The 72089-nt window shown below is 42.1% G+C and overlaps 1 protein-coding gene across 3 annotated transcripts; it reads right to left on the bottom strand.

The window, feature by feature from the left end:
- Window positions 1-34007: 34007 nt before the first annotated feature.
- On the bottom strand, window positions 34008-58494 carry LOC123951859 (TRPM8 channel-associated factor 2-like). Of its 3 annotated transcripts, none has more exons than XM_046020937.1 (8): window positions 58129-58494; window positions 55222-55858; window positions 41771-42747; window positions 41378-41475; window positions 40091-40304; window positions 39536-39775; window positions 38335-38672; window positions 34008-36710 (listed from the first exon to the last, which is right to left on the bottom strand). In XM_046020937.1, exons 2-8 carry the CDS (start codon window positions 55842-55844, stop codon window positions 36459-36461), a joined length of 2742 nt encoding a protein of 913 aa, XP_045876893.1. In that variant the 5' UTR covers window positions 55845-55858; window positions 58129-58494; the 3' UTR covers window positions 34008-36458. The 3 variants fall into 3 exon arrangements, with proteins under 3 accessions (XP_045876893.1, XP_045876894.1, XP_045876895.1); XM_046020938.1 differs by having other exon boundaries at window positions 55222-55855; XM_046020939.1 differs by lacking the exon at window positions 38335-38672 and having other exon boundaries at window positions 36557-36710.
- Window positions 58495-72089: the final 13595 nt, after the last annotated feature.

Below are 72089 nucleotides of genomic sequence, written 5' to 3'. Positions count from 1 at the left end.
ATGGAAGAAAAATAAAATAAGACAAAAACAGAGAGGGAGACAAACCATAAGAGACTCTTAACTATAGGAAACAAGCTGAGGGTTGCTGGAGGGGTAGTGGGTGGGGCATGGGGTAACTGGGTGATGGGCATTAAGGAGGGCAGTTGATGTAATGAACACTGGGTATTATATGCAATTGATTAATCACTAAATTCTACCTGTGCAACTAATAATACACTGTATGTTAATTACATTGAATTTAAATTAAAAAATTCACACACCATCAAATCATGTATAATGATGTATACGAATGAGAAAGAAGGGCACCTGTTTGGCTCATTCAGTTGAGCAGCTGACTGTTAGATTCAGCTCAGATCATGATCTCAGGATAGTGAGATGGAGCTCTACCTTGGGCTCCACGCTGAGCAGTGAGCCTGCTTGGAATCCTTTCCTCCCTCTGCCCCTCCCCACTTAAAAAAATTTAAGTTTTGAACTAAGATGGAAAGGAGAATGGATGAGTAACTCTCCTGATATTAAAATATGCTGCAAAGCTATAATCAGCATTTCTATAACAATAAATAGACGTACAGTACAGACTCACAGTCCAAAAACATGTATTTTTATGTGAAGTCAATAAATAATGGCGATGCATCATAAATCAGTAGAAAATGCTTTAATTTTAAAATAAATGTTTCAGAGACATAGGTTTATCATGTGAAGAAAAATCAAGTAGATGCTCCAGATAGACCAAAAAGATGTAAAATACACAATCCTTTAAGAGAAAAATTGGTGGGTTTGACTACATTAAAAGTAAATATTTTGGTTAACAAAATAAAATATAGGTAGAAATAATAGTCCAGGAAGTGATACTTGCATCACAAATACCAAAAAGTTATAGTTCTATAAGGAAACACCACTAATTAATTTTAAAAATCAATAAAAATAGAGGATGTAATTAGGCTGTTTGAAAGGAGGAATTAGAATGGATGATATCATTGAAGAGATTCTCAGCATCATTTTTGTCACAGATAAGAACATGTAAACAACCACGCAATCTCTCTTTGTTCTCTCTCCGTCCTCACTGCTGTGATGTGAATCTTTGACCTACATTTTAGTCTTGTCTTCACACTAGACTTTCAGGATCAAATTATATTTTTTGCCAAGAAATGAAAGCAAAATTGTCTTATTTCTCAAGGGATTTTTTTTAAAAGTTGTTGTGAAAATTTATTTGAGAGAGAGAGAGAGAGCACGCCTGAGTGCTCATGTAAGGTCTACGGTATCAGTAGTTCACATCAGAAATGCTTGTCACTACTGTTAAATTTCCAAGATTGCTTTTTAGCATCTTTGATGATTTCTCATAATGAAGACTTAGCAATGTGAGGATGAGGGCCATACTTTCAACCTCTTTGCAATCATACAGTTAGTTCTTTAAATGAAGCAATACTATAGAGCCTTGTTGCTGACTTTCTTTTTTTTTTTTTTTAAGATTTTATTTATTTATTTGACAGAGAGAGAGAGATCACAAGTAGGCAGAGAGGCAGGCAGAGAGAGAGGAGGAAGCAGGCTCCCTGCGGAGCAGAGAGCCCGACGCGGGGCTCTATCCCAGGACCCTGAGATCATGACCCGAGCCGAAGGCAGCGGCTTAATCCACTGAGCCACCCAGGCGCCCCTGTTGCTGACTTTCTTGTTCACACTAATATGCTAACCATACTTCTTGTCCTTGCCTATTTCCCCTTTGCTCAATGAGTAGCAAGGAGATGCTTTAAGCATCACCAACCCTTCTATAAGATAACATTGACTAAACCTTTTAACTGTACATTTGTTTGTGTAGTAGGACTGCCTATTTATTTCAAGTCCATCCATTCCTGTAGCTTCCTTTCTGACCAGACACCTACCAGCCTTTTCCAATACCAGTGCCTGGCTAAACTTCCTGTTCCTGTAGATGCCTCGTAATAGGTTACTCATTTGCAGAGGAAATCTCCGTAGTATCTCTGCCAGTCAGCCTTCTGTTTTTCTCAAGCTTACTTCTACTTATTTTATTTTTAAAAAAGATATTCCTTGTTGCTTATTACTTCCCCTGGTCTTTACATTTCCACCACTACTGCATAGCTTGGAAGAGTTCCTGGATGTGGTAAACCCTCAGTGTTTGCTGCTCTTACTGACATCCTTGTACGACTACTGAGTTTTCTAGGGCCCCCGGACGTAAAACAATTATGATGCTTTAGGCCTTGTGCCAAGTATTTTCTCATTTAATAATTCTTTTGCTGAGAACATTGAAACCATTCAAGAAAAATTTTTAGCTTTTTCAAAGTCAATCTCCTTAAAATTTGAGCCCTCCACTTACCCTTCTCATCTCAGAAAAGAAGTGTATCTTCCTCTACAAGGCCAAATTCTCAATATGTATTTTCATCCTTATTCCTCTTGATCACTCCCAAGACCGTGTTTTTCTGGTTTCTGACATCCTCATTCTTCATCCTTTCTCTTCCCACTGGCTCTTTTCTCTTTCAAACATGCCTAGGTCTGCCTAACTTGTCTTGAAAAACCCTAGGTTTGGACTTTTTTTCTGTTGAAGATTCTATATGTTTTTTTCCTTCACATCCTTGTATACATTCTTAGGTAAGGTTTTAGTCTATTCCATGCCCTCTTGCCTGAATTCTGCACTCCTAGAAATCACTTCTGTCATTTCTGAACTACTCAGTTGATAATGATTTCCTAGTTATTTAAACTCTCTTCTAACTACTTTTTCTTCATAGATTTTTTTCAGTGCATTTTGCCCCTCTGAGCACTGTATCGTCAAAATTTTATGTTTTTATTTTTAAAAAATTTTTAAAAATCTTATTTATTTATTTGACAGACAGAGATCACAGGTAGGCAGAGAGGCAGGCAGAGGGAGAGGAGGAAGCAGGCTCTTGCTCCCTGCTGGGCAGAGAGCCTGATGAAGGGCTCGATCAGGACCCTGGGATCATGACATGAGCCGAAGGCAGAGGCTTTAACCCACTGAGCCACCCAGGTGCCCCTCTTCAAAACTTTGTGATAGGACATATTCTTGATTCTGTTACACCTTTCTGTGAACATTCCCCTGCCCCTCCAAAGCCAGGTGGTGAGCATTATGTGAGGGCACCATCTGAGGGGGTCCTGGAATCAGAGTGTGGACAGAAGGTCAGGGTTGGGGTAGCAGTAAGGTCAGTATTCACATTGTCACAGAGAAATCAAGAGGACACAAAAAGACTGAGAAAGGCAGAGGGTTCATATTCCTGACATCAGTTGATAGCTGATGTGTTTGCAGTTACAGGTGAACTATAATGAGGATTTACAAAAACTGATGGATAAAGGAAGGGCAGAATGTGTGCCCAGGTAGCAGTTGGGTGGGCTGATGGGGAAGTAGGTAGGCTGGTGGACAGAAGAACAGATGAATAGCAGGGAAAAAAAGGACAAGGAGGAGACTTGACTCCCATTTATTTACTTCCTCCTGATGGAAGTTAATCCTGGGTTGGCCTTGCTCAGAAGCCTGTGAGTGATGATAGCACGAAGCCACAGGCTTGGCAATTGCGAGACCTAGGTTGGTCTAATTATTGGCATGGAATGAGTAGAACCTGCTGGAGGTAGAGACCTGATAAGCAAGGCACTTGGATCATCATCATCTTTCCTCTTTATTTATTTATTTTTAAAGATTTTATTTACTTTTTTTGACAGAGAGAGAGAGAGAGATCACAAGTAGGCAGAGAGACTGGCAGAGAGAGAGAGAGAGAGGAAGGGAAGCAGGCTCCCTGCTGAGCAGAGAGCCCGATGTGGGGCTCAATCCCAGGACCCTTGGGATCATGACCTGAGCTGAAGGCAGAGGCATTAACCCGCTGAGCCACCCAGGTGCCCCTTTCTTTCCTCTTTAATAAATACCAGTCATCTACACATTTTATACCTTTCTACTATACAGATTTTCATATACACATAAAAACACGCAGAATAGTGTAATAAGCCCTCATGTATCAGTTATCCAGTTCAGCAGTTATCAACATTTTGCCGTCGTTTAATCTGGTTTTGCCCCATGTTCTTAGGATAGTTGTTTTGTTGAAGTGTTTTAAAGGAAATCCAAAAGAGTCTATTATTTCACCCACAAATAATTTAGTGCATTCACTTGTTTTATATATAAGCACCTGGACACATTGGTACATTTTCTGCTTTTGTACAATTATTTATGTAGCTCTTTGGTTACAATATTTGAGTACCAGGTGAGTCTTAAAAAGGAGCAGTGGGTTCTGCAAATGGATATAATGAGGATTCTGATATTAATGCCTCTTGTTTCCTTTAATCTTTGTGTCTTTAAGATGCCCACTAAGGACTAGGCCTTATTCCTTAAATGAATGCAGAGTATTCCTTTTTTAGGTAGTCTTGGTCTTTTTTTTTAAGATTTTATTTATTTATTTGAGAGACAGAGAGCACAAGCAGGCAGAGAGGCAGGCAGAGAGAGAGGAGGAAGCAGGCTCCCTGAGGTGCAGAGAGCCCGATGTGGGACTCGATCCCAGGACTCCGGGATCATGACTGAGCCAAAGGCAGAGGCTTTAACTCACTGAGCCACCCAGGCGCCCCAGTAGTCTTGGTCTTAAAGGTGAAATCTGTATTTCAGGTAATAAGAACTTTGCCATTTGAAGTCTCTGGGCTAGCTAGTATGATAGCAAGCTTAGAATCATCATAATCAACCTAAGTGATTAACAGTGACCTCTGGAAGATAAATGAATACTGGAGATAAATGGACCAACCTTATAGGAGAGGTATGAAGGGCTATAAAACATAATTAACAATATAGAACTGCAGACAATGTATCTAATAAACAGAACAAAAAATAGGTCTATTCAACAATTATAGCAAACCAACTATATAAACCAGAAGTCAAGATATGTGATTTAATAAAGGATTTTTCCCAACATGTGAATTTATTTACAATAAGAATCCCTCAAAATAAAATAAAATCACTGTTCATGCTTATTGGACTCATCTTTATTAAGAAGGATAAATCTCCTAAAACCAGGACCATGTGAATAATCTGTGACGTATGATTCCCAATGCAGTGAGCTGAGTCTGGAGCCCTCCATGGGCTTTTTTGGGTGGTCAGAGAAGGATACTGCTGAACTCAAAGGTAGAACTTGGTCTGACTTGGTCAGGAGCCAATATCAAGGCCAAAAAGGATTTATATAGTGTAGTTGTGGAAGTCCAGAAAGGGATGTGGAGGTGAGGTGGTGAATGTCCTAATTTGTGTTTTGTGGAACATTGTCAATCAAATGTTCCTAAGTTTTCATTGAAAAATGAAAAATGCATCTGTGATCAGATGCATCTTGAGAATGTTAGGTTTTTATTTTTAAGTAATCACTACACCCAACGTGGGGCTTGAACTTATAACCCAGAGATCAAGAGCCGCATGCTCTACTGACTGAGCCAGCCAGGCTCCCTGAAAATGTTAGTTTTAAGAAAAAAGTTTCAGATCTCTTGGGCGTATATTTGAGCTCTTAGCTAGTGTGCATGTAAATGGGCCAGAGATGATACTAGGTAACATTTCTTTGTTTTCTGTTTCTAATGAAGGACCTATGACTATCCGTAGAACACTGGCTTTTCTCAGCACACAGAAGGAATTGATCTTATCTTGAAGGATATGAGGAGCCACAAAAAGTTTTTCTGCAGGAGAAAAAGTGACATAACTGAGATTCATCTGGTGTGGGTTTAAGATGGAATGAAAAAGGAGAACCTGAAAGCAAGGAGAATACTAGAATGGTAGTTGATGGGAAGTTTTGAGGGTCTGGGTCCAGGCAGTGGGTGTCGGAGAGGAAGGAAGAGTTTGCATGCATGAGTAACAACCTGCAGACAGAATGTTCAGTTTCAGTAGATAATTGAGTGGGACAGGTAAGGGTGAGGGGTGGGCCAAATGGGATTCTGAGGCTTCACGAGTAGGGAAAATTTGAGACCATTGACAGAAATGGAGCCATGAACATAAAGAGCGCTCATGAGCTGGAAAGTATGCTGAAGTCAGAAGTGAACATACTGGGCTGCACGTGGCCAGATGATGATGCGTAACAGCTACTGATGCAGGTGTAAAACCAGGAGCAAGAGGACCGGACCAGGGGTGACTGGGTGGCTGAGTTGTTTGAGGCCCCTGCCTTCGGCTTGGGTCTTGGTCCTGGGGTCATGGGATGGAGCCCCATATCAGGCACTCTGCTCAGCGGGGAGCCTGCTTCCCCCCTCTCTCTGCATACTTGTGATCTTTATGTCATATAAATCAATAAAATCTTAAAAAAAAAAAAAAAAGAGGGCCAGGCTGGGCCAGACTGAAGGCTTGGAATTTATTTTATTTTATTTTATTGACCATGATTTTAGCAGCTGACTCATCAATATTGTCACTTATTTCTATTGGTATTTTTTTTTTTTAAGATTCCACCCATCTATTTGACAGACAGAGATAACAAGTAGGCAGAGAGGCAGGCAGAGAGAGAGGAGGAAGCAGGCTCCCCACAGAGCAGAGACCCCGATGCGGGGCTTGATCCCAGGACCCTGAGATCATGACCTGAGCCGAAAGCAGAGGCTTTAACCCCCTGAGCCACCCAGGCTCTTATTTCTAAATTCACTATTTCTAAATTCTTATTTCTAAATTCACTTATTTCTAAATTCACTAAGCTGATTGCTGTGATTTGGACATAAAACATCAAGTCTCTGAATGAGGCTTGGAAATTTTTATAACTGGGTCTTGAGTCTGCAGACTTTATGAGTGGTTTTAGTACACTAGAAAGAATACAGTATCTGGAGTCAAAAAACCTGGTTTCTAGTTAAATCTCCTCTGCCACTAATTCTTTGCAACTTTGGACTTGCTTGATTACATACATGTAGGTATATATGTATATATACAATGTATTATATATAATGTATGTATACATTATATACCTTGCCTGATTATATAGATATGCAATAAAAGTGCCTATCTCAGAGGATTATTGTTTGTGGAGGTTGAGTTAGATAATATTTGTGCATAATCTATAATGGGCTGTATCAATTTTAGTTGCTACTATGACTGATAGGTCTATGAAAAGAAGAACCTGAACTATAAATCTTAGATCCAGAGATCAGTCTCAGAAGAAGTGCATAGTAGTAAAGACCACTATAGTTCATGTCGACACAAAAACCAGGATCTGGGGAATTGAGCTAGGATGGAGGAAGTCAGGTAGCATGAGAGTGGGCAAGTATTTTGCAGCAAGGAATTCTGATGGCAATTAGCAGAGATCTACTCACTGGAAATGTGGGGCAGGAGGGGCAGGCCACAGGGTACTCTGTATGAGGTAAGGAATGCAATTCAGCAGGCCTGGGTGGAGGATAAGGACACCAGCTCAAGTGTGGAATGCCAAGAGCAAAGCAGAACCAAAAGCAAGTCTGACAGTCCACACCAACCTACAGCAAGAATTAGCCTCAGAGTTGGGAGCAGAGCATACTTGCGGAGGTCCTTCGGTAAAGAAGCAATGATACTCAACCCTTGGACACTTAACTGTGTCCAGGGCACTATCATAAGCTCTTCCACTTTGAATCACCTAATTCTCAACCAACACTACTGTCATTAGCATTTTTTTTTTTTTGGATTACATGAATTTTATTTACATAAAGTGAAAAAGGCTGAACAAAAGAATATATTCAGTCTGATTCCATTTGTAAAAGTTTCATTAGCATTTTGCAGATAAAGAAGCTGAAGCCCAGAGGAACGAAGTGACTTGCCCCTGTTTGCACAGACTGTAAGAAGCAGAGCGAGGATTTGCCTGCAGAGTGAGGATTTGCCTGCAGAGTGACTGATGTCAGAGTCTCAACTCTTTCCCTGTGAGCCACAACTGTTTGTGTTAGAAGGGAAGGGGGCAGGCAAAAGGTAGGCATCCCGTTCCACTTAAGGGCAGGTGACTCAGTCCACTACACATTCCCAGGCTTTGAGGATTCTTACTGTTGACCTCCATACTTCATATGTCCAAACTCTCTATATGTTTTATACTTCTGGTCAGTGTTTGTGATCACTGTGAGTATTAATCTTAGGACAGAAATTGGCTTGCTTCCATTATTCTATTAGATTCTGTATTATGGAGGCAGCATGACATAGCGAAGCCAGGTGGGCCTTGGATTCAGTGAAGGCTGGATTTGAGGGCTGACTCAGTTTCTCAGTGACTGTGAGCTCTTGGCTCATTAGGGTTCTCTAAGTCCCAGGGGGCTGGTATTGCTATAGGCCAGCATTGCTATAGGCCAGCACATACACACATCATTCCTTCTTCAGACTTGGGATTCACACTCTTTGAATCTTGGTGTGGACTTTTGTTTATAATTTTTTATTTTTTATTAACATATAATGTATTATTAGCCCCAGGGGTACAGGTGTGTGAATCGCCAGGTTTATACACTTCATAGCACTCACCATAGCACATACCCTCCCAATGTCCATAACCAGGCCACGCTATCCCTGCCCTCCCACTCCTCAGCAACCCTTTGTTTGGTGAGATTAAGAGTCTCTTATGGTTTGTCTCCCTCCTGATCCCATCTTGTTTCATTTTTTTCCCTCCCTACTCCCTATGACCACCACTTAGCCTCTGGAGCGATGTCCCTCAGTGGAGCAGACTTTTAAAAGTTCTGATTTTGTGCTCCATTGCTCTGCTGCTTGCCGGGAATGCCACCCCTCCCCCCACTCCAGCCGTCAATCTTCCTGTTGCTTTGGATTCACTTCTCTGCAAGTCCTACCTTTCGGAAAGTGGTCGATTGCCTGTTTCTAGAATTGCTGCTCTTCTTCTCTTTGATCTCCTGTTGGATTTGTAGGTGTTCGGAATGGTTTGATAACTGTCTAACTGAACTCCTGCGACCTGATATCATCTCAGTTTGCTACTCCTGGTGTGGACTTTTATTAGCTGTGTGCCATTGGAGAAGTGATGAACTTTTCTGTTTCTCGGTTTCCCTATTTATAAAACGGACAAAAGAGCAACTACACGTCGACCAGAGAGCTATTTTGAGGATTGAATGGAATTTAACATGATGTGTGTGACATGGTGAGTTCACAGCCAGGGTTCTCTCTGTGCCAGTGTATAGGGTCATAATGAGGGCACAAAGGGATGGTTCTGTGCAATGGTGAGTATGGTACAGCACAATAAGTCCTCAGAAAATACCATGTATTTGTATTATTTTATTACTCATCCTAATGCATTTACTGTAGGGTGACAGCAGTCTCCGGTCCACATTCTTTCCCTTGAGGACTGACCCTCTGTGCTTACTCAGGGGGCGTGCCTCTTAAATTTAGAAGGCCTCCTATTCCTTGGGTAGAGTAGGAGTAGCTCTTTGACTAATAGGGATCTAACTCCTTCTGTGCAGACTTTTAAGCCAACCCTCAAACCCCAACTCTTCCTAATTCGAGATGTCCTAATATTCTGCAGTATAAATCTAGGCTTCAGGACTACATATTTCCACCCATTATGCCTGGGTGGCTCAGGTGGTTAAGCATCTGCTTTTGGCTCAGGTTGTGATCCTGGGGTACTGGGACTGAGTCCCATGTTGGATGCCCTGCTCATCTGAGTGTCAGCTTCTCTCTCTGCCTACTGTTTTTTTTTTTTTTTCTCTATCTCTGATAAGTAAATAAAATCTTTTAAAAATATATAAAAACAATCACCAAACTGTGGAAAGAGCCAAGATGCCCTTCAACAGACAAATGGATAAAGAAGATATGGTCCATATATACAACGGAGTATTATGCCTCCATCAGAAAGGATGAATACCCAACTTTGTATCAACATGGACAGGACTAGAAGAGATTATGCTGAGTGAAATAAGTCAAGCAGAGAAAGTCAATTATCATATGGTTTCACTTACTTGTGGAGCATAAGGAATAACATGGAGGATATTAGGAGAAGGAAAGGAAGAGTGAATTGGGGGAAATTAGAGGGGGAGACAAAGCATAAGAGACTGTGGACTCTGAGAAACAAACTGAGGGTTTTGGAGGGGTGAGGGGATGGGTGAGCCTGGTGGTGGGTATTATGGAGGGCACGTATTGCATGGAACACTGTGTGTGGAGCATAAACAGTGAGTCTTGAAACACTGAAAAAATTAAATTAAGTTAAAAATATATGTATGTATAAAATGCACTCTTGCTACTGACTCCCAGATGCTGAGAGAAATTTTTGTCTTAGAGCTACTGGCTGCAGGACAGTATCTTCCCACTTCTGTCTATAGTCTCATCTGGCGGGTTTTGCTGCCCCTTGTGCCCGTGAAGTCTTCTCAGGAGGCAGTCTTATTCCCCAACGGGAGCTGGATAGGGCCTGGTTCTGTGGCTTCTCTGCATGTGACGGGCAAATCAGACTCTACTGGCTATTGGCTGTATGATTCCTTGTAAGTCTGTGCCACGAATTTTACTGCACCTTACTTCATCCTCAAGCTCCTGGCAAGAAAATACTCTTCTTTAAGAGTTGAAGTTTGGTTTTGATCAGTTGAAAAATAATTATGTAAGACTGAATAAAGTAACAGTCTTCTACCCTACACCCGCCTACCTCTGACTTCTCCTCAGTGTTAAGTCTTTTAATTATTTATTCTGGCAGTGTACTTAAAAAAAACAATCTTAATCTATTATTGGATGATTTTTTTTTCAGTTTCACATATTATTTCTCAGCTTTCCACGGGGAAGGTGGGAATTTGGCTTTCTTATACTCCTCCCCAAAACAAACACAATGGAGACAAACACAAGTACTTCTTTTCCCTGTATAATAGTTACATCATGGTTTTGGTTTGGATGATATTTGCTGTATACATTATTGTAATTATATTAATATTATTCATAGATGAGCCATGATTATACTAATATCACCAATTACTCTATTTCCTTTCTTGTAAAACTTTTGTTTCCCCCAGAGTCAATAATTACATCATCTTTTGTTTTCTTAGCTTTCTATGTATCTATCACTACCTCTCCCTGGAACATGGAGCCAATAGCGTGAATCGTGGAATGCATTTGGGCATATCTGCAAATTGTCAATTCATCACATGTTATGGAGACCTCTGTCCTGGAGCTCAAAGCTCCTGCTCCAACATGGACTACTTGGTCTTTGCTCACTTCACTGCTGTCCTGGCATCTTTCTTTAGCACCATACTGAACATTACTTTCATTTTCTGTTGGATCCCTGTTGCCTGGGCGCTGGGTTTTCTCTCCCTCCTTTGTTCTATTAGCTGGCAAGTATTTCCCTAGAAGCTTACTTTAAAAAGTTGCTGAAGCCTTTAATGTCTGTTAATGTCTTTATCTGCCCAAACAATGGATTACTATTTTGGGTGGGTATAAAATTTTGTGCTGAAAAACCTTGTTTCTTAGAATTTCGAAAGTTCATTCCATGTTACTGGCTGCCAGTATTGCTTTGGAGAAATACGATCTTATTTTGTTGGTCAGTTCTTTTCATATAACCTATTTATATTTTTCTTTCTGAGAACATTTGGTATCTTATCATTTTCCAGAGTAACCTGAATCATGACACTGTGGCATGGTGTAGGCTCTTTTTAAAATGGATCATGAGCACTTCGGTGGGTCCATTCAATCTTGAAACTCATGGTCTTCATTCAAGGAAATATTTATTTGTTAGCTTTTAGATAATGTTGTTCCCTCCATTTTCTTTGTTCTTTCTTTTTGGAACTCATTCAGGTACTGAGCCTTCTGGACTGCTCTCTCGTTCTCTCTCTCTTTTTTTTAGAGTGGTTTTTTTTTTTTTCTAGTTTTCCCTCTCTTTTTGCTTTGCTCGTGGGAGATTTTCTTGACTATCTTCCAGTTCTTTCATTGAATTTTTAATTTCTACTGTCAAATTGCTGATTTTAGAGAACATTGTATTCTTTGGTTTTCCTTTTTTGGTTAGTCTGTGCTATAATGTTCTATTTGTTCTTATTTGATAGATGTATACCTTTTCTAATTTCTTTGAGGAAATATATATTTTGTAATATCTTTTATGTATATTTTGTAATATCTTTTTTTGAGGTAATATCTTTTTTCTCCTGAGATTTCTTTTTGTGCATATATTTTCTCTAATAGTAGAGGTATTTTTTTTCTTAAGGATTTATTTATTTATTTGAGAGAGAGAGTGCGAGCATGAGAAAGAGGTCATGAGCAGGGGGGAAGTGTAAAGGGAGAAGCAGACTCCCTGCCAAGCAGGGAGCCTGATGTGGCACTCCATCCCAGGACACTGGGATCATCACCGGATTTGAAGGCAGACGCGTAACCTACTAAGCCACCCAGGCGCCTTAATGGAGGTTTTTTAAATGATGGGTGCTTCCTAACTTTTTGTTCGTGAGGTCAGTAAAAGCTGTCTGGAATCACAATATATACAGACAAATCTTGTTCATTGGTGGGAGTCAGCAATTGAGTGAGGCCTCTGTTTCTTTAATGGGAGACCTCTAAATGTTGGGATCTGTAAGTCTGTTCTGCTGATTCATCAGTGTACTCAGAAAGGAATTCCCTAATCTCTAGCCAGTAGGGTATATACCTGCCTGCCAGTGTTCTGGAAATCTGATAGGGAAGGTGATCTGAGGGTGAGATAGGAAAGAAACCTCACCCAGTTACTGTTTTCAGTATACCACCCCTGTTCTGGGATATGTATGGTATCCTTGAGTATAGAGCACTGCCAGTTCAACCTCTCCTATCTCCTTCTATTCCTTGGGTAGAGTAGGAGTAGCTCCTTGACTAATAGGGACCTAACTCCTTCTGTGCAGACTTTTAAGCCAACCCTCAAACCCCAACTCTTCCTAATTCGAGATGTCCTAATATTCTGCAGTATAAATCTAGGCTTCAGGACTACATATTTCCAGCTCAGGTTTCTATTTCCTCAGTCTGCTAAGATGGTTACCCATCCTTTCATTTTGCAAAGTCTAAAATTTTGTTACTGTCACCACCATCCCTCCTTTCTTAATTCTTGATGATTTATTCCTTTTAAGTCCCTTACTTGTCATTTTAGAGAGGTTTGAGAGGGAGCAGAAGTGAACTCATGTGCTAAATGGAATATTCCTTTTTTTAATTGTGTTATTTTAGTCACCATAAAATACATTATTAGTTTTTGATGCAGTGTTCCAAGATTCATTGTTTATGTACAATACCCAGTGCTCCATGCAATACATGCCTTCCTTAATACCCACCACCAGGCTCCCTCATTCCCTCACCCTTCTCTCCTCTAAAACCCTCAGTTTGTTTCTCAGAGAGACACTTTACCATCTTCTGCAAGGCATGTGGACTTACTAAGTATGGAAAATAGGTTTTTTTTTTCTTCTTTTCACATGTTTTACTTCCTGATAATGGCCAGATTTGATGTTTGTATTTATCTCTTCCATAGTCAGATGAAACTCGCCGTGGGTCCTGCACTCTCCTACTCAAGGGGTGAACATATGAGACATGCTGAGCTAGGTTGATTTTCCTCCTCAGGATCAAATATTCTGAAGATGTAAAACAAGTCTGAAGATAATTGGCATTCATTCACCTCATCCTAATGAGATCCCTTCATCCATTAAACAATTCCTGATTACTTGCCTTCTAGACTCCTGAAACCACCTTCACTCCTATTGATTTCAAATCTGATTCTATAAGCTTCCAGTCAATTCTATTACCTCTGATATACTTCACTCAATTTCACTTTTGACTTGGTGTTTAGTTTGAGACTGTGTAATAGTTGTCATATCTTTGATCTGGCGGGAAATTTCTTCATTATTCAACCCCTCACATTCACAACTCACTAAGTTCCCTCTAAATTCTTGCAAACTGATTAGTTCTTTCCTCAATTCAGCTCTTTCAGGCAGTACCTTAACAATGTAGTTAGTAGCAGTCAGCTCGTCTTTCAACACTCTTTTTCAAAACCTCTTTGTGAAATGCGATAATTTCATTAGCTACAGTTTCTGCTTTGCAAGTTATCACAGGCAATACTTATACTAAATGTTTTGCCCCTGTATAATGACGCCAGAAGTTTTTTCCAGCATCCACTAAGTCCTTTGAAGCCCAAAGCCAATATTGCATGTTTCAAGTGATTGCTCTGTTATGGCAGTAGCCTACATTTCTGCACAAATTTGTGTTCTAGTCGGCTATTGCTAAGTAACAAACAAGCACAAATCTCAGTGTCATATGATAAGATTATTCTTTCTCCATTGAATTCCATTTACATATTTGTGAAAATCTATTGATATTTATGCATAAGTCTATACCTGGACTCCACTCTCTTACATCGATTCATGTGTCTGTCCTTTCACCAATACCATACTCTCTTCATTAAAGTAGCTTTACGGTAAGTTTTGAAATGAGGTCGTTTAAGTCCCCCAAGTTTGTCTTTTTCAAAATTGTTTCATCTCTTGCAGTTCCTTTGATTTTTTTCTTAGAGAGTTGGGAATTAGCTCCCCAATTTCTACAAAAATTCCTGCTATGATATTAAGATTGCACTGAATGTATAGAACAGCTGAGGGGGAGTTGACATTGTAGCAACATTGAGACGTTCAACTCAGGAAGGAGACATATCTTAAATTTTTTGAGGTCTTTGACTTCTTTCATCAGTGTTTTAGAGTTTTCAGTACACAGATCATAAACATGTTTTGTTAAAGTTTGGGTACTAAAATACACCAAAATATTTTGTATTTTTTGGTGCTATTATAATGCTACTGCTTGAAATTTTTTCAATTTCCATTGATAGCATAAATAATACATACAGAAATACAATTCATTTTGGAACCTGAACTTATATTGGCCTTCTACCCATTGTTAAACTTACTTTTTAGTTCTAATACAATTCTTACAGATTGGAATTTTCTAAATATGCAATCATGTCATCTGTGAAGGGAAACATTTTTATTTCTTTCATTCCAAAGAGTATTTCATTATGTCTTTTTTCTGTCTTATCTTGCTGCAGTGAATAGAACTTCCAGTGTGATGTCATGTAAGAGTGGTGAGAGTGGCCTCCTAGCTGTGTTCCTGATCTTAGAGGTAAAACATTCCTTTCACCATTAACTGTGATGTTAGCAAGCCATCTTGTATTTGCTGTTCCTCAGGTTGAGGCAGTGCTCTTCCATTATTAACTTCTTGAGAATTTTGGTTATGAATAGATGCTGGATTTTGTTAAATGATTTTCTACATTTTTAGGAATAAGCATATTTTTTTTTCTTCTTTTGTCTACTAATGTGGTGAATTACTCTGAAGTCAGCTTTGGAATGTTTAACCACCCTTACATGCCAAGATGAACCTTAATTAGTCATGATGTTTTACCATTTTTACATATTGATGGATTGCAATTGCTACTATCTTATCAAAGATTCTTATATCTCTGTTCATGAGGGATAGTTGGTCTGTAGTTTTATTTAATGTCTTTGTTTTTAATGTAAGGTAATGCTGGTCTCATAAAATGATCTAGGTAGCATTCCCTCCTTTTTTATTTTCTGGAAAAAATTGTATAGAATCGGTATTATTCTTCTGAGATGTTTCAGAAAACTTGCCAGTGCTGCCACCTGAATCTGGAGGTTTTTAACAACAAATTCAATTTTTTAAAAAAGAATATAAGATTCTTTTAGAAGTCTGTTTCTTCTTCAGTGAGATTTGCTAGTATTTCTTTCAAAGAATGTGTCTGTTTAATCTTTATGATTATAAATATCTTTAGGCTCTGTAATGATGTCTCCTCCTTCATTACTAAAATTGGTAATTTATGTATTCTCTTCTTATCATGGCCTGTATAGCTGGTCAGGTATTAATTTTTAGATATTTTCAGAAGGACTAGCTCTGTATTTTATTGATCCTTTCTCTTTTGCATTTTTATTTTCCATTTGCCTTTTTATTTTTCCATTTTATTGTTTTCCTGCTGCTGTTTTTACTAAATCCTGGGAATTCTGGATCAGTCTCCAAGAGTCAACACTCTAGGTTTTATGTTTTAAATTTAAAAAAAGTTATGACTTATCATACATTTTACATTGTACCTCATTATGTGCATGAAAGCCCACATACATATACTTAACCTTTCACAAAATAACACCTGCCTGTATTAAATGTGATATGTTTTGTTTTTCCCCCCAATTTAATTCCATTCTGTTCCAGCTGGATGTATTCTCATTATTAGAAAGCTGTTTACAACCTGCTAAATTGTATTTATTGCCTACTAATGGTAGTGATGTGCAGTTAAACATTGCTGCAGATACTTCTGATAACAGGTCATTTTTTTATACCATTTTGTGAAACCCTCTGTTATTTCTTGATTTATGTCAGTGATAAAAAATTAAAAAAAAAACAAAACAAGAAAAGGCACATTATCTAGTCCTATGGCATATCCCTAAAGTCTCCTGCCAGGAACAGACTTTGAATGTGGTGGTTTGTTCATTCATTCAACAAATATGGAACCCAGGTATATTTAGGCACTGTGGAGGCAGTAGTGAATAAAATGCTTAAGTCCTTTATCTATGAAATTGCCATTTTAGTGAGTGAAAATAGTGAATAAAGGAAATACACTAATAAGTTTGTCAAGTGATGATAAGCATGATCGTAAACATAAAAATAAGACACAGAAGAAAGACATGGGGAAGCCACGTGATTGGGATGGACAGTGAATATTTTTTCCTAAAGGAAACATTTGAACAAATAACTGAAGAAATAAGAAATAGCTGCGGACAGAGCATTCCAAACAGTGGAAAGAGCAAGTGCAAATGCCCTGGGGCAGGATCACACCTGGAACTGGAGAAGAACACATGAAAGGACGGCAATGGTGGAAACAGTAGTTGAGGTAGCAGTGTCCAGGCTGGGTCTTGCTTTGCAGGCCATGACAATGACTGGATTTTACTCTGAGAAAGGGGAAGTTATTTGAAGTACTTTTGCAGCTGAGTTATAAGATCTGATTTACATTGTAAAAGACTCAACAGGGCTGCTGTGGGAAGAATAAACCATAGAGGGGTAAAATGAGGCAAAAGAAGGTATTGGGAAAGTCCAGGCAAAAGGCAGTGATGACTGGCATTAGGGAGGTAGCAAGAAGATAGTGAGAGAGCTTGAATTGTTTGTCTAGAAGATAAAACAGACCAAATCTGCTGATAATTGTATTGGGGTACAAAGGAAGGGAAGAACCCAATCCTCACCCTCCATCATCCCATCTAATGTATATTTATGGCACTTGTTACCATTTGTAATTATATCATGTGTTTTTTTCTTACTTCTTTATTGTCTTCCTTAACTACTAGAGCAGACACTCCATAAGACCAGAGACTTGTCTCCCTTGTTCACAGCTGTACTCCAGCACCAGAGGAGTGTCTGAGAAATACAAATGTTCAAACAACATTTGCTTCTATGAATGAGTAAGAAGAAAGGAATATAGCCTCTATATTGAGTCCTTCATGTATTTCTGCCCTTCCACTCTCTAATTCCAATTCTAGGAATCTTTTGAGGGAATATTCACAGATGCTAAGACTTATCTCTAATGACAGTCATCAAAGCAACTGATGCCAGTAATGGAAAATTAAGCACATGCTAACTGTTCAACAAGAGGAGAATTTGGGACCCTTCCTAAAAGGCTCAAGGAAAACTTTGCCCATCTTCAGGGCAGGAGAGCCAATGGTGGAAAATAGTTCTTTGCCAGGCTTCAGCACTCAGAGCCCGGCAGACCCATGAGCACAGGATTATGCCAGCTTGGTGTTAGTTCACTTCAAATCATGCATTCTAATTCTGACTCTTAGAATCTCGAGGGTTTAATTTAAAAAGTTTTACAACAGGCTTTGAACCAGTTCTTGGGGCCTCATTATTGTTTGCTGTCTTCACCGTAGGCCTATGTGGATGGAGTTAAGGGAAAGGAGAGACGTAACTAAGGAGAAGGAGGGGAGAGAAGGATATGTGATAGAAAAACTCTAGGGAAAGTGGGAACAGAGCTTTAATTAAAACCCAGCTGGGCAATTTGTGGCAGTGAGTTTAACCCTGAGAAGGACAGGTTAGCCTTAGGAAGTGCTGTGGGAATATGGGTGTGCTGGTCCCTACGGAGGTAACATTTCAATAGATGTACAGCTCCTGGCAGGTTCTTGACACCTTCCTGTGGGAACTCACCCCTCTGTGAGCAACCATGAACACACTGGAAGTTACCATTTTCCTAATTAATAAAACCTACATTTATTCTTCTGAGTGCTGAGAAAAAAATAGATAAAACCCCATTTTTTTCTCACTTAAGAAAGATTAAAAAAAACAAACAAACAAAAAACTTGCACAACGGGGCTCTGAGTCCTAGAACCCAATATCTAGTATGTTTATTCACAAATCAAAGAGTTCCTGGTCTAAAAGATACTCAGCTACTTTGTCTCTTCATTTTACAAATAAGGAAAATGATGCCAGAGAGGACCTCAAGGTTATAGAGAAAGGAAGAGAAAGCTGTATTTCCTGATCCTATTTCAGCTTTCTCTTCATGCTTCTGTACTGTTTTATGATTTTTTCCCTGGATTTACTTAGTTGACAATTACTCACTGAAAACCGATGTGCATTGCACTGGTTATCCATTGAGGAAAATGGTACACAAAGGTAAAACAAAAATGAATTCTATTTTCTTAGATGTGTGCTCAGGATATAAGTATTCTTACACTGACTCCTTTGGTCTTTTTCCTCTGTCTGACACCAAGACCAACCTAAGGTGGCCAAGATTTAAGTCCTTGTGAGCCAAACGAGACCTAATGCACAGGAGAAACTATGAGTACATTTGGGCTTGCAGATTCCAAGAACTGGATGAATTCATGGAGGAAGAGGCTGTCGGGCTGTCTAGACAATGTTACAGTTGGGAGTGTGTCTAGTGTAGCACTCAGGGATCTCTGTTGCAAGGCAATAGAAAAGAAACCTTGGCTAATTCCTGGAGGAAAGGGATTCAGAGGAAGTAATTTGGGCAGCTGTCATAATTAATGGTGTGTATGGAGAGCCAGGAGCTTGATGTTCAGAACTGCAGCACAATTTCTACCTCAGGAAGTTTGGTTAGGGTGCAGCTGCTGTGACCACTCGCCACCGGATGCTACCAACAGAATTAATTCCGTACTTCTATCCTCCCCTGGGGCCATCGACTTGGTATTCAGTGTCCCAGTGGACGTGACTGACTGCTCTAGCTTCAGGGTTGAGAGGAAGAGAGATATGTATTTAGCATTTTTACCTAGTGTACTGTGAAGGAGGACCTTATCCTCCGCTCAAACATAGACAGTTTGAGGGGGACCCCAAACAGAACCAGGATCCGAATGCTGATCAATCAGAACAAAATGAAACCCCCAAACAACTAAAAATCCCCTGCGTCTGTTTAAAACTAAACAGCACTGGATGAGTTGAGAGTAAATAGTCAATCTGTATGAATCTGGTCAGGTTTTTACTTCTTCATCTGTAGAAGTAATTAGTAAGTCTATTGTCAATATGGCTTCATCCTAGATACCCAAGGATACATGGAGAAGTAAGGTGTTACTATTAGGAGGAAAATCCCCAGATATTTTATTGTCATGAAGATCATCTGAGCTAATTACATGTCTTTGAAAAAAAAATATCTTTTATACATTAGTCTCTTGAGCAGCACGCATGTTAGAAATTTTAAGTCCAGTCAAGATGAAAATCAGTTTGGCTGTGCTGTGGATCATGTTCTGTCTAATCTCTTTCACTTTATATGAAAACTACTTTATAATTTCATATAAAACCAAATGAATTTATTTCCCCACCCCCTTGAAACACATAATTTTAAAGACAGCATTTCTCCCTCCATACTTGATTAGTCACATCTTCATACAAATATTCTCTAGTATTTCATTGTCTTAAAAAAAAACTCTTTAGACACATGAAAGGAAGCTCCATATCACTAATCGTCAGGGGAATGCAAGTCAAAAGTCCAATGAGATGTCACCTTGCACTTCTCACAATGGCTAAAATGAAAAAAAGATAAGAAATAACAAGTGTTGGCAAGGATGTGGAGGAAAGGGAACACTCGTGTGCTCTTGGTGGGACAAAACAAAAATTGCGTGTAGCCATGTGGAAAACAGAATGGGGCTTTCCTAAAAATAAAAAAAAATGGAAATATCATATGATCTAGTGATTTTACTACTGGATGTTTACCCAAAGAAAACAGAAATACTAATTTGGATAGATATATGCAGCCCTATGTTTATTGCAGCATTTCTTACAATAGCCAGGATATGGAAGAAACCTAAGTGTCCATTGACAGGTAAATGAATCAGGAAGATGTGATATATGTTATTATATGTAGTGAAATATTACTCGGCCATAAAAAGGATGAGATCTTCCCATTTGCAACAACATGGATGGACCTCGGGGGTATTATGCTAAGTAAATAAATGAGACTGGGAAGCCATATACCACATTCTTTTACTCATATGTGGAATCCAGAAATCCAAACAAATAAATAAACAAAATGAAAATCAGGCTCAAACCTACAAATACAGAGAACAAACTGATGCTTGCTGGAGGGAGGGGTTTAGGAGATGGGCAAAGGGGTGATGGGTGAAATGGGTGAAGGGGAATGGGGGGTACAGGCTCCCAGTTATGAAATGCATAAGTCACTGGAATAAAGCACAGCATGAGCAATACAGTCGGTGATACCGTGTTGTGTGCTGACAGATGGCGCCTGCACTTGTGGTGAGCACCGCGTATGGTATTGAGAAGCTGAATCACCATGGTGTACACCTGAACCAATACAACACCGTGTGTGACCCATACTAAGAAATCAAACAAAGCAAAAGAACTCTGCTTAATCTTTTATCCCTCCAGTTGTCACCTCTTTCTTTGTTTCCTTACCAAGAGAAATTTATCAAGAGCATTTTGAATATAGGGGGTCAAATTCTTCACTTCCCACTCCTTCAAGGTACCGCGTTTGGGTTTCTGACTCAGCCACCACCTCCCTTGACAAGATCATCTCCACCAGGACTGATCCCCAATCACCTCTCCACCCTCCTTTTACACAACTTTTTCATGAGCAGTCAACACCCCATGACTGTGGCTATCTCCCTCTTCTTCTGCTTAAAAAAATTTTTTTTCTTTCTTGTAGGTCTGTGATACTAGAAGAAGTTTGGGTTTTTCTCTTATCTTACCAGGCTAGTCCTTCCCAATCTCATCCGCTTGTCTCAAAATGTTGGCTGGTAGCATTCTCAATGTTTTTCTTAAGGAGTTCAGTGTGGTCTAAGTCTTTGAATACCATCCATAGTCTGATGAGTTCTAAACTTATATTTTAGACCTGACCTCTTCTGTTCTATCAGACTGCCTAGTTGATATTTTTCTTAATTCCATACTCCCATTTCCCACTATAACAGTTAAAGATATGAAAAACAGTGAGGGCTCAAGTCAGGAGCCCAGGTATCATGCTTGACTCTCTTCCCTGTCCCTACCACATCTGATTCCTCAGCCAAGTCTTTTGGTACACCCCCAAAATATAGAGGGTTGTATTTTCTGAAAATAATCAGTGTTTTGTTTCTTCCTTTCCAGTTTGTGTATTTTTCTTATCTTCATGCATTAGTAAGGTCCTCCAGGGATATGCCGATGGTAGTACCAAGATTGAACATTCTTCTCGTGTTCTTTTTTTTTTTTTTTAAGGATTTTATCCATTTATCTGACAGACAGAGATCTCAAGTAGACAGAGAGGCAGGCACAGAGAGAGGAGGAAGCAGGCTCCCTGCTGAGCAGAGAGCCAGATGCAGGGCTTGATCCCAAGACCCTGGGATCATGACCTGAGCCGAAGGTTAAAGCCCAGGCTTTAACCCACTGAGCCACCCAGGTGCCCCTCTTCTCGTGTTCTTGAATTTAATGTGAATTCTTCTGACTTTTCACTACTGTTAATGTTTTGCCAGAGGTTTCTGGTAGATAATACTATTTGTTATAGAAAGTTTCTTACTACTCTACTGTGCTGCAAATGTTTAATCCTGAGCAGGTCTTCAGTTTTTCAAGTTATATTGTCTCAAGGTCATGAAGTTTTTCTCTTATAATCTTTGGAGTCAGTGAACATATTAATTGTATAGAATTGTATCATTCTGTGTTCTTGAGATTTATCGATTCCCCCAATCTATTTCTTCTAGACTTGGAGAATTCCTGTGGCCACTCCTACTCTGTAAAAGCGCTGCGCCAGGCAGGTTCTTAGTTATCTTTTACCATGTGATACCATCTTCCTGGGTCTTTTAGTGGGGAGCCAGCCTCTGGGTTTCCAATAATGTGTTGGAGTTTTAGAAAAGATCTTGTCTTTCTAGTAATTTAGAGCCAGGGTTTGGAGAGTCTGGAACCTGTGCTTAGCGTGCCATCTTGAGGACAGACAGGGAAGGACTGGAGCGTTTTGGTTTATGCCTTAAAGAGATTTGGGAATCATTCTCATTTAGAGGAATGCCTTTGATCCAGAATGTAATGACCTACAGCAGTACCAGGGAAAGGGACAATTCAGAAAAAAAGAAGAGCCTCTCCAAAATTAAAGTTGGTTGTAGTTCAGATGAGGAGAAACAGGTTTGGGAAGAATGAAAGACAGTATAAAAACGTCAGGACCTAAGGAATTTAATTAAGAGACGATTATTTGGGGGTGCCTGGGTGACTGAGTTGGTTAAACATCTGACACTTGGTTTCTGTTCAAGTTGTGATCTCGGGATTATGAGATTGAGCCTCATGTGGGTCTCTGGGGTGGGTTCAGAGTCTGTTTGGGACTCCCTCTCCCACTGCCCCTTCCCCTGCTCTTGTGCAGGAGCGCACTCTCTCTCTCTGTAAAATAAATAAAATCTTTTTTTTTTAAAGCTGATGATTTCCCTTAAAAGTTTCCATCATTGTCCCCAACAAATTTTTTGCTGAAATCATTCTTATTGGTACTGAATCTTTAATATATAGAAGGGGTGGAGAAGGAAATCAGTGGAATGTTAACTTCTCATCTAATATGATCACCAATATAACCGACATCTATGTAGCAAGGAATGAGGTAGAAAAAAATAGGAGAAATACTGAAGTCATATTGTACCTTCCCTTCTAGAGGAATGGAAGAATGTCTTTGAATTTCATTAAATGTCGTAGGCCTGTATAGGATATTAAGTGGAGGCGGGAGTTGGGAAACTCAGTCTTGTTTAGCTTCCTCTAGTCAAAAAATACCTTTTGGTGTACCAGGCCCTGTGGTATGAGTTGGGGGTAAAGCTCTGAGAAGTGCAGACATCAGCCCCACCTTCATGAAATGTATGAGCCAGTTAACATCAAATGAACATTGCTGCAAATGTGATGAGAAGTAGGAAAGGAATCAGGGGTATGACTATAGGTATGAGGGCCTATAGTCAGGACACAGCTGGGTATAGAATTCTTTGCTCTAAGAAATGGTTTTTAAATTAAGTCTTATAGGGGCGCCTGGGTGGCTCAGTGGGTTAAGCCGCTGCCTTCGGCTCAGGTCATGATCTCGGGGTCCTGGGATCAAGTCCCGCATCGGGCTCTCTGCTCAGCAGGGAGCCTGCTTGCCTCTCTCTCTCTCTCTGCCTGCCTCTCTACTTGTGATCTCTCTCTGTCAAATAAATTAAAAAAAAAATTTAAAAAAATTAAGTCTTATAAAAGGAGACAGAACAATTGGGTAGTCTTTCTGACCAGATTCCTGTCTTTACATAGCAGGAAAAAAAAATCTTTACTTGTTTGAAGATTCTCTCTGTCCAAGGCTACCTTTAAAATCAAGAGTGTCTCGTTTCAGAATCATGGAAATCTGCAGGTGGAATCCATGGTCCTGACTGGCTATCTTTACCATCAGTGAAAAACTGGCTTGTGTTTTCACGTCTGGACTGAGGTTGTGGTGGCATCCATCCAACCGGAGTAGAGGAAAGAGATGTGGCAACCGAGCAAATTGTTGGTGAGAAAAAATAGGAGTCATACTGCTCTGTCAGCAAACTGGAGGAAAGAACAAATATTTCAGCTGGACTTTTAGGAGGACAGGTGATTGGAACTCAACTCAAAGTGGAAGAAGCAAAAGGAAGCAACTTACTTGTTTAGAAAACAAAAAAGTATGGGAGTTTATGTGGACTAGACCCTGGAGCAATATCCTTAGGGATCCTGGAGAATCAAAAGCTTCTGACAAGTGAAAGTGGAGTGTCTCAACTGGCACCACTGTCCTTCCTCATTATTGCTCAGCTGTCATCAGTCTGTGTCATTAGGAGATATCTCATACTAATTATATACTATATATTTTATGTAATTAGTATGTATACATATATCCTAATTATAACCAAGCCTTCATTGAACATCTACAGGACTCCTCTTCACGGAGATGGAAAAGGAGAAGTCTCTGTTATACTGCCTGATAAGAGAGACCACTGCTTAAGCAAGCAACTGATAATATGGTGTCATTAGGACACAAAAGTAACATGGGGAAAAAGTAAATAATATATCAGACACAGAGATACCACCCTGCATCTCAATCTCCCTTGTCAAGGGGAAATTGTGTGCCCATGGCTAGTATGAGTGATACAGGACTTGTGGGGCTTCTGAGGTCACCAAGATATTATATAACTTGGCAGGGGGGATTTGATGGTTCTCCTCTCCCCCATTTTACTCAATACCTGAAGATATGTTTCCAGAGCTATCTACATGTTTCAGTCATGCAGGGGTCTCCCTTGTCTATGTGGATTTTGATCCTTGGCTCCCCACTGAGGTCTCAGGGTACAGTTAGTCTGAACCGGGGATGTCCAGGACCATCTCATGCAGATAGACTGGGGAGAGATTGCACATGGCGTCAGTGGTAGGGGAACAGATATCCCATCCAATCACTGCTGGTTGTGGTCCAGCATGTGAAAGGGAATCCAAATGCCCTCGGACATTATGATCCTCTCATCAGGGAACACAGGCACCGACCATTCATGGCACATGATGGGATATCCTGAATGCACCCAATGTGAAGAAAACAAGAGGAAAGAAGAGATGATGTGATGTCCAGTATTCTTTGTAGAGTACATCTCCCCGCCTAGTCCAGGAGACCTAAAACATCTTGAACAATCCCAGATTAATCAGAGATGCATTTGACTTTATCTCCCTGCCCAAATTTATTTTCAACCTAACTGGTCTCCTTCCAAGTTCTTTAGAGTTTGATACTCTAACTCTGAAAAGTACACCAAAGAAAGGGAATCAGAGTATAAGGAATCAGAAATAGAAAACAGATCAGCAGCAAGGAATCTTGTCTGATGCGCTTCAGATACCGGAGGCTCCAGTTCAAACACACACATTTATGTCCTTGATCAGTACAAGCACCCAATAGCTACATCCTCTCAGTATTACCATAAGCTCTAGGCATATAATCCCAGTTCCAACACATAGGGAAGGAGGTTCAATAACACCTCCCTCCTCCATGCCTGGGACATTCACATTTTAGAAACAGCCAGAGAAGCTCACCTGGTCACCTTGTGACTATAACTGAGGTCTAGTGTGAAGGAGAGGAGTCATCTGTGTAGAATTGGTGATGGATGGTCTGGAGATGCTATATATAAGGAAGAAGGTGTGATTATCTTTTGGAATATCCTTCCTGCTTCCTTTTGGGAAAGTGGTGCTTGGGTAAACAACGTCCCTGAACATTTGAGTGACACTCAGGTGGTTCTTGTTGGGTTTGGGTCTGTAAGTGAGACTGAAATGATTTAGGTTGAGACCTTCCCAGTGTCCTCAAGTGTTCTCTGTATGTCACCATCATGCTCTGCATGATAGTATTTCCCTGTGTTGAGCGGGAGGTCTGTGATGGTCTCTGTAAAACTTCTGTCATTTCAGTGAGAAACATGACCCACAATGACAGGAAATGGTGACTGGCTGAGGAAAACAAAATGAGTGAAAGCAGAGGTCAGCAACTGCTCTTGGCCAGCCCCATTAGAGAGTCTCCTTGGAGATTTGAGTTTTCTTCTTCTTTGATCCTGGGTTAGGAACTTGGAAGACCACCACTGAACATGTGGGTTCAGAGTGGACATTCTGTGTTGGGCAAGTTGCTTCTGGTGAGAGGCAAGGCAGTGCGTCCTGATGCAGGGCACAGGCAGCTGTGAGGCCTCACAAGATACCTGGGCTTAGTACTGCTGATTTGGGAAGAGCCATAGAGCTGAAAGCTGATTACCCTTATTAAGGTTTCAGTGGAAGCCAGGGTGCTGAGTGATGAGTTTGGTGAATTTATCTGTTCCTTGTAGCTGTTAATACAGTGTGCAGCATTTTGTATCAGATGGGGATGAGTTTTAATGGATTATGAAGAAATCTGTCTAGTTTAAGGTTTGGTTAGTTTTTATTTTGGTTTATGACAGCATCTGAAAGAATTTTCATTTGTCCTTCTTGCCAAAGTCTTGCTGCTGTAATGGAGGGAGACAGGGCAGAGAGAACGAACTCTGCCTGGGAAAGATGGAGTGAAAAGTGATCATTGAAAAATGCACATTCTTCAATATTAATAAAAGAGAAGAAAGACTGAAAATAAATTGAACAAAACATCAACTTAAGAACTTAGAAAGTGGTAGCAAAATAATGCCTCCCCCAAGAAGCAGAAGAAAGGAAATAATGAAACTAGGAGTAGACATTATTTAAATAGAAAGAAAGTGGAAATAACCAAACTTGGAAGTCTGAAAAGATGAGTCTTTGGTGAGATTGATCAAAGACAAAAGAGGTGAGTGAAGGACTAATAATAACACCAGGAATGAAAAGGACGGGAAAAGGAGAGGGGATGTGGAGAATAAGTAATCACACAAGGATGTTCTAAACACCTTGAAGCCAACACATTGGAAAAGTTACATGCATAAATTGTTGGAAAGCATAACTTTCAAAACTGAATTGAGAAGGAAGTTAATAATTCTGTAACCATCAAGGAAATTTTATGAAAACTTCTTAGAAAATTCCAGACACAGTGTCTGGTAAGTTCTTTTAAACATTCAAAGAACAAATAATTTTAGTCTTATGAAACTTATCTAAGGAAAGCAAAAGTAGGAATGTTCAATAACTTATTTTATGATGTGGATGTTAATCTGATAAAAAAAATGTGTCAAGGACACTAAAAAAGGAGAATTGTAGCCCAATCTAAGGTGTGAATAGAGATGTGAGAATCCTACGAACACTACTAAACTTATAAATAATAACTTTAACCTATCATAACGGATGTGACTAGTTAGGTTGATACCAGGATGCCATATTGGTTAAACATTAGAAATTCAATTTATGAACCTACATAGGTTAACGGATGAAAAAAGAAAAGGTAGCAGCAGTTGAACAAATTTTTTTATTAAACTCCAAGTTCATTCAGTAAAAATCTCTTAGAAAATAAGGAAGGAAAACAAAGTTTCCTAAGCTGGTTATGGATATGTATAAAACCTATTGTTAGACATCAATTATGTGATGAAATATTCAACCATTTCCCTTTGAGATCAGAGTAAGAGAAGGATGTGCACTGGTACCATTTTTATGCAACATTTAAGGTGCTAGCCAGTGCAGACCACTAAGGTGAAAATATATAACAAATAATAAAGAAAGAGACAAGTACGTGTTATAAGGACTAGAAATACCTTTTTAAAATGTTTAGTACTAACAGGTGATATGATTGTGCATGTGGAAAATCCTCAGTTTGAGAGCTATGGAGTTTAGCAGTGTTGCCAGAGTTAACACGAATACTAATATTCTGTGATATTGCTGGAGTTAACATATAAACATTAACTGTATTCCTATATAGAATCAATATTCCAGTTGTGAAATGAATATTTTATTCATTTGGAATAAAAATCCACTTACATTAAAAATGATAAAGGATTCAAGGGACACTTGGGTGGCTCAATCGTTAAGCATCTGCCTTCTGCTCAGGTCATGATCCCAGTCTTGGGATTGAGCCCCACATGGGGCTCGCTGCTCAGCGATGAGCCTGCTTCTCCCTCTCCCACTCCTCCTGTTTGTGTTTCCTCTTTCACTACTTCTCTTTCCATCAAAGAAATGAATAAAATCATTAAAAAAATTGTGAAGGATTCAAGAATGAAGTAACATATCTAGAAAATGTTCTACAGTTTTATTGGAAAAATTAGAAAAGTATACAGAGAAGCACTGGGGGTACCTAAGGAGATGCTGAGATAAAGCATGATCATAGACTGAAAAACTAATTTCTTAAAAGATGTCAATTTCCCACAAATTGATCTATATATTTTTTTAAAAAATTGCTTATAATCAAATCACAGCAGGGTTTGTTGTAATAGTAGTTGTTTGCTTCTTTGTTTTGGTAGAACACAGTGAGCTGATTTTAAAATTGAAATGGAAGCAACAAAGAACCATGAATAGTGTTCTAGAAGAAAAATAAGGATGAATAAGTATAAAACTATTAATAATATAATAAAACTATTATAGGATTAACACAGAGATAGAAAATAAATCAATAGAAGAAAATAGAGAGCCTCCAAAAGACCCACAGTATACAGACACTTGGCCCAGCAAATGAGAAGAAAAGAATAGACTTCAATGAACCATGCTATGATAACTGGGAATCCATATTTTTAGACAGTGAAGTTGTGTTTCTATTTCTTGTGATCAAAAAAACATTTGAGCTTGAAAATTGCCAAACTCCTGGAAACTAATATAGAAAAATATCTTCATGGAGTTTGGATAAACAAAATAATTTTTAATGAAGATACAAGTAGCATTAAACATAAGAAAGTGATTAATAACTTTGACTTGTAATGTTTATCAGAAAAAGTGATGTTTATCAGATGATACCAGAAGAAGAAAGGGCAACCTAGAGTGAGAGGAGCTATCGGTACACACTTAACTGACCAGTTACATAAAATATCATGGCATGCAGAAAATCCAACAGAAAAATGCACAAGAGGAAGAAACTAAATCTAAATATCAAATTAATCTTGTGAAGCTGCATAACCAGCACAGCATAAATTAAAACCACTCTGATATGCTATTACGCACCCTCATTTTGGCAAAAAATGGGGGGGGGCAGTGCTAATACGTGTCCACAGGATCTAGGGCAATGGAAACTCCTCGTATATTTAGAGTGGTACAACTTGAACTTACCATTGTTTGTAACTCGTTTTCATCTAGTACAGTTGAAGCTGTGCATATCCTATGGCACGGCAGTTCCATTTTATGGAATACAAGAGAGACCCTTTCAGATATGTAGAGACACGTTCATAGTAGTGAATGGACACCAAATAAAGCCAATCAAGTATCTATCAACAGCAAAACAGATTATGTTTCATGTACTGTATTCATACAGTAGAATATTAGGCAGAAATAAAAATAAACTATAGCTATAGATATCAGTGCAGATGGATTTCACAAATATAATATTGTATAAAAGAGGGAAGCCATAAAAGTTACATAAAATATAATCTTATTATATTTACATAAAGTTCAGAAATCAGTTAAAAGTATAGTATATACATATATTTTTTGAGTGCACACATGTGTGTATGGGAGTGGAGGAGGAGTAGGGTGGGGGAACACAGACGGAGAGAGAATCTTTTTTTTTTTAAGATTTTATTTATTTATTTGACAGAAAAAGACAGTGAGAGGGAACATGAGCAGGGGGAATGAGAGAGGGAGAAGCAGGCTTCCTATTGAGCAAGGAGCCCAATGCGGGGCTTTATCCCAGGACCCTGGGACCCTGACCTGAGTTGAAGGCAGATATTTAACAGAATGACCCACCCAGGCACCCTGAGAGGGAGAATCTTAAGCAGTCTCCACGCTGAGCACTGACCGGAGAGGCAGGCTTGATCTCATGACCCTGAGATCATGACCTGAGCCCAAAGCAAGAGTTAGACACTTACTAACAGAGCCATCCAGGTGCCAATAAACTATGTTTTTTGAAGGTTGTGCATAAAGGGCAGGAAAACTGTAAAGGAAAGCAATGGAGGATCACGGATGTCAGGTTAGTGTTCCACCCTGAGGCAAAGGAGGTGTTTTGTTCTTAAAAGGACACTGGAGGGGCTTCGATTCCTGGGGATACTTTCTTTCTTAGCCTGGTGCTAAGCCTGAAGGTTCACTTTGTAATAATCACATAAATTGTACATATCTCTTATGCACTTTTTTTTTTTTTTTTGGTGAACATGACATATTCCAAAATAGCAAGAATGTTATGGAGTTGCATCTTCTGACTCTAAAAGACCCAACTTCAGTTATTAGAGCACATTTTAACTATGTGGATTATAACATGACAGTGTTCCTAAAACTACTTTCTTTTTTCAGTTTTAAAGTCTGTACTATAACAAATGGATTATGGCAAGTAAAATTCACAGTTCTGCCTGCTTCTGAGTTGTAACATATTTATTGCTTCTTCTGTCAAATTGTCTGGGTTTAGCAGGGATTCAGACAATGTCCATGTTTGCTTTCAATTCGATCTTTAAAGCCTTAAGACAGTGTCCCAACTCCAACCGCAGATGTCATTATCTCTGGAAGGGTCCAGGAGGATGAAATCTTTTTGACAGAAAAATCACAATATCCTAGTCACGTTAAATTAGATCACTTATTACTTGCAACTCGGAAGTGCCTGCACCAAGGAATCTTGCTTCAAGTATTTTCAGAGAAAAATAGGGTAGAATCTCTCCAAACACTGTTTTTCTTTTCTTTTTTTCCCCCTGCTGAATGTAGGATTTAGATGTAATTAGAGGGATACATTGGCTTTAATCCTTTAAGGGCAACCACCTATCCACACTCATAAACCAATTTCCTGCCATTACAGGAGCAGCTAGAGCTCCCAATGGGGCATCAGCCCTAATTAAGGTATCCGCTGCATAATTCTGCTTAGAGTCTTTAATACCTTCATGTACACACACACACACACACACACACACACACACACACAGTTGTCATCAATATATGAGACTAAAATTTTACTCCATCTGGTCATTTGGCCAGTTGTTTTCAGATTGATTTGTTTTTTATTACTTGGATCCAGTATACCCTTTCCCATGGTCCAGGGCTTGACCCCGGTCAAGTTACTGGAAGTGGTTAGGAGTTCTCTGGGCACTAAGCATTTTATCCTGGAGCCTTTCAAGATCTTCAGGCCTGACATAGTTGCTGCCTTTAAGAGTCCTCATTTAGTTCTACAGCAGCATCAGAATCCTTGACAGGATGTTTGAGAACAGAGATTCAAAAGAAATAAAGATTCGTGAGGCCCAAGACTCTGGTTTTCAAGGTAGAGTCAGAATTCCCTGATTGCGGCCCCATTTGCTGACATGATTTTGACCCAGGTATGGGTGAAATCTCTGGTAAGTTGAGTTTTATTTCCTAGTATGCCTTTTAAAAAAGGTTTTTTGTTTTGTTTTTTTGTTTTTTGGCAGAGCTCTTGTTATTCTTAACTATCTTGTGACTGACTATTGTATCATTATTCATTTTTTGATAAGTACTTTGTACCACTTGATATTCTGTTGTGCGTATTTTTTTTTTCAATAAGTGGCCAAGTTTCCCTCTCTGTGCGGTATGAGCCAAGTGGAAAGGCAGACTATACTGGGATCTGAAGAGTATCTTATTGTTTCATTTCCCCAGTGGGTGGTCGCTATTTCATATATGTCCTAAATGATTAGGCTAAAGAAGCCTGCCCTATGTCGAATGGGTTAACTCCATCAGTTAAAAAGACTACTCATCTCTATACCTCTTTCTTAGAAGGGGGGGATTAAGTGAGACAAAGGTAATGTTTACTTTGAAATGGCTATCAGACACATGAAAAAATGTTCATCATCACTAGCCATCAGGGAGATTCAAATTAAAACTACATTGAGATACCACCTTACACCAGTTAGAATGACCAAAATTAGCAGGACAGGAAATAACATGTGTTGGAGAGGATGTGGAGAAAGGAGAACCCTCTTACACTGTTGGTGGGAATGCAAGTTGGTGCAGCCTCTCTGGAGAACAGTGTGGAGATTCCTCAAGAAATTAAAAATAGAGCTTCCCTATGACCCTGCAATTGCACTACTGGGCATTTACCCCAAAGATACAGATGTAATGAAAAGAAGGGCCAAATGTTTATAGCAGCAATGGCCATGGTTGCCAAATTGTGGAAAGAACCAAGATGCCCTTCAATGGATGAATGGATAAGGAAGATGTGGTCCATATACACTATGGAGTATTACGCCTCTATCAGAAAGGATGAATACCCAACTCCTATATCAACATGGACGGGACTGGAAGAGATTATGCTGAGTGAAATAAGTCAAGCAGAGGGAGTCAATTATATAGTTTCACTTATTTGTGGAGCATAACAAATAACATGGAGGACATAGGGAGATGGAGAGGAGAAGGGAGTTGAGGGAAATTGGAAGGGGAGGTGAACCATGAGAGACTATGGACTCTGAAAAACAACCTGAGGATCTTGAAGGGGCAGGGGGTGGGAGGTTGGGGGAACAAGGTGGTGGGTATTAGGGAGGGCACATATTACATGGTGCATTGGGTGTGGTGCAAAAACAATGAATACTGTTACGTTGAAAAGAAATTAAAAAAATTAAAAAAAAGTTGAATATCAGATCTAAAAATAAAAAAGGTAATGTTTACTTTGGAAGGATATTTCTCTGTGGTCTAGATACCTCTATGGTCAAAATGGCATCTTCTGGGAAGGTTCTTGGGCTTGTTTTAATGATCATCTATTTTATGAAAGTCATAGATTTGATAAGAGGTATTAATTAAAATTTCATTTGTATAATTGATAAAGGCAGTGACTCTGTTGTATGCCAGGAATCTAAATCCATTCTAACAACATTCCAAGCTAAACAGTAGAAAGAATTTGTTTCTATTTGAGTAGGAGTGAATTGGTTTGGGAGATTTTTCATGGATAGGACAAGCAAAACATGACTTCCTTTGTGTGTCCCTATTCAAAGGTCAAAAGCCATGGGGTCTTTTGGTGAGACATTTGCCTTGGTAATAAAGATAAACTCTCAAAGGCCTTAAATAAAGATTTGAATAGTAGGTTTAAATTACGCCTTCAGGAAATTTGTGTATTTGTCCTCTTCTAAAAGTTTTATTCATTGGCTATAAAAATTCATAGAATATTTTTTAAAAGGTGAAGAGCATATAGACTGTCAGTTACTTTATGGGAAGAGGAGCCTGGATAGCTCTTTTAAACCAGAACTAGGAGAGGGACAGTTTGCCACTATGGGAACAGTACAAGGAAAGTAGTTATAATGCTTCTGCGTAGCCACAAGGAGGAGGCAAAGAGCAGCATAGGTGACTTCAGACTCTGCACTGCCTAAGGTCCATTCAAGATAGAAATTACTTTAATTCCCTTAAGTGGGGCTTGTTATTTCATTTTAACAATATTTGCTAGAGGTAAGAGTCTTTATGGTGCATTCAGTGTGACCAATCACTAGAGTTTCAATGGTTTTGAAATTAACTGCCCATTCTTCTAATAAGGCTGTGGCTATGTGGTGCTGAGGGGAGATGTAGGCAGAGTCCTTCTTATTGTCTTTAAATCTGTAAGGCAGCCTTTATTACTTCCCTAAATTACCCCAGGATGATGTCTTTCCTTTGGAATTTATCTAGTTTTCTATGAATGTTGGTATTTCAGATATTGGATCTAATAGCCTATAAGAGCATTTGTGGTTCCTTGCACCACACTCCGACATGTGAAGATGAAAGCTGGGGTATCCTTAAGAATGAACAAAAGACACTTGGATACAAGTCCTGTGTTTAAGACAAGCTTCTAGGACGGCACCAAGCTCTGCCTTTGAAGCATCGGATCTTAAAATCCTCCAGACTAGGCAGGGCAGGGTTGTGGTATTAAAGTCTATGTACCTTGGATGAATGACCCTTATCATTAAGTAATTTCTTTTTGAGTGACTAGCAATACCATGTTGGGTTTTTAGCAGTTTGAATCTGGTTGGCCATTTGTGGTCAGTAGCCGTATACATGTAAGATTCACACAAGTAGAGTTCAGGTTGCAGCAGATTCAGTAAGTCTGTGTAGTGTGTTGGTGGAAAGTGTGGGCTCTGGAGTCCCAGGGAACGGGGTTGGCTTCACCACTTAGCTTTGTATCTGTGCTTCCTTCTCTGCCAAGGGAGACAGTAATAGTACTTATTCTGTAGGACTGTTGTGAGCATAAATAAATAAATAAAAACACTTATAACAGTTCCTGGTAAAGAGCATTTTTTAATTAATTAATTAATTTTTGGCAAACAGCCTTTACTGATGATTCACTGTGGCTACATTCACATCCTTGTGAGCACATATACTCTGAATGCCTGAGATTGTCACAGTGACAAGTAAGTGTGAACTTAGAAAGAAGCATCAGAACCGCTTGTAAGAAGGGGAAGGCTCCAGTTTCCACTACAGGGAATGTGGGGAGGAGTCAGGTTTTTGTCTTTGTTTCCCAGGCAACATCTTATCCATCCATGCACTCCTCCTTAACATTCGTTAAGAACTCCAGTTCTGAAGTTGAATTTCCTGGGCTCAAATCCTTCCTCTACCTTTAGGGCGGCTAATCATATGCTGAGACAACCTGAAAATCAGGTACCAGTATCTTTGGAGGTTGAATTTGATATTTAATAAAAATTCTGTAGTTAACATAGGATAAATCAGAAGTTTGGTGAGCTTCCATTTTCTGGGTGAATTTTTGTTTAAATTCTAGGTCTTCATGGAGGATTTTTCTAACTGCTGGGGTTTTCACTTAAGTCCTGACTCTTCTTCTTACTCGCTTCTTTACTCCCGAAGTTATTTACTTTCCCTTAACATCTGTCTCCTCAACTATGAAGTGGGATAATAACAGTACCTACTTCCAAGGTCTGTTGTGAGGATTCCATGGAATAACGCATAGAAAACATCCCACACAATGGCTGGGACAGACTGACTGTCATCGTGTGCTCGGTGTCATCACTGTTCTTTCCATTCCCACGTTTATTGAGTGGCTTTCATGTGAAAATCTCTTGGCAAAGGATAATAGTGGAATAAAAGGAAATTATCCAGAACCAGGAGGAGGAGGAAGGGATTCAGGAACTATTCCGCTCTGAATGCAGCTCATGGAATGATAGTCAACAGAACAAAAATATGGTTTAAAAGCAAGCTAGAGAAAATTGGTCACACCCCATGGTTAATCCTGGAGACAGAACCCTAATGAGAACTCCACTTAGGCAAAGATTTGGGATGGGTTAGAATGGATAAGGTGAAAGCTCAGGGCGGCTGCATGGTGAGTTAATTTGGTCTGCTGTGCCCAGAATAATCCTGGTCCGAAGTGAGGCCTGTTGAGCAGGCGGACTTCTCATCTCGGATGCTGTAAACACCAGACACCGCCTTGATTCTGTGGTGACCAGAGGGGTCAGTCGCCTCTTCTGTGCAAAGAACAAACAGGCTGGTGGACTTGATAGGCTTTGCCACTGTGACATTTACTTTTGGTTGAAACAAAAGTATTAGAAGATCGAACTAACCAAGAAGATGAAGATGCTTTGTGACATCCAGTCTGAGATTACTCCATCTCTCTCTTTTTAAAGTTTTTATTTATTTGGGAGAGAGAGAAAGGGCGAGTGAGCAGGGGGAGGAGCAGAGTGAGAGGGAGAAGCAGGTTCTGTGCTGAGCGTGGAGCCCGATGCGGGGCTTGATCTCTCGACCCTGAGATCACAACCTAAGCCGAAATCAAGAATTAGACCCTTACCCAACTGAGCCACCCATGTATTCTTCATACCATCTCTTTTGAGTTTACACAATTATTTGGATTAGGTCTCACCTAAGAATCCTTCCAGAGTGGGAGAAGGGACATAAGACAGGCTAGGATCTCAGTAACCATCATGCCTGGAAGAACACTGATGATGCATTTAAACTCTTACACAGACAGAGAGCGTGTGCCCACCTCCAGGGGCCAACTCTGAAATGGGATCCAGTTTGCAGGCTGTCCACGCAGACAGGCCACCACGGGCCCTGGCAAAAGCTAAAGAATACCTTTGCGTGTTTATGCATATCGCAGTGGACGAACACGTTTACCGTTATCCAACAGCAGACTTTTATCCCCTTCTCATGTCATGCATGAGAACAGAAGCACAGAGACTTTAAGAGATTTTCCATAGAACCAAAGCCAAGTTCAGGGCTCTCCATACCAGCCTGTCTCTCTTGCTATTAGAAAACTTCCCAAAGCATAAGAAATTAACAGCCATGTTTAGGGCTGGCAGGGGTGAGATCACATTATTATGTTAACCCATAGTCTTTAGAACTGTTGGTCAGGGGGCGCCTGGGTGGCTTGGTCAGGTAAGCATCTACATTAGGTTCAGGTCATGATCTGACTCCTGCTCTCGGTGTGTCAGCTTCTCTCTCTCCCTTTGCCCTTCCCCCTGCTCATGCTTGCTCTCCTGTGCTCTCTCTCTCTTATATAAATAAAATCTTAAAAAAAACAAACAAGAAAACACTGTTGGTCAAAAGTCAGAGCCGAGAGTCCACAGGACCTTAAGATGCACAGATTTCAGATCCTGTGCTGGAAGATTAGAATGCTGAAACAAGTCAGTGAGAGCAAAAGTATAACCTGGGGAACAGTAACACGGGCATTTCCTGAGAACGTTGGTGTCATTTTGTCTTATGGCTTAACTGCCTCTCGCCCCACCACCTTGCTGCACATCGTTTCCTCCTAATAATGATGCATGTATGCCCTCATGGGGTTTTCCTGCCACTCGGGCAGATGGGCCAGGCTGGTCGCCACTTCCTTCTGGACAGGCCACCCCCAGTCCTCAAAGAATGGAGCCAGATTCTTCTGCACCTTTTCTGAGAACTTCTGCACCCACAGATTCATCTTGCCAGTGTTGTCTTTGGGGATGCCAGAGAGCGTCTGGTACTCAGCAAAGAGCTGGGTGAATGGCTCCCACCCAAAGGCCTCCTGGAGCTGAGAAGAGAAAAGAAGGGACAGGATGAGGAACCAGTTTGTGGAAGTACCTGCAACACGCACCTCCAGTGTATTTCAGTCATGGTGATTCTTTCCCCTTGATCATTCATGAGCTGCTTCCCTCCTATGATTTGCCTCTGTGTCTCCACTCTACCCCTGAACATCAAGACGATCCCACTGGCTCATTCCATCCATCTCTTGACCACAGAACCTATACCCTTTGAATTTGTTAGGGGACTTCACAGGGAAGCAAATATCTGAAAAGACATAAATTCTCAGCAAATGACAGTTATTATAATTATCTCTAACTTAAAAAATTATATTCCTAGGCCCCAAGTGTTTTTCTGGGCATCAGATAGGTCTGAGCCTGACTGAGATGGGAAACCCTGATATCTCACATGTTTGGTCTTTGGGACCCTAAAGGCTGGGAACGTCCAACACATTTCAGACAGAATTATACAGTCAACTCAGATCTGTAACGATTTTCAAGGCTACTGTTTTGCTCTGTGGAACACTCCCTTTGGGGCAAAACCAGGATGACCAGGCACATCATAAGGAGCTCAGAAGGAGAGTTCATGTTCATGGAGGGATAGCCCACCAGAAAGCCACAAGCAGGAGGCCCTTGCCAGCTACGATAATAGAGGTGCAGAATGAGCAGGGATCCTGGGTGTCAGACCACTTGCCTTTTTGTGGAGGAGAATTCTGACTCTGGGGTGTAAATCCTAAGGACAGATGATGACATCTGGGGAACAGGTTTGACAATTCAGTTATGTTAACGTTCAGAGCAGTTTGTTGGAGGAACAGGGCTTTGTGCCTATTTCACAGGAAGCCCACCTGCTTCAAGACTTCATTGTTCGTTCTTCAATTGGATGGGTTGGTTATTCATTTATTCATTCTAAAAACATTTTCAGGTTCAAATGGGGTGACTGAAGTCAGAAAACCTTGACAAAAGTTATCTCCTAAAAAGTCTCCTATAATGCAGTTGTCCAGAGACACACCACTGTTACCATGAAGGGATGGAGGGATGCAGCACTCACTTGATCACAGAACTGAGGTGAAGAGAAACAAAGCACAACAAAACAGCACCCACTTCTGAAGCACTTATTAGGCGACCATGGTCAAGACTGGTGAATGAAAGCGCTGTGCTCCAGCCTAAGGAATGACTAACTCAGAACTTCTGTTCATGACTCGTAGACTAGTAGGCTGTATTTTCTCCACTTGTTTTCTAAATACTTTTCATTTCCTCTTCGTTAATATCACAAAATACAGGAGGCCATTAGGACAGGTGTTATTTCCTCAAACTTAGAGAAATCCCACTATCCAGGTCTTCTGTGCCCAGGCTGGAGGGGGTGGCAAAGGGGGTCCAGGATGCTACACAATGGAGGTCTCTGCTGACCCTCACCTCCCTGCCTTTTTTTTTTTAAAGATATTATTTATTTGACAGAGAGAGATCACAAGTAGGCAGAGGCAGGCAGAGAGGGGGGAAGCAGGCTTGCTGCTGAGCAGACAGCCCGATGGTGGGGCTCAATCCCAGGACCCTGGGATCATGACCTGAGCTGAAGGTAGAGGCTTTAACCCACTGAGCCACCCAGGCACCCCACCTCCTTGCCTTTCTGCTCCATACCTGTAGGTATGTTTCCAGAGCTGTCCACACATTCCAGTCATTCAGGGGGGCTCCCTTTCCCAGGTGTGTTTTGATTCTCTTCTCTCGTTCTGGAGGGCTCAGAGCAGGGTGGGCCCTAGACCTGGGGATGTCCAGGACCATTTCATGCACATAGACAGACCAGAGGTTGCAGGTGGCCTCAGTGGTGTGCGGTGGGAACTCCCACACCTGTCGCTGTTGGTTGTGACCCAGCTCATGGATGGGTCCCCACAGACCTGTGCTCCTAATGCTGGCCTCATTGATGAGCTCTTGCACTGACTCAAGGTGGCACATGATGGGGTATCCTGAATGCATCCAGCCTGGGAATGCAGAAGTTAGAGATGAGGCCTGGTGAAAGTGGGGAGCACCCAAACTATCTCCCTTTGTGCCTCTCTGCTGAACAACTTTTCCTCAGCATCCTAGTTGCCCCCATTCATGCCAGAGTCTCCATGCTGGTTGGAAAGTAGATGGCTTGCTCTGCTTGGTCAGAAACTCAATGGTCCCAGCCCCCGTCCTAACCTTTCATGTCAGGGTTATGCTCTCCCCGCTCTGGCCCTGAAGAAGATGAATACACATTCCATAGCCATGCTCACTACATTCAGGGCTTCATTTTGTGTGTGTTTCCTCTCCTTGAGTCTGTGACACTATGTCTGGTGTCTGGGTTTGAGATCCCTGAGGCTAGAGCAATGTCACTTCTTCTGTCGTGTAAGCCCCTGTTGTGCAGATTTATGCTCTTTAGCACAGACAATCTTTTTTTAAGGAGAAGAAAACTGAAGTCTAAAGGAATGTTCTCTGTGTTAGAACCACATTTCCTTATTTTTCTCTCATGTAAACCAGCCAATACTTATCATAAACTTCTTTCCTTACTCTTTCCTTCCATTGCCAGCTCTGACTTCTATTTGAAGAAATATTTCTGTTTCTCCTTGAAACAAGGAAGAAATGGCTCATTGCTATCTGTGAACTCCTAGTAGCACTATTTTAATATCCTTCTACCAACCTGTGAAATCTTACCTTGTAGATATAAATGATTCACCTTTTCATATGGGAAATCTTTGCACCGCCATCAAGGTCTATGTCTGTTACGTCTTTTTTCCTTTACTGGTAAGATTATGCCTTTTGTGTATGGGGCATTAAAAAAGAGAAAAGAATGAATAAACGGTGTCCACTGACTAGGAGCACCCACCTGCTGAGATCTGCACATCAGCAACAATCCTCTCGGGACAGCAGAAGGGGAAAGGCTGGGCTGCTAGCTGGGCTATAGCGTGCATCATCTCATCCCAGAGGCGGAGTACAGGCTCGGGGTCCTCCAGGTCTCGCAGGTTTGCCGTCGGCACCGTCAAGATGATATTGTCTGTTGCCAGCTCTCCCCAGGGAGCCTGACTCTCCTGGATACACTTTTTCCACGCCTCCAGAGATGTCTTACCTGGGAATAAATATCACGGGTTTATCTCGCTTTTCCCCAACTTACCTGGAACTCCAGGAGGAGGACACGGAAATAATGAACTATTAACATGTGGGTCTGCATGCTCTGAAGTGAAGCACAGGCCTCCAGACCTGCCCTCAGTTCCGCCCGAAGTCTCCATGGACATGGTATTGCACAGCTCCAGCCTCTGCTTACATCTGGAACAGTTCTCCCCTTCTGTCTGCCAGTTCGTACCCCACCCTTCCTTAGCACCTGGCCCATGACTATGGTGGCATCCCCAGTGCATCCTCCTCCCTCAGCATTCAGTCCACTCACCCAGCTTGTAGTAAGGGGCAGGCACAACCCTTTGGATGGTGACAGATACAGGGCCCAGTTTGCTGCCCTTTGGCACGATGACATAGAGAAGGCCACCCCAGAGGCAGGAGACAGATTGTATGCTCCTGTCCAAACAGCACTGATGAGTCACCACAGGGGCTCGAGAAAGCTTGCTGGCCTTGGTCAAGTTATCTGTGTGGCAGCCAATCTGTACCTGGGGAGGAGAATCCACCATGTGTAGGAGGAACTAGGTTCCTATGGTATATGTGTGGTGGCGGGGGTTCCGTGTGTGGGCTGCTGTGTATGGTGTGGGCCGTGTGCATGGGGTTGGCGGCTGTGTTGTGCTGGGTGAATGGCAGGTACTAGAAGAACACCAGCTCCCTTCTTCAATGAGCTGTGCATGGAAACCTATGAAATTTTAGTACTCTGATAGTCATCGGGACTGAAAAGTGTATGGAACCATGCTTCCAGGGACTTAAATAGCTTCACAACGGATTGCCACCAGACAGACGAAGGAGGATAACCCTGTGGCTGATACTGATTAGGGCCCCACAAAGCCCCTATACTGCGTGGAATCCAGGCTCTTGTGGCAGGGCCGATGCCAGTGTGCTGATTCCAAGGGCAGGATGAGCCAGAGGGGATCCTGGTCACTGCTTGTGCACCAATAGGAGACTACCCATCCAGAGGTGGCAGGATCTGGCCTGAGTGGGGAAGACTGATTACTGCTTCTGCCTTTGTGGAGGGTTCCCCTTTCTGGTCAGTTGGGTTGAGGGCTGTTTCCTGAGGTTGCTTTTCTTATGTTTAATGTAAGCGAGCTCCAGAAAGGAGGCTGACGTGGAAGGTACCCTGTAATAGGAAGTGACCCTCAGAGCTAAGGCAGGACAATTTTTAATTTTGCCTCTAGAGCCTATCTTTGTGACCAAATGAAGCACACCCCTCAGGTGTGAAGGTAGTGATGTACAAGGCAGAAAGGCCATGTGCTGTTGGCCAAGCCAGTGATTGTCCTGAGGCTGTGACAGGTCCTCCTGCCCCCCCCCCCCTCCGCCACATTACCACAGCGAGATATCATCATCACACATGGAAATCCAGGGGCTTAGGTTTGAGTACCTAAATTCACTCTGGCATTCAGTCCCTTCTTTAGGCTCCCTGAAATTGAGCTGCTTTGTCTATGAAATCTGAAATGGGCAGAATAGTCCCTTCCCGGCCTCCTGGTAACACTGCTGAGGGCCAAGGAAAAGAAAGTGGCTGTGTGGTTTGGGGTGTCAGCAGTGGGGGTTCTGCTCTTACCTTCAGGCCGGCAGAGGCTGCAGCTTCAGACAGTGAGACTTCCGCAGTCTGTCCACGTGGGAGGTAGAGCCTGGTACTCACCCAGGCATCACTGTGGCCTGACAAAAGCCATAGGAAAGGCTGAGTTCTTTACTCACCTGCCTCTGCTGCTCCTGGTGCCTCAGAGTCCTTCCTGGAGGCACAGCCCCTGCCCTGCCTACCTCAGTTCATCCAAGCTTGGTGCATGCATCCCTCCAATACCCTCAGCAGAACCTCAACCCCTGTCTTCCCGAAAGTACACCATAGACAGTGAAGCTGGCCCACCAGAGCTTCAGTACCTGCAATGTCCTGTGAGCCCAGAAACCCCACCTTCCCCCAGGTTCTGATGTTCTGGGCACACTTCCCACTCTGTACCTGGGTTGTTCCCATCGATCTCCACAGTGAAGGGGTGTCCTGAGCTGCAGGTGCAGGTTCCAAGTTCCTGCATCAGCTGGGAGCAGTCAGTCCCAGAGCGTGCCAGTTCCGTGGCCAGGCAGAGCACTGCAGCCTCAAAGGAGTCGCCAGCCACAGGGTGCTCCCGGCTTACAGCTGGGAGGCCCGACAGATGCAGCATCTTCTTTATGAATCGGTGCAAGGATATGTAAGCAGGGACTCCCTTTGCTGGGATCTGTAGGAAGGCTGCACCGTCTGCTCCCAGCTTTGCCAGCCATTGCTTTTCCAAGTTCCTAGCCCCATGGCTCAGTGCAGCCTGGAATTCAGACAGTGCCTTGCGGAAGTGGTAGCTCTGCATTTTGAGGGTAGGGACAGGAAAACAGCCTGCGTGGAGAGTCTGAGCTAGGATACTGAGGCCAAAGCAGTTGAGGATGATGTTACCAGGGAAATGAGCCAAAGCAGAGCGGCCTGGATTCTGGCTGGCCCACCACCAGGCCTGGCCCCCGATCAGCAAACCCCCACCCTCAGCCACAAACTCCTGCAGCTGCTTAGCCTCCTTTTCACTATAAGCCGTGCAGCAGTAGACACGCAAGTCCTGCGTCAGATGGGGCTGCAGACTGCACTCCAGGCCATGCTGTGACAGGAGGGTACACAGGTTTTTTAGACGCGTGTTTACCCCAAGTTTACCTGTCTGGCCTCTGGCCAGCCAGCGCACAGCATTGAGCAGAAAGGGCCCCAGCTTGGGATAACAGAGGATGGCCTCATGGGCAGCCAGGACCACCCGGCCCCGGCCATAGCGGGCAGCTGCCAGGAAGCAGCCGAGTGAGGCATCTAATCCCAGAGGGAAGGCGAGAGCCCCGTGAACCAGCAGCTGGGAGGGGACTCCCCCCGTCTTGATGTCCAGCTCTGAGATCCCTTCCAGGAGCTGCTGCTGATCCTGCCTGAGATCCTCCCCACATCTGCAAAGTGACAGGGAACAGAGGGACTACAGTCAAGTCAGAGAAGCACTGAAACAAGCTCACTGCATGAAGAAATCTATGTGGGGGGTGCAAAGATGACCTCGTTCATGCCCATCTCCTTGTTCTCACTAATAACTGCTAGGGTTGGAGTATGTGACGTCATTTACTTTATCGAGTAATTTCACCTTTTTCACCTTTTAACAACTAACCGATGGCATACCCTTGTTTAATCGACAGTGTTTGTTCTTATTTTGTTACTCATAAGAATACGGTGCTTCTTATAACTGACGTGGTCACAGACTTGATGGGGTACTGAGGAGTGTGGTAGTGGCCTTACGTGCAAATCTTAAAATCCATGTTCTCCAAGTCAACCCTTCCAGGAATTCTTCCCATGCTAGTCAACTGAGTGGTGGATATTCTGGTTTGACTTTTATGTCTTTTTAAGTAATTACACATATAAACAAGTTAGAAAAAAATAGTCCATTCTTAGAGAAAGTAGTTCTACTTTTACATTTCTCAGAGCTAATTTTTTGCCAAAAGAAAAAAAAAAAAGCTGTGAAAACATCAAAGTGCTAGCTCTGAGCTAGAAAAACAAGTAGATTATTTAATACTGCACTTAAAGATTTATGGAAACACACACTCTTTTAAAATTCTCACTTATATCTGATGAGAATATTTACCATTTTTATTGAGAAATGGCCTAAGTGTAATTCAGAAAAAGTTGTATTTCAGGATTTTTTAAAAAGATGTTCATTATGAGAGAGAGAGCAGGGGGGAGGGGTAGAAGGAGAGGGAAAGTATACTCGTGCAGAGCAGGGAGCCTGATACCAATTTGTAGATACCTTAAATGTCAAACAATGGGAGGTTGGTTAAATAAGTTACAGGTTAACTATAAATGGCATACCATATGGTAAATCAATTAACTATTACATAATATTGGAAAATGCTTAATGGAAAAATTTAAAAATCAGATTCAAAGATACTGTTCTCTAAATAAGCCAAATTTTGTGAAATGAACCATCAAAAACAAAACCTAAAACAAATAGAAAACACAAAACCAAACACAGAAGCAGAATCTAAAGAATATTTATCAAAATGTCTTCAGTGACCATCTTGTCTAGTGGGATTATACCCAATTTTAATTAGCTTTGTAAAACTTTATTGTCTCATAATAAAAACCGAATGTTAAAAAATAGTTTAAGTAGCAAAACATTACTGAAAAAAGTACCTCTTGTACACTTTCTCCTTAATTTCCCTTCAGCATAAAACAGGAGCAAATAAAAAATTGGCATCAATCATATCATGGCTTGCTGTTTATCAGTGAAAAACAACAGGTAGATGCATATAAATTAATGTGGACAGGTGTCCAGAACATTCTGCTGAGCAAAAAAATCCTTAAATAGCAGAACTTGGAGATGCAGTTTATATAAAACAAAAATCAAGTCAATAGATGTTAGTGTAAATGTCAGAAAACTTAGGGTAAAATCACAGTAAACTTTTGGGTTACGGGATAGAGAAACTGTTATTGAAAGTGATGGTCAAAAGAACTTTAGCCTCATTGGTATTTTTTCTTTTTTCAAATAAGGAGAATGTACAAATGTAATTTCTCAGGTAATTAAAAATTAAAAATTAGGTTTAAAACATTAAGGTTACTGCTAGAAAAATAGAAATGAAATACATAATCTCAAATGTGTTGGGGAATTTAAGGAATAGAGAAAACTTAGTCGAGAAGGAAACAAAAAGAACATAAAAATAAAAAGAAGGCAAGAGTAAGAGATACACTGTAGTTATCACTATATATGAATGGATTAAATTTCTATAAAAAGACAGAGGCACCTGGATTGGGCTAAGATCATCTAGGTATAAGCTGCTTGTAAAGACAGACTTGAAACTGACACAGAAGGACTGAAAATGAGGTAATCTACATATCAACAAAACTGTATCTGAAAAACACAGCATAAAGAAAACAGAAGTGCCAGTATTAATATGAGATGCAATTGAATTAGAGGAGGAACTAATTAAGGTACAAAAAGGTGAATAATTTCCATGGGTAACAATTATACCTTACAGGGGGCCTGGGTGGCTCAGTGGGTTAAAGCCTCTGCCTTCGGCTCAGGTCATGATCCCAGGGTTCTGGGATCGAGCCCTGCTTCGGGCTCTCTGATAGGCAGGGAGCCTACTTCCCCCTCTCTCTCTGCCTGCCTCTCTGCCTACTTGTGATCTGTCTGTCAAATAAATAAATTAATTAATTTTAAAAAAAAGGGGGCGCCTGGGTGACTCAGTGGGTTAAAGCCTCTGCCTTCGGCTCAGGTCATGGTCTCAGGGTCCTGGGATCGAGCCCTGCATCAGGCTTTCTGCTACGCGGGAAGCCTGCTTCCTCCTCTCTCTCTGCCTGCCTCTCCGCCTACTTGTGATATCTGTCTGTCAAATAAATAAATTAAAAATTAAAAAAAAATTATACCTTACTAAAGATAAAACTTTCATCAGTTTTTAGGGTCCTAAAAACAAAGTGCTGAGAGAAAAAACCACTAAAAAGCAAATTAAAATTTGATAAACTCATAATTGTGTTTGGGAAGGTAATGGCTCTCTAGTTTCCAGTGGGTCAGTTATATTTAAAAAAAAAAAAAGAGGGGGCGCCTGGGTGGCTCAGTGGGTTGAGGCCTCTGCCTTCGGCTCAGGTCATGATCCCAGGGTCCTGGGATTGAGCCCCGCATCGGGCTCTCTGCTCGGCGGGAAGCCTGCTTCTTCCCTCTCTCTCTGCCTGCCTCTCTGCTTGCTTGTGATCTCTGTCTGTCAATAAATTTAAAAATATATATATTAAAAAAAAAAGAGGATAGAGATGAATTGAGCAGAATGAAAAGACACTTGATTAGAACAGAGGATAATGGGCAATATTCTCCTAGACTCTAAGGACAAGAGAAAGCCTAGAATGCCATATTTCACCAATTTGTGGCATAAAAATACAGAAAAAGCAGACTTTCTCAAACAGGATACATTAAATAAAATACCAATTTTCAGCTCACGCACATGCACCGAAGAGCAGATTAGATGATCTGTATCAAGCTTCTCAGAGTGGTAGCTACCTCAGTCGTGAGGTGTGAGAATGGGGACAGCAGTGTAGGAGGGAAGACAACTTGCCATTCTTCCCTGTGTATTTCTCTGTGGTCTGTATGTTTTCACTGTAAGCTTGCATTCCTTTAGACATATTTTTGTAAAAAGATGGGGTGTTTCCCAAAAGAAAAATGAAGGAAGAAAGTGCAAGCATAGTAGAACATAGTAGATGAGACACCAGGTAATTCTTAGCAGATTGACAGTGTTATAAGGACAATATAATGATCTTAGGTATCTATCTACCAATATTTAAAATCTTGTATATGATCTATTTACAGTATTGCAGTCTGAAAAATAAAGTAGCTATTACTTAATGAGGCTTAATATATGCTAGGCTTTTACACATACAGATTATCTCTTTTAATCACGATAAACCTGAAATATATTATTCTTGCATTACAAATGAGGCTTAGAAAAGTTGGGCAGCTTGCTTCATGGTTCTTAGCTAATACCTGGTGGGAACAGGAAGCAAATCCAGGGTGGTTTGCCTCTAAAGTCATTGTCCACACAGCAGAAACTCTCCTTTAATTATTGAGTTTTTGGATTAAGCCCACAAGTGGGTATATGGCAGGCAACACATATAGGTTGTACAAAGGAGGCTTTAACTAGATGTGAAGGTTGGGGTGCCTGGGTGGCTCAGTAGGTTGAGTGTCTGGCTATTGATTTTAGCTCAAGTCATGATCTCAGGGTCCTGGGATCAAGTTCCACATTGGGCTCCAGGCTGAGCAGGGAGTCTGCTTGGCGTTCTTTCCTTCTGCCCCCCCACCCCCTCCTCTCTCTCACATAAATAAATAAAACCTATAAATAAATAAATAAGCAAACAAACGAATGAATAATAGATAGATATATAGATGTGAAGGTGCAAACAATACAGCATTTATGAAAAAGTAAACACTGTTTCCTCAGAGCTGACAGCGCCAGTGGCACTGAGGAAGAAAGGAAGTGAGAGGTGCTGGTGCTCAGGAAGGACAACAGACTGATGCAGGAAAGACGTTGGGGTCAGAAGCTGATGGCTTCTCAAGAATTCTTGCGATGTCTTTGGAGCAAAAAGATGGTTTTATTAAAGCATGGGGACAGGACCTGTGGGTACAAAGCTGCACTGGGGTTGTGAGACGCAATTGGTAATATACTTGGAGTTGTAGGAGGTAAGGGAAAAGGGAGGTTTTCAAAAGAAATCGCGTAAGCTCAAGAGGACCTACAAGATACTGGAGGCCTTGCCATTGTCAAGTTAAGGTTATTTTTCCCTCTAGTCAAGCATTAACATTAAGACCACCGGGAGTTTCCTTCTGGAAGTTGGGTTATTGGTAAGAATGCTTTTTTTCTTGAAAATCACTAAGACATTTGTAAACTGAGCGAGACTCAGTCCTGTTGGACTGAGATCTCTATTAGTTAACCATTTGTTTTTCCCTTTCCTTAGTTTTTTTTTTTTAATAATTACTTTTTAAAATTTTATTTATGTGACAGAGAGAAATCACAACTAGGCAGAGAGGCAGGCAGAGAGAGAGGAGGAAGCAGGCTCCCTGCAGAGCAGAGAGCCCGATATGGGGCTTGATCCCAGGACCCTGGGATCATGATCTGAGCCGAAGGCAGAGGCTTTAACCTCTGAGCCACCCAGGTGCCCCTCCCTTTCCTTAGTTTTAGGGCGGGCAGGAGTGCCTGAGGAATGTCACATGGATCACCCATGGAAGTGGAGAGGGTTTGTGGGGTTTGAACTTGTGGTTTGTCCTCAGCTTGCCTTTGGCTCCCTCATTATAGATCACAGCTGAACAAGCAGGTGATAGAGGGAATGGCTTTGTGAATGCAGCTCAAAGAGCTCTCCCAGTCCTGACAGCAAGGACAAGAAGGCTCAATGGAAAGTGAGTCACTGTCCCCTTCACCATACCTTGGCCTTGTCTGTTCTATTCCTCGTGATGCCTAATTGGCTTATTTTTCTTGAGGTGTTTGGTTCTTAATTTGTTTTCTTTGCTCTGAAATCCTCCCTTTTCATCTCATTCTGTCATTTATTTAACATTTATTTTTAGAAAGGTCTAAACAGAACGTTCAGGGAATCTGCTTCTGTTCGCTGGGTCACATGTTTCTTCAGGCATGACTGATTCTGTTGTCTTTCCATACTAAATGTCTTTCTTCTGCTTCCCTTTTAAATTTATTACAGTGCTTATTTATAGAGTCAGTGTATGGATTTTTTCCCCCTGATTAGCGTCAGCAGATCCTTCCTATGCTTTCTAACTTACCCAGGACCCGTGTGTCTGTACGCACACCCCACATCCATCCATCTTCCCAGATAACATGGAGGTTGATATGTTTCTGCTTTCTACTTCTTGTGGCCTGAGGGTTGTAGCACAAACTGAAGGACCAAGGTCACCTGGGCCCACTGCTGTGCTCACTGAGGGCTAGTCCCTCCACTCTATGGGGACCTGAGGTAGACCTCCTCCCCCCCACCAGGGTGGAGCACACCTGAGGAGTTCCAGCCACCACCGTGCGGGAAGATGGCCGCTCCAGCATCCTTTTCGGCTTCCGCCAAATCCTGAAGTAGTTTTGCTGCTTTTGTGCTTATATATAATCTCACCCAATGTGTTCATTCTTCTAGAACATGAGAAGACATTCACGATAGTTCTAGGATTTGTGGTTTCCACTTCTTTCTTGCCTCTGGGGTGGGGGTGGGGTCAGGCGACACTGCATTCCTGCCATGTACCTGTCAGCCTCACAACTGCCACCTTCAGCTCTTCACTTAGCATTTTTCATTCACTGCTCAGACTGGTGGAGACAGCAACTCCAGGGTCTAGCCTCACTTCACACAACGTGGAAACCCTTTGGGACTGTGCTGAGGATCACGTGACTGAACACGAACTCTTCAAGAGATGCATAAGCTGCCGGCAGATTCAACATCTTCTTTGTAAGCAGTTCCTAATATATTTTCCACCTTTTAGGTTACGCCACATGTAAATGTATTGAGGCGTTGTTGTAGGAATGATGTTTTTGCTAGACTCTTCTGTGTCTTGGTATTCTGCATCTGAGTGCCTTTGGATCTGACTTTGCATATTAAAGCAAGGGCCTTGTCCTCCTCAGCTTTATAAGCATAGGTGTGCAGTCAGCCCTTGCCCTTGGGGACAGGACAGGGAGAGTATCTTCTGTTGGCTTGTAGAGAATGCCCCTCCCCTTGGCAGACAGAGTATTTCCTGTCTCCAGCAGGAATTGAACTTAGCAAACCTGCTGGGTCAGTCCAGGAGCATTTGACAAGACTTGCTGGCTGGAAAGTTCCCTAAAAACCTCTAAGGTGTTGCCAGGTGACGTAGGAACATATCTGAGCCAAGGGCCTAGGCTTAAAGTAATCAGACCTTCTTAGACTTCAGAGCTGACTTGGTTGATTAGCTTCAGCTCATTTTTTGGCTGAGCTCCCCTGGCAAAACATTCCTTAACATGAAGTTCACTGTGGGGTTAACACTGTGTACTAGGCCACCCTTTCTTTTTTATGGTTTTGGATGTACTCACTTATGTATTCATTAATTTATATGGGATACAAATAATCTCTTGCTCTCTACTACGTTTCACATAGCAGGTACTCAGAATAAAGCAGCAAACAGGACAGGCAAGATCAAGGCATTCATGCACCTTTATGCCCTGGCTGCTGGGCAGGCACTCACAAGGGCACAGGTGGGATATGATGTATGGATTGTGGTCACTGATGTTTAGGCCATAAATGGGGAAGAGTGACCCTGGAAGGTCAGTCCTAGATTCAGTAGGGTCATGGGAAAGGCTCCTCTTGAGGATGGGGTTTGAGCTGAAACTGAATAAGGAGAATAAACTGGCTTTTGAGAGCTGAGGGACGATCCAGAGTAGGAAGAGAAGTATGAAAACCAGGGTTTAAAAATAACTTTGCCAGATGCCTGGGTGGCTCAGTGGGTTAAGCCTCTGCCTTAGGCTCAGGTCATGATCCCAAGGTCCTGGGATCGAGTCCCACATTGGGCTCCTTGCTCAGTGGGGAGCCTGCTTCCCCCTCTCTCTCTGCCTGCCTCTCTGCCCACTTGTGCTCTCTGTCTCTCTCTCTGACAAATAAATAAATAAAATCTTTAAAAAAAATTAAAATAACTTTGCCATCAAATTGCCAATGTTATTTTTTTGAATAACTGGATTTGCGAATCTCCTGAAAGTATGTAACAAAAGAAACCTAATGTTATACTTGTGGTCTTTGAATTTTTGAATGTGTGTGGCTGACGTATCAGCTACAGCTCCTCCTCGAAGTACCCAAATTAGAAAATACCTGAGTACTCAACAAAAGGCACAGTTAAACAAACGATGGCACCTATACTGTGACTAGAAACTCCCATTAAAAGGATTATTGTTAAAAAGAGAGAAATGATTGGGGAACCTGGGTGGCTCAGTGGGTTAAAGCCTCTGCCTTTGGCTCAGGTCATGATCCCAGGGTCCTGGGATTGAGCCCCACATCAGGCTCTCTGCTCAGCAAGGAGCGTGCTTCCTCCTCACTCTCTGCCTGCCTCTGCCTACTTGTGATCTCTGTCAAATAAATAAATAAATATATTTTTTTTAAAAAAATAGAGAAATAGTTTTAAACAAATACAGACTAGCAGTACACAATCACAAGTAGCAAAATTGATGTGTGATGATGGAAGTTACAGAAAGGTGAAGATTGTGTTGGGGAGATAATGAGAAACAAACATATTCAGATACTTTAATGTCATATTGTTATTTCAGTAGAAGTTTTGCAAATAAGGAACTCCGATACCGTGGAAGAGTTATTTTCATACATTACCTGAACATTCCCAGCACTTCTGTTGGTCATTCAAGTAGAGACTAAACACTACCACAATGAACTATAGAAACTATAGTTAACACTACTGTAAGCCCTGTGCCCCAAATAGTGTCTAGAACTTAATAGGCACATAGTACGTTTTATCTATCTATCTACCTACCTATCAATTTTTATTTTGAGAGACAGAGAGAGACAGTGTGTGTGCACAGCGGGAGGGACAGAGGGAGAGGAGGAGAGAGTTCCTAAGCAGGCTTCTTGTCCTGCAAGAGTCTTTCATGGGGCTTGATCTCATGACAGTGAGATTATGACCCGAGTTGAAATCAAGAATTGGAGCCACCCAGAGCCCCAAAATACATTTTAAATTAATGAAAGAATGGACAGGTACTAGAAAGAGGGAAGGAAAATGGATATGTTAGGGAAATTTGCTTCTTTATCTATTTCATTGCCAATTTAATAAAACAATACAAGATGTGAGTTCAAAGAAAGACACAGTATAATTTGAGGAAATTTCTCTATTGTTTAAGATTTTATAAAAAGGCATAAAAGTAATGTAAAAAAGTCTTCTTTGGGTTATAATTATAGATAATTTGAAGAATACAGAAATGTTTAAAGATAAAATAATCACTTATCACTATGAATATTTTGTTGTATTTTCTTCTAGTGTTTTTTTCTACTTATGTATGTACACATGTTTTAATATATTTGGCATCAGTTGAATATAGTTTTGTATCTTAATTTTGTCTATGATGAGTATTTTCTTATTCCTTATTATAATAAGTCTTTAAGGAGCTGAAGAATAAGATATGCCATAGTAATTTAGCAATGTTCCATTTACTAGACACTTAAGAGTTTTCCCAGTGTTTTACTTAACAGTGAAAACATCACTAAAAATATTTGCTATTAAGTATCCACGTCATGGCCCAACTTCTGTCCAACCCTTCCATCTTCCCTTCCCCCAGAGACGTTGATTTGGAGAGTCCCTTCCTGTAAACTTCCTACACATTGTATTGGTCTTTGATTTGGGTTCCTGGGAAACCCAGTTCTGGGGAATTTGGTAATGTTTTGCTGAAATTACATTTACAGTTCTGTTTTGACTTGCCAATTTCATTTCCAGTGATATGGCAAAAATACGAAGACATATGCACATAGGCATTTATTGTAGTATAGATGTAATAGTAAGAATACTGGGAAAAAATAAATATTAGAAACTTGAATGTCTGTCAGTAAAAAACTAACTGGATAAACTGTGCTGCACCTGTATATTTCAGTGTAATAAAATATGTAGTGCATATCTATCGGCTATTATGGAACCATAATATAATCTGTTTTTTAAGGATTTTATTTTTTTATTTGAGAGGGGGAGAAAACAGAGTGAGAGAGAGTGAGCACGAGCTGGAGGAGGGGCAGAAGGAGAGGGATAAGCAGACTCCTCGCTGAGCAGGGAGCCCGACAAGGGACTGGATCCCAGAATCCTGGGATCATGGCCTGAGCCAAAGGTGGATGCTCAACTGACTGAGCCACCCAGGCATCTCCAGAAAGTAAGGTTAAGTAAAAAAGTAAGATGTAGAAAGTATGTGTAGCATACTGTTATCTTTTTCAAGTGTGTGTGTGTATGCTCATATATAAACCAACAGTGAAGTAAAGATAATTTTTTTAGAAAGGGAGAGAAGAAAATTATATAAAGGGAATAGAGACATAAATTGACTTCTTAAGGTTTTACTTTAGATCCACACAGCTGTGTTGCATAATTATAAAATAATATTAATTCACAAAAGCAACTCCCGAAAGCAACAGTAAAATACCCAGATGAATCTACATGTGTATCCACTCAGTGTATAACCACAAAGGGAAGGGCTAATCTCAATGTCGTTAAAGGATGGGAATTTGACTTTATACACCTCATAAAAAATATCATAGGGAGGAAAGGAATTGGACATAATCCTTAACTGTGCTGGTAGTACTGTTATTTGTAACTGTTACGTGTGTGTTGTGGCATAAAGTCAATGAGTTATTAAGGTGCTTTCTGTCAGAGCTAGGCTTTCTCATCACGGGAAAATAGGGGACAGATATATGATTGTTGAAATGAAATAAAACCTTGCAGCCCAGAAGTTGCATTTGAAGCATCAGTATGAACTCTTGATGTGATGACCTTTTAAAAATACTTCTTAGGAGAGGGGGAGGGGGTTATGGACATTGGGGACGGTATGTGCTATGGTGAGTGCTGTGAAGTGTGTAAACCTGGCGATTCACCCACCTGTACCCCTGGGGATAAAAATACATTATATGTTTATAGAAAAAATAAGAAATTAAAAAAAATACTTCTTAGTTATGCCCACTCAAAAGCCCTGGAAGCAATGATCAACCCAGGAGCAGTGAGCACCTCAGCAGACTTTGGCTCCTAAACACCATTTCCCACGCAAAGAAGGGCAGGCTCTTTGGAGAAATGGCTGATCTTGGGTCTGGGGCAGGAATGTGTAATGTGAGACCCAAACAAGGAAGTCCATTAGGGTTGGGTCAAAAATTTCAGGTGTTCGGGAGCCTTTTTGTGACTCGGCTCACAATGGCCAAACATCAGATGACCGACAAAGCTACTTCATCAGTAGCACTGATAAAAATAAATGAAACACATGTATTATGTGAGTGTTTCAATCCATGCTTTCACAATGCAGACCTCTGGAAGAGTCTAGGGATCCACTCCAACCAGCGTTTTGAAAATGAGTTAAAAAGGTGAGGAGAGGGAGAATCCAGCATTTAATCGTGCGTTCCCTACGCAGACTGTACCACAGGGCAAGCTAATAGTGAAAGAAGGGAAGTTCGCTTTTTGTTTGAAGATTTTATTTATTTGTCAGAGAGAAAGAGCAGAAGCAGGGGTGTGGCAGGCAGAGGGAGAAGTAAGCTCCCTGCTGAGCAAGAAGCCTGATGTGAAACTGGATCCCAGGCCTCCGGGATCATGACCTCAGCAAAGGCAGGTGTTTAGCCAACCGAGCCGCCCAGGCATCTCAGGGAAGTTCATTTTTATAGAAGTATTCTAAATACTAAATGAAAAAAATGCTAGAACTTTAAACCTACCATGTTATATCCACTAATGAATTACCAGATCTAGGACTAGGCAATGATGATTGATGTCTGCTTATACCACAGTGAGAGAAATAGACATTGTGTCCCATCCTATGGGTAGAAGCCTGAAGGCAGGCAGGAGCCGAGGTCTCTGTCTCACCCTTCAGGCTGTGTTTCTGACAATCACTATGTCTCCTCTGAGACCCCAGGTCCCAGGGAGTGTCCTAGCAAGACACCAGTGTCCACCAGGTGACTCAGCTCCTGGGCTCCAGTGACACGACCTCCTTCTTCTGCAGGTGGCGCTATTGTAAGCCTTTGGTTACCCTTCTGTCTCTCCTAAGGATTTTCAGCCCTTGAATCACCCTTAGTTTCCTGTACTAAGTCCCTCTGGAACACCAGCTAGTCCTGACTGTGTGACAGATAAGCCTTTCCCGATGACCTAAATACCCTCTACTCCCTTCCCTGTTACTCTGACCACTTATTCTGCTGTGCTTTCCTTGTAGCTCCTATCAACACCTGCTAGATTTTCTATTGATTGGTTTCTTCAGTTGCCTAATTCTCCACTGGAGCATAAATGAGCAGGTAGTAGGGCCTGGCCTGCTGAATGGGGCCAGGCCCAGGGTAGTGCTCACACAGAGAAACCAATGTTCTTTCATCTGTTTGAGAGACACGGATATGCACTCTCACCAGCCCAGGAACTAGACACGGGAGACAGAGAAGTGAATGAGATAAGGTTTTCTGTTTGGCTGCAGGACAGAGTAGCAGTCAGAACCCAGCCTCTTTGGGCCGCAGTGCATTTTAAGAATCCTGTTTTTGGCTTGTGGTGGTTCCAAAACAGAGTAGATAAGTACGTGTATTGAAATGGAACCTGAAGGGCACCTGGGTTGCTCAAGTAGTTGAGCGTACGATTGAGAGAACCAAGCAGATTCCATACTGAGTGCAGGGCCCAATGCCAGGTTTGATCCCACAACCCTGTGATCACGACCCGAGCTGAAATCCAGAATTGGACACTCAACTGACTGTTCTCTCTTTCTCTTCTTTCTCTCAATCTCTCTCTTCTTATAAAGCCACTATACTAGTGGCTTATATATTATATTAGTCACTAATATAAACCATCATAAGAGCCCCACCAGTTAACATCCCTCACTGAGCCACTTAGGCGCTCCTGAGCATCCGACTCCTGATCTCAGCTCAGGTCTTGGTCTCAGGGTTGTGAATTCAAGCCCTGTTTGGGCTCCACGCTAGGTATGGAGCCTACTTAAAAAAAAAAAAAAATGGAGGTGCTTGGGTGCCTCAGTTGGTCAAATGTCCGCCTTCAGCTCAGGTCGTGGTCTCTGAGTCCTGAGATGGAGCCCTTTGTGGGGCTCCCTGCTCTGGGGGGAGTCTCCTTCTCCCCTCTCCCTTTCCCCTTTCCCTGGCTCATGCTTGAGCTCTCTCAAATAAATAAAATCTTTAAGAAAAAAAGAAAAGCTCATTGAAGAGTGAGATGGGTCTATTGTTAACATGTATCGGACTCCCTGTTGGGAAATACCACTCACCTCACATGAAATGGAATCTTGGGTATCTTCTTAGAGACCTTGAACCGGTCTATGTCCCCATAGATGTCGGTGAAGTATACTCCGGCCACACTTGTCACCTCATTCCCAGGGAACCCGGACAGCACTCTGTCAGGACCATGCTGACTGGCCCAATACCAGGCTTGGCCCCCGATGAGCAAGCCGCCTCCACTTTTCACAAACTGGATCAGCTCTGCAGTCATCGTGTCAATGTAGGCACTGATGCAGTAAACCCCCACAGGGGCCCCCACTTCTGGCTGAACTTGTGCCGGAACCCCAGAGGCTTGCAGGATACTTACTAGTGATGCCAGAGAGGGGTGCACTCCAGTGGGAGCCGCAGGTGAGGGACAGAGCCAGCCCACTGCATTACGAAGAAATGGAGCGAAGCCAGCATCCAGCAGGTAGCCCTCATGGGACACCACCACCAGGCGGCCTTGGCCATAGGAGGAGGCAGCAATGAGGACCTGGCCCTTGTCATTCACCATCACTGGGAAGGCAGCCTCTCCAGTTAGAAGCAGTTCACATGGAATGGGGCCCTTGGGGACATTCCAGCTGGTCACTCCCTCCATGAGAGCCTCAAAAGCACAGGCTGGAGTTGTTGCCATGGTTCAACTAGCTGCTGCAGAGAAAATCAGACTCAGCTTAGTCAGAGCTGATGAAGGACTGAGTAGAAGCACAGCAACTAAATGCATGCAAACAAAAACCCTTTTCTGGGTTCCCTAGTGTGCACCAACCACTGGGGTGCAGCAAGGAACACCGCAGATGAGGGCCCCACTATCATGAGTCAGATATTTCAGAAGGGAAAGGACAATAATAGGTAGAGAAGCAGATAAATGCAGCAATGAATAACTTACGAAAGTAAACCAGTGATGTGTTATCAAGCATCTGGAGAATTTAGATTGTATGACAGGAAAAGCCTAGATGAGGATGTGACTGTGAAGCCGGGACTAACATTTCAGCTGAGATCAGAAGTGCTATAGGAGAAGAACACACCGAGTCCAAAGAAGCACCTGGCAGGGTGGCCAGAGAGCACCGGGCAGGGCGGAGCAAAACCTGAGTGGCCCAGGGAGGGGCTGGCTCCTGCAGGGCTGCTATGAGGTGAGAGCTGGTGTGCAGAAGTTGACTTAATATTGTGCTGCATCTCTGTGGACAAAAAGATCAGGCGACCTTTCAGAAACTGCATTTTGGGGAGTTGAAACACCTCCCGATTTATCATGTCTGCCCTAACCTGTATGTGTAGCATTCTGTGGTTTCCAAAGGTCTTTTAAAATTTGGTGTGCCTAAAATTGAGCTTAATGTTCCCTTAAAGCAGCTTCTCTTGGATAAATGACTTAAGCCTCAGTTTGCCCATTTACAAAAAGAGAATCGTACACCCCTTGGAGGATTGTTCTTGAAGATTAAGAGAATGCATAGAAAACACCCTGTTGTGAGTACACAGTGAGTGTGGGAGAAACACATGGGTCTGCCCCATGTTGACCTTTCTAGCTTCCCTAAGTGACAAGGGCCATGCCCTGGGTCCCCTGTCCCTTCCGGTCACCTGACTTCCAACTTCAGCAGCCACCATGAAGGAATTTCCTGAGTGCTCAGATGCCTCCACCCTGGTGCAGGTGCACAGGGGCAGCTCTGAAGTGGTGAGATGTCACCCAGCAGAAGTGGGGGGTGTCAGGGACACACGCCGTGGTGGTGGACTTCAGGTGCATTCTGGAGTTCCTCTCAGGAGAAGCTGAGATCCAGCTGCCCGCGGTGGTAAACGGCTCAGCCATGCAAGCTACACTGCCTTTCCCTCCTCCTGGTCTCTCCCTCCCTACCTCCTCACTCTGGCATTCTGGGCCCACTTCCCAAACAAAACCACCTGACTGGAGTCCCTGTAGCAGGCTTTACTTTGGGGGAAGAGATTAAACTGAGACACCAAAGCTCTCAGCTACCTTTGGTTCCTTCCTGCCTCTCTCCTGTTTCCTTAGGCAGCCAGCGCCTACCTCACTTTGCATCGTCTGTCGCCAGAGTCTCTCAAACATCTGTGCCTTCAGCTTGTAGTCCCATCTAGACTAAGTGGGTCTGGCTTTAGTAACGGCTACATTGTCATCCACACTCTTCCTCGAGCCACCTTACCCACTTCTCTTCGTAACAACCCCCCAATTTCATCCACTCCCCATAAGGTAAAAGCTGAGTGCCTCACTCTGGATCCAGGGTCTGTGCTCTCCGCCGTTTTCCAGATGATTTTCCTGCTGCATTCTCCACAAACCTCTAGCAGGCTTGGCATTCCTGAGCATGTCCCGTATTTCCTGTACAAGGACAGCTCCCTTCCATTCCCTAACTTCCTTTCCCATCCAGCCGCTTGTTTCTCAGTAATGCTCCCAGGAAAGGGAACTCACAAAAGAGAAGCAATACCCACATGAGCATCATGGGGCAGGTGGGTGATGTCCGATTTCTGGTGCAGCAGCGGGGAAAAGCAGTGAAAGAGGTCACGATCATGGTAACTACTTTTTAAAGAGAAATCTTTCACTAATCTGACGTCAACACTTTAACAGCAAAACCATAAAAAAAAAAAAAAAAACCCAAAAAAAAACAAAAAAAACCACCCAGGAGATGAATAATAGTTCGTCCAAACCCTGACCGCAACTCTCTAGAAATAGGTGCGGGGAGCGCAGACGTGCTCACACCCATCAGATTCCTGACTCACAAGTTCAAAAAGGTGAAGAAATGTGTTTTGAAATAAACAGCAAATAGCGCCGGACTGGCTAAAGGAAACGAAACCCTGGACCAGAGAAGAAAGAAACACGTGGAATGAGGGCATGTTCTTGGGCACGCTTCTGACACCCTGGGCGCGCCTGCGTGACCAGGTGCTCGGTCCCCGCCCCAACCGCAAAGCTCTGGGATTGGCAAACTCACAATCAGTAGTTGGTTGTGCCGCGCTGGCTCCGGGCTCTGTCGACTTTTGTAGTGACTTTTGTAGTGGTCTGGAGGCTGGGTGGACGGGTTGGGTGGCGCGCCGTTGGGGCCGTCCTGGTTCCAGGTGGAGGGGGCGCGTCGGGGCAGGGCTAGAAGCCGCGCTGGGTCTGGAGGTGGAGCTAGCGAGGCGCAGCGAGAGGTCTGAGAGCCCGGCAGACAGGGTGCTGCGACAGTCCGGGGTGCGGAGTTTTGAGGCCGGCGGGGCGGGGAGCGGCGCGGTTGGGGCGGTTCCGGGCGGAGTGGGCACGGAGCAGAGGGCGGGCGCTACCCCCAGGAGTCGCTTCCGCGAGGCGCCTCCGGACCGGATGCAGTTGGGGCGGTGTCGCGGCTTGCAGGGCTCCTTCGGGGTGCGTGGCTGGTCCTCGCAGGAGGCAGGGTTCCTCAGTCTGCAGGTTTCAGGGCCGAAAGTGGCCCTCCGAGAGTTCCGGGATACAAGACGGAGGTTTGCAAAGTTGCTGTCACGCTTGATGCGAAAAGCAAATGTCAAGTCCCCAGTAAACCACATTCGGGGAAAACAACGCCCAGCCGCAACGTAACCCGCGGCGCAGCGTTCGTCTCTGGGAATCGGGCCCAAGTCCGGTCGTGGGGTGCAGCCTGACAACCGCGGTTCCTGCGTTGCAAGGCTGCCCCCTGGTGGTCAGCGCCTGCCCGTGCTCCCCGTGTGGGCGGAGATTGGAAGCTGTCCCGGGAACTCAAGCTCCAGAGCTGGGTCCGCCAGTATAATAGAAATCTGTGCCCCAGATAGTCTTGCTCCAGGGTTTCCTTTAAGTTTATTCCACAAATCATTGTTTCCTATCAACGTGAGATTTCCTTCTCCTAGAAAGCGACTCAGCCATCACTTGCCTAGAAAAGAATTTCAGAACCTCCAGACTATTCCAAATCCTCCACCCGATAACACCAAATACCCCTGTTTCTGATTCTTCCCCAAGTTGCGACGCCACATTTACTTGTTCGAGCACCGATTACGTCGGTTTCTCTCATAGGCTCTCTTGCTGTGAGGGTAGCGTCTGTCCCCGCGTGTCCACCATGGCTAGTTTCATTTCTGTCATGTAGTAGGCTGTGTTTGCTTAATATGTAAACGTGTGTGGTTGGATAAACGAATAAGCATCTGGAGAATGCTCAGGAGATGTCTGCTGAATTAGTAAAAAACTGAGTCTTTGGAGGACGAGCGGAAATCTGTTTGGCAGGTGGAAGCCCAATGTGAGCTGACTTAGTTGAATCCTTAGTTTCAGACCAGGAAACAAGCCTTTGGGAAGGAAAGCAGAGTCGGACGCTGGGGGCCTGTGTCAGGAGAGTGCCATGTCAAATGCTGACTTTAGGGAGGGCTCTGTGGTTTTAACCAGACTCTTCCTACATCACTGTGCTTGTGGTAAAGTACCACTCTTCTAGAAGGACTCCTGAGAGTATTTTGGTGTTGATCTAATAGAAGAAAGGGCTTTAAACCAAGGTGGTTTTTCCAGGGCCAGAGGGCGAGAAGTACCTGTGGTCATCCAGGTATCTGTCATTTAGGAGCAGGAGTTGGCTGAAGAATAGAAACAAAAAAATATAGGAAACTGCATGATGGTCCTTTCGTTTATTTGTTTATTTATTTTAAAATTTGAATTTAAATTCACTTTAGTTAGCACGGAGTATATTACTATTTTCAGAGGTAGAATTCAGTGATTCAGCATTGTGTATGACAGCCAGTGCTCATTCCATCGCGTGCCCTCCTTAATGCCCATCACCCAGTTACCCCATTGCCCCACCCACATCCCCTCCAGCGACCCTCAGTTTGTTACCTACACTTAAGAGTCTTCTGTGGTTTGCCTCCCTCTCTGTCTTTATCTTATTTTATTTTTCCTTCCCATCCCCCATGTTTGACTATTTTGTTTCTTAAATTCCACATATGAGAGAACTCATATGGCATTTATCTTTCTCTGACTGACTTATTTTGATAACTTCTTGTTCCATCCATATCATTGCAAATGACAAGATTTCATTCTTATTGATGACTGAGTCATACCACATCTTCTTTTTTTTTTAAGATTTTATTTATTTATTTGACAGAGAGAGATCACAAGTAGGCAGAGAGGCAGGCAGAGAGAGAGGAGGAAGCAGGCTCCCCGCTGAGCAGAGAGCCCGATGTGGGGCTCAATCCCAGGACCCTGGGATCATGACCTGAGCTGAAGGCAGAGGTTTTAACCCACTGAGCCACCCAGGTGCCCCCATACCAAATCTTCTTTATCCATTTATCTGTCAATGGACATCTGGGCTACTTCCATATTTTGGCTATTGTGAACATGGCTGCTATTTTCTTAAAGGTCCATTGAAGATGTGGCCAGCATGGGTCTGACTGAAGGGTGTGCAGGTGCAGCCCTCAGACCCTTGCTACAACCTGGGAGAAAACAGAGACTCCTCCATGAAAGTCAGCATATGCTCATCGGGCAGGAGTTCTGTGAGGTGCTCTGGGAGATGCAAATGGTCCTGCAGTCAGTAAATCTTGGAGGGCAGTAGACGTGATAGGACTGTAATACCACTAGGATTTATGTAGGTGTGAAAATGAGCTGCAAAATAAGTTCCGGGGAAGAGAAAGGAAGAAGGAGTGGTTTCTAGTCATCAGAGATGGACTTACAGGGAAGGGGGCGCTAACATTTAGCTTTGAAAAGACATGAATGTTGTGTGCGGGCAGATAAGAGTGGAGGGCATTATACCGTGAGACCACATCATGGTCCACAGCGTGGAGATGTCAGTGTGAAAGCTTGATTTGAGAAAAACATGCAAATGTTCATTGTGACTGAAACTTGGTAACAGCACTTGAAGGAGTGAATTTGGATGGCATCCCAGGAGGCTGGATTGGAGTTTGTAGTCTAGAGGGAAGTTCTTAATAAATGCCAGGTAGTGGGTGCCTGGGTGGCTCAGTCCTTAAGCTTCTGCCTTTGGCTCAGGTCATGATCCCAGAGTCCTGGAATGGAGCCTAGCATCAGGCTCCGCGCTCAGTAGAAAGCCCGTTTCTCCCTCTCCCCCTCCCAGTGCTTCTGTTCGCTCTCTGGCTGTGTCTGTCTCTGTCAAATAAATAAATAAAATCTTAAAGAAAAAAAAAAAGAATGCCAGGTAGTAAACACTGAGGTTCCCTCTTCAGCATCTCTTCCCTTCCTCACCTCTACTGCCCCTTCTAAGCAGATCCCAGTTGTGTTCAGATAATCTTCCTGACCCTTACGAGATCCAGTTGCAAGGGTAGGTATATATTAGCTGAAGCCAAGCATGCTAGTCTCTCTCCTCCGTACTGAAATGACTGGCTCTTTCTGGGTCATACCAAATAAATAAGCATGAACAATATGATACATAATTGTTGGGCCTCAGCAAGACGCATGCACAAATCACAACTGTTCCTATTAACCCGTGGTACATCAGCCCATTTTCTTCAAGCAGACGAAAATGCTTGCAGTCATTCCACTTTCTCACTAAGCCAGATGCAGGGGTAACTTCATACAGAAGCTTTCTGATTATGGGCTAGCATTAAGAGTCACGGGCTTTCTTCAGTTATTTTTAATTCTGAGTTAAACTTAATGTGGTCCCATATATCCTTTCCCTGAAGGGCCCCAAGAATCTGGAAGGGACTAGGCAGCGTCTAATTTAGGAATCGGGGTGGTTGCATCCACCTATGTGCATTTGCTGGGATGAGTCACTGGAGAGGTTTACTGAGTCACGAAGATGACCCAGAACAGGTGCCTCCAGCTGTCTTAAGAGTAAGTACTGTGTTGGCCACGAGAATGCTCCACTCAGATCTCCAACTGCAGGGAGCGGTTTGTACTTGACAGACAGCCCCAGCTGGTGCCTCTGCATCCTGGTGCTGGGGCCATGCTGGGACTCTCCTGGCTTCTCCTGGCTGGTGATTAAGGGGACTAAGAGGACGAAGGAGGCCAGTTTGTGGGAGAGACGGGACTCTTCTGATGGGTGACTATGACTGAGGGACTCCCTCCCACTGGCCTTGGTGAGACTTTCTGAGACCTGGCCTGCAGTGTGAGCCTTTCCTTCCCCCGCTCCCTCCTTCATGAGAGGTAACTACCTCAGTGTTGGCCCTCTCAGCCTCTTGGCCCTCTTGGCCCTCTCAGCCTCCTCTGGTCCCTCTCTGTTTTCTCTCAGGGATGTTTCCCTTAATAAATCTCTTGCACATCTGATCTCATTGTGGCGTCTGCTCCTTGGAGAGTCCAGGCTAATACATATACTGTTACAGTTATGTCTCCTGAAGTTCACGTGCTCAAGTGCATGTATTAAATTTGTGTTATAATGGCAGTGAAGAGGAACGTCATTCCCTTGAGAGCATTTAGAGAAGCCTCACCCACTACATTTTTCATTCTTTGGTACATTTCTGATAACCTTTGTTCAAATTACAACATGGTCTTTCCCTAGGGCAAGTTCCTGCCTGCCTGTTTATCTAAAGCAATGAAGGTAGAGTTTGCTCTACCTTCAGTAGAGCAAGGTAGAGTCTGAAGGTAGAAGTAGAAGAAGTAGAAGGTAGAGTCTGCTGCTCTTGACTGGTGGCCAGCACTTAATCTGACTCAGGAAAGCTTTCCTATTCTCCTTTGGTATATTTTTGGAATTAACCTGGAGCTCTTTCTTTTTGGATCAAAAGTGTATGGAACACATATGGTAGGAGTGGATCAAAAGTGTATGGAACACATATGGTAGGAGTGGGTAATATTGCAAAAAGGAAAAAGTGAGGAGTTTTCTTCTGTTTCCAAACTTGTCCCATCTCTAGGTCAGACATAAAGTTGGTTTTTGACTAAAGAGTTCAGTTGTCTGGGATCCAGAGGAGCTAACTTAGTCCAAGGCTGAGTGTGGATGTTTTTCCTCTGGCTCTGAAATATCAGAGCCACTCAGTAGGCACACAACAGACTCAGTTTCTACAATTTCACCCACACCAGTGAGGTTTAGATGTCTTCACACACAAACCCACACATGTTATCAGGATGTCAGAGGGGCTCATGTTGGGAGTTGGGAGTGAGTGAAGGCCAGTATCTCAACAACAAAATTCCTACAAAGAGTCTCAAAGCTCCTAGTCCTGTGGGACCAACAACATTATTTTTTATGTTTCTCTACAGCATAAACATTTATTTCCAAATGGATTATTCCAGAGTTATATAACATCAAGGTCTTCCTTTTCAAGGTTTTTCATTTTATGCTAAGACTTGTGATCCAAGAGTCTTTTAATTTTGATTGAGGTTGAATTATGCAGCTTAATGGGGGAAGAGGGAAAATGGAGTAAGAAGCCAAGGATACCCGAGGCTGTTTGTCATGACTCTCTGCACATTTGTCATAATGGACAGCCATATATAAGTCTGAAACCTCCATTGCTGTGCAAATTTAGTCAGTTGTTTCCACATCAATTTTCTCCATATGAATGTGGTTCCAGATTCCCCTTGTTACTGGATCCATCAGGCAATCATGACGGGCCCAGAACTTAGAGGAACATCTTCATTCAAAACCTTTGGTAGAGGTCACAGCAACCACTGAGATGACCCCTCTTACACCTAAATTCCACAGGGTAAATCTCCTGTAAATTGCATGCCTAAGCGTGGCTGTGGGACTGTAGGTGGGAGGCCGCTGTGACATCCGGGAGTTGCTGGTGGCTCAGCCCAGGGCCACGGCGGTGTGGGTGGGGGTCCGGAAGGAGGCACAGATCGGATGGATTTGCTGGGTCCCGAAGCTCTCCAGCCTTGACCGTGGTGGTGCCTCTGGGGCTGGGTCAGATGAGAGGTGTGAGAGGAAGGAGCCCCAGCACAGAGACCATCACAGGGCTTGATCTCATGACCCTTAGATAATGACCTGAGTCAAATGCTTGATCAGCGGGCCACCCAGGAGCCTCTATTTTTTTTCAGTTTAATGTTCAAAGTGGAACATAAGCACTATGAGGGCAGCTGTTTTATTACATTTATTGTGTATTTCCAGACTCTATAATTGGAATTACAATTGTAGTAGGTGCTCAATAAATGTTTATTGAATGAATTTATAGGTGACCCAGTGACGTGATGGGAAAGGATGCCCAATGTGTGACATATATCTTACGGATTTTATAAAAATTTTATGATGATTTTATGAATGTTTAGGTAACTTTTCCATGATCATTTTTTAAAAGAGGAAGATAAAACATAAAGGATTTTAATTTAACTTGGAAAAGTATTTTCCTAGTGGCTTCAGCTAGTTTTACTGTTAAAAAATATTTAAAATTCAGTGAGGCCACAGATCTTTATTACCTTACTCTCTGTCTCACAGAGACTGTAAACGCAAAAGGGGAATTTGAATGGTGGAGAAAATGGTTTCTGATACCCCTTTTATCAAAGCATTATGTACCTAATAATGTAAAGGCATCTTCAGTTTCTGTTTTAAATTTCAGTTGTTGTTTTTTTTTTGTCCCTGTGTGGCTCAATTAGCAAGTGCATTTAAACAGATTGTCAAGGTATATTGTTGTTGCGTTATTCCTGCTAGGTAAAAGCAAACGGCTGCCCTCATGCCTACTTTCTGTTCCTCCTGGGAAGGGCTCAGGGAATCTACTTGTCCCACGTGGGGATGTTTCAGACAGTAAATAAGTGACCCATCAGTATTGACTTACGGTCCCAACTTCATCTTGAATTACAACCAAGGCTTCCTTCCAGTCTAGGGAAGCATTAGGGAGTCATCCTTTTCAGGGGTCACTCTTGGGTACCTTGTGAGATTATTTTTTTCCCTAATTTTTCTCTGTGTTCAGTCAAGAGGAATGCGTATTTTCATATCGTGTAGGAGGAACATGAATGGAACTTCATCCATTCTTTTGGGGTGAGAAAGAAAACCAAAGCAGCTGTGGACATGCAAGAGCTTGTCTGACGCACTCACAGGGAGGCACTGTTATTCAATCCCTTGTGCATTAACAATTTCATAGGACATCCACCTCAAACAAGAGCACGCTGAGACCATGATGAAGCAAGACAAGAACGAGATCCCTGGACAACCACACAGGACCAAATCCCTCTTTCTTGTCTGAATTGAGGACCTGCTACTTTTTTCAGGAAGCAATTATAGTTTTATAATTCAGTTAGCCCCACCAACAGATGAGATTTACTGGGACGATCATAGAATTAATTGCCTTTGCTTCCTTAGACTCTCCCCAAAATTATCCACCCAAAGCCCCAATTCTCTAGTAGTTTCTTTTAACACCCTTTTCCTGAGATGCCCAGTTCCTGCTGTGTTTAACCCTCGCTGCAATCTAACTTGTTGAACTATATTTGTGTTGCTGGTGGTCTCTGGCTGGAGGGCAGGAATTCCATCATCTGTTATACCTGAGGATATTCTCTCCTCCCCATCCCATTAGATGCTCTTCTTTATCCAGTACCAGAGATCCACCAGGTGTTATCCGATGGTCACTCTAACAGTACCGACACGACTCAGCTGTTTGCCTTTTTATAGTTTAATTTCAGTTTCCTATGAAGATTGAGATTTAAGTCCGCTCTGCATTTTGATTATTTGCTACCAGTGGTCAAACTCACAGTGCCACAGGTTGTTGTGAATGAATGTCCAAAACCTTGCTTGAGGCTTAGTATTTTTTCCTTGGTACCAGTTTGGTCTCAAGGCTGATCTGACAGTGAGAACAAAAGGAGAAACTTGATGTTAAAAAACAAAACCAAAAGTTGGCGTTGCCTCTCTCTCCATTTCTTGATGGAGGCTAAGGGTAGAGTTTATGAACTCTTTCAGGTACTTGGCCCCTATTTAAAACGCAGACACTTTGTAGATAACAGGACGAGGCATTGATATAGCCCGTTACATGTACTTGGCCCTGGATTACAGGTTGTGTTGAGAAAGGGAGGGATGTCTTTGCAGTCTCTTCTGGACTGCGTGATTTCATTGTTTTTATGTTGTACCTTTGATCATTTTGCCCTCCCGGCTCCCACCTTTACTGTCTGCCTCCCACCTGTGTTATTTCAAATCTCAAATTATACTAAATAATTTTGGCACTCTGTGAAAGTGAATTTTATGTTAAAATTTAGGCCGTTCATGCAAAGAAATTTTTGGTACTTACGTGTATTTCTTAATTATGTATGCTTGAATAGAATAGAAGTAACATTTAATAGCCCTCATGTACACATATTTGTATTACTATAATCCTTGGCTCCTGGTACTGTCATCATTGGTCAAAGCATGGTTTATTTTTAATTTATTTCTTTTTAATTTACTCATTCATTTATTCTATTTTTCCTAATAATCTGAATACCTATAAAACTAGGTATTATTAAATTATTAATTAAATAAATTATTACATTATTAAAAATAATTTCTTTTTAATTTACTCATTCATTTATTCTATTTTTCCTATTATACTGAATACCTATAAAACTAACCATCCAACATGACGATAGAGCATTTACAATAACCTACTCTACACAACCATTCATCACAATGAAATGCTTCTATTTTATAGTGTTCAAGTCTACAAGAATCCAAATGCATAAATAGAGTTTCTATAGCTGTCTTAATTAGATGTGTAGTCTATTGGTGTGTATGTGGAGAAAATGTCTGAAAAGTAGAGGATCATCCAGCACTCCTTCTCTACCACACTTGGAAGATTGACTTCGATGACAAGTGTCAAAGAAAGAAATCCTTTTCAAAGTGGAAGCTGAGCAGGGGACCAAAACCTTTAAAGGAATAAAGAGCATAGATATGTGTAGTCTTCAGAGAAGGGATAGCATGTGTTACTTCTGTCAGCAAAAATAGGCAGCATCTAAGACATTATCTGGTTACTGGTTGGCTTGCTAAGCATATACATTAGGAGAGGTTGGGACACCAGGTGGGGACATTGGTTTAGGGACTAAATATATCAGAGTGATCTGTAAGGCCAATAGATAAGAACATAAGGCCATTATTCCTTAGGGAGTTCTATCTGGCCTTGGGGATTAGACAATGGAAGAAAGTAAACAGACGGAGAAGGAAGAGCCACCAAGAGGCTAGGAATAGCAAGACACAAGGAATCTAGGAGCCTGGAGATTTCCCCTAGATAGTTGACTGTTTATCCAAAATATGGTCAGTGAGGAGGGGATAAATAGCAGAAAGCAGATTATGACATTCAGGCAAAGTGGCAAGAACATAACAAGGAAAATGACAAATGGATAGAAATCCTCGGACACAATCTGGTCTCATCTAGAACTGAAACTTTCTAAAATTGTAAATGAATAAGAATGCAGGCAAACATACAAACCCATTATGATCTTGAAATGCTTCCTGGAATAGGGACAACTATCATATACCTTTTTGGGAAAGAGCACTGGTTGGCCAACTTCAGGCAGCACCTTTCAGAGTTCCTTCACTCAAAATTATTGAAAATCTGCCAGAGAGTAAGCTTAATCTCAGATACATGGTGAGATCAGGGGCAGGCTTTCCTTTCTGTGGCACACCTGTAGTACTGAGAGGGTGAAGTATGAATAGCTGGAAGATATTTAGTATGGCTAGAGCCAGAGAGTAATGGGGAGATACGATGAACCTGGACACAGGTGGATCCCAATATCAGAGGTTTTATGATATCAATCAAATATCAATGGCTTATGATAAGCCTCTTTAGAGGTTGTGGTTGGGGCATATCTTAGATAAAATGAGGTCACTTTAGAATTTTTATTTAGGTTATTAAAAAGTTCTCAAATACATGCACAAGGTAAAAAATTAAATAGTACAGAAGGACTTGAAATGAAAATTTCCCACCCCACCCCTTTTAACCCTAGACCCATTCCCTAGAGGCAATGCATTTAAAAATCTTTATTTTTAGATCTTCTTTTGACTAACTTGCTAACATTAAATAATATGTCTGGACAATAATTCTTGATTAACTTTAGACAATCTTTAATAATTCCCCATTAAAAAAGATAAGGATTTAACTGACACTACTCTCACCTTTCCTTTGCCTATCCTTTCCCAAATTTTTGATAGATATGCCATTTTTAAGACTTCTATTGATTTAATTTATAACTTTGGGCAGTATACTATCCTCCAGTTCTTGTTCCATTAACTGCACATTTTATCTTCTCATTCCTACTGTGATAGGTAGCCCCAGTCTTCCTGCCACTTCTTTTCCCCCAACCAATTTTTTTTCATTTTTTTTTATTTGTTTATTTACAGCATAACAGTGTTCATTGTTTTGGCATCACACCCAGTGCTCCATGCAGTACGTGCCCTCCCTATTACCCACCACCTGGTTCCTCAACCTCCCACCCCCCCCGCCCCTTCAAAACCCTCTGGTTGTTTTTCAGAGTCCATAGTCTCTCATGGTTCATCTCCCCTTCCAGTTTCCCTCAACTCCCTCTCCTCTCCATCTCCCCATGTCCTCCATGTTATTTGTTATGCTCCACAAATAAGTGAGACCATATGATACTTGACTCTCTCTGCTTGACTTATTTCGCTCAGCATAATCTCTTCCAGTCCCGTCCATGTTGCTACAAAAGTTGGGTATTCATCCTTTCTGATGGAGGCATAATACTCCATTGTGTATATGTACAACATCTTCCTTATCCATTCATCCGTTGAAGGGTATCTTGGTTCTTTCCACAGTTTGGTGACCGTAGCCATTGCTGCAATAAACATTGGGGTAAAGATGGCCCTTCTTTTCACTACATCTGTATCTTTGGGGTAAATACCCAGCAGTGCAATTGCAGGGTCATAGGGAAGCTCTATTCTTAATTTCTTCAGGAAACTCCACACTGTTCTCCAAAGTGGCTGCACTAACTTGCATTCCCACCAAAAGTGTAAGAGAATTCCCCTTTCTCCACATCCTCTCCAGCACACGTTGTTTCCTGTCTTGCTAATTTTGGCCATTGTAACTGGTGTGAGGTGGTATCTCAATGTAGTTTTAATTTGAATCTCCCTGATGGCTAGTGATGATGAACATTTTTTCATGTGTCTGATATCCATTTGTGTGTCTTCGTTGGAGAAGTGTCTGTTCATATCTTCTGCCCATTTTTTGATATGATTATCTGTTTTGTGTGTGTTGAGTTTGAGGAGTTCTTTATAGATCTTGGATATCAACCTTTTGTCTGTACTGTCATTTGCAAATATCTTCTCCCATTCCGTGGGTTGCCTTTTTGTTTTGTTGACTGTTTCCTTTGCTGTGCAGAAGCTTTTGATCTTGATGAAGTCCCAAAAGTTCATTTTCGCTTTTGTTTCCTTGGCCTTTGGAGACATATCTTGAAAGAAGTTGCTGTGGCTGATATCGAAGAGGTTACTGCCTATGTTCTCCTCTAGTATTCTGATGGATTCCTGTCTCACGTTGAGGTCTTTTATCCATTTCGAGTTTATGTTTGTGTATGGTGTAAGAGAATGGTTGAGTTTCATTCTTCTACATATAGCTGTCCAGTTTTCCCAGCACCATTTATTGAAGAGTCTGTCTTTTTTCCACTGTATATTTTTTCCTGTTTTGTCGAAGATTATTTGACCATAGAGTTAAGGGTCCATATCTGGGCTCTCCACTCTGTTCCACTGGTCTATGTGTCTATTTTTATGCCAGTACCACGCTGTCTTGGTGATCACAGCTTTGTAGTAAAGCTTGAAATCAGGTAACGTGATGTCGCCAGTTTTGCTTTTGTTTTTCAACATTTCCTTAGCAATTCGGGGTCTCTTCTGATTCCATATAAATTTTAGGATTATTTGCTCCAGCTCTTTGAAAATTACCGGTGGAATTTTGATCGGAATGGCATTAAAAGTATAGATTGCTCTAGGCAGTATAGACATTTTAACAATGTTTATTCTTCCGATCCAAGAGCATGGAACGGTCTTCCATCTTTTTGTGTCTTCTTCAGTTTCTTTCATGAGTGTTCTGTAGTTCCTCGAGTCCAGATCCTTTACCTCTTTGGTTAGGTTTATTCCTAGGTATCTTATGGTTCTTGGTGCTATAGTACATGGAATCGATTCTCTAATTTCCCTTTCTGTATTTTCATTATTAGTGTAAAGAAAGCCACTGATTTTTGTACATTGACTTTGTATCCTGCCATGTTACTGAATTGCTGTATGAGTTCTAGTAGTTTGGGGGTGGAGTCTTTTGGGTTTTCCATATAAAAAATCATGTCATCTGTGAAGAGAGAGAGTTTGACTTCTTCATTGCCAATTTGGATACCTTTTATTTCTCTTTGTTGTCTGATTGCTGTTGCTAGGACTTCTAATACTATGTTGAACAAGAGTGGTGAGAGTGGGCATCCTTGTCATGTTCCTGATCTCAACAGGAAGGCTGAGAGCTCACAACTAACACCAAGGAAGTAGAAGCAATCATCAGAAGTTATTATCAACAGTTATATGCCAATAAGCTAAGCAACCTAGATGAAATGGATGCATTCCTGAAAAACTATAAACTCCCAAAATTGAACCAGGAATAAATTGACAACCTGAATAGACCGATATCGAGTAACGAGATTGAAGCAGTGATCAAAAACCTCCAAAAAAACAAAAGCCCAGGACCTGACAGATTCCCTGGGGAATTCTATCAAATAACACCTATTCTAGTGAAGCTGTTTCAAAAAATTGAAGCAGAAGGAAAGCTTCCAGACTCTTTTTATGAAGCCAGCATTACCTTGATCCCCAAACCAGGCAAAGACCCTACCAAAAAGGAGAATTTCAGACCAATATCACTGATGAATATGGATGCTAAGATTCTCAACAAGATCCTAGCAAACAGGATCCAGCAGTACACTAAAAAGATTATCCACCATGACCAGGTGGGATTCATCCCTGGGTTACCAGGATGGTTCAACATTCGCAAATCAATCAGTGTGATAGAAGAAATCAATAAGAGAAGAGAGAAAAACCATGTGGTCCTCTCAATTGACGCAGAAAAGGCATTTGACAAAATCTAGCATGCATTCCAGATTAAAACGCTTCAAAGTATAGGGATAGAGGGAACATTCTGAAATTCATAAAATCTATCTATGAAAGATCGACAGCAAATATCATACTCTCTCTGTCTTATCTCAGTAGGGCATGAGTGAGCATGGTGCTCAGCCCAGAGCAGACACTCAAGAAAGGATGGCTGTGGATATACCTGTTAGGATTATTATCAGTATTTACTACCTATGTCATTATTCATGTAGCTCACTCCATTGTCAAAGTGTCAGCAGGGTAGCACACAAGGATTTAAAGCTGGCCAAAGTGAAAAAACATCCTTGTATCTTTCACAGCTGCAAAGTTAAACCCCCCATACTGGGGAACTGTCCCTCTCTCTCTTACCCTGACATAACCTGCATCAGTCACAGGTCTGTGCCAATCTGCGAGGCTACTGATGTGACCTCTTGGAAAGAAATGTGAGTTCGGTAGAAAAAGAACTCGATGTACGGTCTAGGTGGATGGAATGAAGTTAAGTAAGACATGATTTAAGGAAAAGGCAGCTGTCCTTAGTCACAGGGAGTAGCCCATGTGAGGCCCAGTTATGGCTCTTTACAGTTAGGATGACGCTAGCAGTTCTCTGAAACACCCTTAGCTGGATTTCACAGGTGAGCAGCTTTTGTCCCTGGGGTGAAACGACCCCAGGGAGGAGATTAGAGTCTCTGGGCAGTTTCGCTCTCATTCCCTTGGCAGTGAGTACACACAGAAAGGAATTCAGGCAGGTGGAAGAACCCGGCTGGAGAGTGAATTCCAGAATCCCAGTGGTGAGACTCTGCATGGTGGCCTGGGAGCTGCTCCAGGGACTGGGATGAGGGAACTGGGGTGCTGGACAATCATTCAAAGGCAGAGGCAACCTCATGTGGAGACCAGTGAGGCATTTTGGATTGCTTCTGAGGAAGAAACTGAGACAGTTTCTAAGGAAACAGTGGGTCCCATCCCATAACAGTGTGTGTTGGGGGGGTGGGTGGGGAACATGGGCAGGATGTTTGGTGTGAGATAGCTCTTCCATGACATGGTTGGCTCCAGTCTCAGGTATGTCTGGC

The sequence above is a fragment of the Meles meles genome, chromosome 10 (genome assembly GCF_922984935.1).
Source record: "Meles meles chromosome 10, mMelMel3.1 paternal haplotype, whole genome shotgun sequence".
Lineage (NCBI taxonomy): Eukaryota > Metazoa > Chordata > Mammalia > Carnivora > Mustelidae > Meles > Meles meles.
Note: the sequence above shows the minus strand (reverse complement) of the source record. Positions and strands in the feature narration are given on the sequence as shown.

Bases quoted from the DNA above. Each gene is read 5' to 3' on its own strand.
- LOC123951859 (XM_046020937.1), bottom strand. From the start codon at position 55,844: ATGGCAACAACTCCAGCCTGTGCTTTTGAGGCTCTCATGGAGGGAGTG. The intron at 42,748-55,221 runs GTGAGTGGTATT...GTCACTTTGCAG, and splicing joins AAGATTCCATTTCATGTGAG to ATGTGGGGAGGATCTCAGGC. The intron at 38,673-39,535 runs GTGGGTGCTCCT...CTGCATTCCCAG, and splicing joins TGATGTGCAGATCTCAGCAG to GCTGGATGCATTCAGGATAC.